A 72,089-nucleotide genomic window follows, 5' to 3' on the forward strand; every position below is an offset into this window, starting at 1 on the left:
GTATCCCTAGTCGTCCCTTAGCTGTCGGTGGTGTCTATCTAGTCCAAGCACCTGAAAAAGTAAGCAAAGAGGTGTGAACTACAAAGGGGAAACAAAGGGGGTGCCTCTGGTTACCTCTCCGACGCTCAACATTAGTAGGATTGAGGTGGATATAGAGGGTTTAGGTGTTTAGAGGCCGAGACGTGAGAGAAACGAGTGAGTTACGACTTCAATAGCATTTCAGTACTCAAATTCGGATTACCTGGATCAAGGGAGAGACTCCTGTATTTATAGGCGACCAAGGGGCGTTTTGAGCAACCCCTTAGCCGAGTGGAAACATATAGCCCGGCCATTGGCCGAGGCAAGCCTTGGGCTGGTCAATGGCCGGGTATAGCCTTGACTCGGCCTTTGGCCGAGGATAATTTGGCCCGGCCGTCGGCCGAGACTGGCCTTTGGGCCGGCCGATGGCCGGGTATAATCTGGCCCGGCCAATGGCCGAGGATATCTTGGCCCGGCCATTGGCCGAGGCTGGCCCTTGGGCCGGCCAATGGCCGGGTATAGCTTTTGGCTCGGCCATTGGCCGAGGCTGGCCTTTGGGCCGGCTAATGGCCGAGGATATTTGGGCCAGCCATTGGCCGAGGCTGGCCCTAGGGCCGGCCAATGGCCGGGGCAAGCCGCAAGGGTCGTTTAACGTTGTTTCGCCTTTGTTCGGCCGCGATCGGGGTCGGGCCGATAACATTAGCCCCCCGAGTTTATCGCTGAGTGAAACTTGGGCGGTAAACTCAAGAACTTCGTTGCCGTCGGCCAACCGGAGCGACTCACCGTAGAAAGGTTTGTCTCGAGCACCTTTAGGTTGCATCATTTTCCGTGTCATTTGCTTCGTCGCACGTGTCAATGGACCCTACTAGCCACCTGTCGGGGGGTGGGTCCATCGAAGACGACCTTTTCCCTCTGCTCGGGAATCAAAACGTGGACCTAGATGATTTTTGGGCTCAATTCTCATCCCCTTTGGTCACTCATAACGCATCGCCCTTGCTTTCTTCGAGTAATTACGCGGTAGAGATGGTTGTGGACGACTTTCCCTCGATCGAAGCGTGGCTGGTCGGCGAGGAAGAGGATACGCGCACCGGAGACCGCCTGCGCCGCCAAGGGGACACTGGCCCGGGCTCGCCGGGCGCCGAGGGAGCCTTGGCCGACCAGCGCAGGGTCGGCCTGGCCGGGGGGTGCGCTGGGTACGTTGTGCGCGCAGATTGAGCCGGCCAGGGAGGCCCCGGCGAGGCCGGCGTCGAGGGAGGCGCGCCGGTCATGGGCGGCGTTGTGTTGGCCGCTGCTGGTGCCGGGGGAGACCCGTCCCAGCCGGACAGGGACGGTCGAGCGAGTCCCGGGAGCGCTGGCGACGCGCGCGGCCAAGGCGGGCGTGCGCTCGGCGAGGCGGGCCTGGGTGAATGCGCGCCGACCCTAGTCGCCGCCGTCTGGGCCAGAGACGCCACCGGAGGAGACCCCCCTCAACGAGGGGGGTGTTTGGCTGGGCCCAAGCAACGCAGGTGGAGCGCTCGTCCCCGGAGAAGCCGCGCCCAACGCGTCGGGTGCGAGGGGTGTAGCGCCGGCCCTGGGCGGCGATGCTAGGGTCAGTGCCGATGCCAGGAAGGACCCCACCCGCCCGGGCGGGGCTGTCTGGCAGGTGAGCGGCGGCGATGGAGGCCCGGGCAGCCTGGGCCCGGCCTCGCTCGAAGGGGCGTGCACTAGTGGAGGCTCACCGGAGGCGGGCGGCGCCGGTGGAGGGTTGTTGGGGACGGGCGACGCCGGTGAGGTGCTGCCGGAGGCGGGTGACGCCGCCAGCGAGGGAGCCGGTGCCGGGAGCCAGGTGGCGGCTGGCCCAGGCCTCCCACAAACCCTAGCCCATGATGGGCCGGGCCTAGGCCAACCAACCGGGCCGATCATTACCCAAGGGGGGAGCCCGGTCGGGCCACAGCCCAGTGCGCGCAAGGAAGGCTTGGATGGGGCGGGCCTTGGCGAGGATTGCCTGCCGGGCTTAGGGCCGAGCGCCGACGATGGGCCCACTGCCGGGCCGGCCACATGGGGGATAAGGCCCGCCGGGCCGGGCATGCACGCAAGGGATCATCCGGTCGGCTCGGGCGACCGCTGCGAAGGACTCGCCGAGCCGAGAATCGCCCCCGATGTTGAGTGCTCGGGGGAATCATCGGGTCGCCGCGCCACACCGATTTCTGCCATCACTTTGACCATGCAAGAGGAGTCGTGAGCCTTGGCCTTCCCGATCGAGGGATCTGCAATCCGAGGCGACCTGGACTGCTCGGGCGTCGATATCTCCAGCTCGCTCTCGCTCGCCAGCTTCTTAGGTCTGAGGAAGCGCTTCGGCATCCCGTCATTCATATCGATCCTGCGACCGTTGCCCGACGACCTCCCGACTCGCCCACGGAAGGGGTACGCCGCCATTCACGAGGCAAGTCTCCGCGGAGGGCTACGGTTACCCTTTCAGCTAGTGATCCAAGAGTTGTTGATCTGATTGGGAGTGCACGCGTCGCAGATGTCCCCATCCTTCTATCGGGTGGTCGTGGCGTGCCACATGATGCTCTATAGAGCAAAGAGAAGGGCGGTCACTGCAGATGACATCCAAGATCTCGTGGTCGTTCGCGGGGTCCCGGGGAAACCGGGTTTATACCTGGCGACCCCTCGGAAGCGCCTCTCCATCATTACCAAAGTTACCTCGAAGCATCGATACCCTTGGGTGTGGGTGTTCGAGTCTGCTTCCGGGGCGGTGCCCTTAACGTTTGGACCCGCGGCCAATTTTCCATCCGTCGGGGATGCCGAGGACTCCGAACTCGTAGCTGTGATCAAGGCGATTCCGGACTCGAGGTGGCAAGGGTCGTTGTTTGAGTCTCCGGATCTAATGGCGATGAGCGGGTGGTTCGTGCCTGACGATGAAGGTCCCCAACGATCCGGACCCGGCGCGGAGGTCGTAGAGGACCCCGAGTTTGAGGCGGGGGGTTCGTTTTGCTCCCCTCCTTGACGTGGGGGGTATTAACCACATATTTGTTGGAATCGATCTAGGGTTTAAGAAAAAGTTTAACGCTTCGTTAAGCGGCGGAATTTTAAAAATTTTCTTTTTAAGTAAAACTAGTTTTTACTAACCTAGACAAGAGCATATGCATGTAAATAAAAACTAATATGAGCTATAAAAGTTACTAACCTTTTTGATGCTTGAACGTTGATGAGCCTTTGGAAGGTTGGCAACGTTCGTCTCTCCTCGCAGCACGTCTCTCTTTTCTTTCCTCGGGAACTCGAGCAACCACGATAGTTTCTATCACTAAATCACTCGAAAAGAAGGAATTAGTGAGTGGGCACTTTTAAACACTACGACTTGAGAACGAGTCTCGAAGTCGCAGAGCTAAAGACTAGGTCGAGTGAGGACCTAGGTGCCAAGACAAGAGAAAACCGAAAATAAACTAGAGAGAGAGAGAAGAGGACTTCGGCCAAGTTCTAGAGAGAGAGTCTCTCAAATCTCTTAAACTTGGATGAATGAATTGTGAGGAAATGGGGCTCCTATTTATAGGAGAGGTCTCACCTTCAATAAGGTAGTTTCCTCTTCTATAGAATATCACATATTCATGAGCAAAAATCCTTCATTTCCCATTCCATGTTGGGCGCCCAAGGCTGCCTCCTAGAGGCTAGGATTTGTTTCCTTTTTTGTTCCTTGGCTTTCCCTTTTCTCACTTGGCCGAATTTCCTACAAGCATGTGTGGGAAATTTGTTTCCTCTTTTTCTTTTGGCAAGTATCTAAATACATTTATGCACAAAATAAACTCTCTTTCCTTGGGTATTATGGGCGCCCATTTCACTTCTAGAAGGAGCTTCTAGAAGCTTCTTCATTTATTCATGAGAACATGAAAAAGGCCCATTAAGAGTTTTCAATAAAATTCTTATGAAATGAAATTAATTCACAAGGCCCAATTAATCATATTATGGCCGAGTGACATTAAGTCATCAAATGAACTTGTCAAAATTTATTGACATCCATTTCATCCTTATGTCTCAAAAGACAAAAATACCCTTTTAACTATTTTCGTTCTTGTTTTGGCTTAGCTTCCAGTTTAACTATTCCTATCGATGTGATTCGTGACAGTGACCTCATGGACCCAAATGAACAAAGCTTTAGCTAAACACTTGGACTCAAAAGTTCACAAACCTTTTCCAAGTTTAGCTTAATGCCAACTGACTCCACTAAAGAGCTGACACTGAAAATCTCTCGGTTCAAATGAATTTATTTTCTACTCAAGAATTCGACCTAATTATGATGAGCGGATCCACTGAATATTATCTATGTTTACCCTTCATGAATGTCATCAGCTAGTCGGGATTTACTAAATTACCATTTTACCCTTCTAGCTGTTATTTCCTCAACTCCTTTGTCGCTTGTGAATAAGTTAGAAACAATGTATTGACGAGGAGCTAACAAGTCACATTGTTTCATCCAAAAGAGTCAAGACTCAATTTGGACACTGGCCAGTTCATTTATTCACACTCCAAGGAACAAAGCATGAGGTGACATACATTGCATTTCAGCAATCTTGTACATGAATTCCATATCTATGAGAACTTCACAAAGTTACTCATGACAGACTCACAACTTAGTACTTCACCAATAGGCCTTGTTCGGAATCACATAGTGAGTCCGAACTTTGACTTTCTCAAATGAGAATACTAAGGTGTGAAATGGCATGTCTCATTTCAGGATTAAGGTAAGCATGATGCAATTCATACATAGTGACTTCGAGACATAAGAGGTTAAATGGTTTGTTCTTATCTTGTCTCTAGAAGTGCACTGGTCAATTCAGTACCTTCGGAAGGTACCTAGAAGAACTATAGAGTTCCTAACTCTCAATGCCTCATAACCAGACATCATAGATCCTTCTAACAATCATACTGAGGTCAATAGTCCTTTGACCCTAAGATTGCGAATATATCGTTTTAAGCAAACTACGAAGAGTTTGTTCATGCAAATCTACATTTGTCTCTTCGTAAGTTGTTAAGTTTGTTTATGGACTATAAGACTATGGTTTTATCATAAAGCTTCAGACAAGGAAGATTGAATGAACGTTTCAACTTTATTAATGAATGAATAGGCAATTACAAGCAAGAGTCTTCATGAGACTTTATTACATCAAATGTTCAAAATAAAGACTACAACTCTTCTTGTGGGCACCATTGACAACAAACTCCCACTTGACTCAAAGAAGGTGTGTGTAGTCCTTCATGCCTAATCCCTCACGATGTTGGTCGAAGACCTTGTTCGCTAGGGCCTTGGTGAATGGATCTGCGAGGTTGTCCACCGTTGAGATCTTCTTCACTTCCACGTCTCCGCGCTGCACGATCTCTCGAATCAAATGGTATTTCCTTTCAATATGCTTAGAGCGCTTATGGCTTCTAGGTTCCTTTGAGTTAGCGACAGCCCCACTATTATCACAATAAAGGGTCATGGGCTCGTCGACGTTTGGAACAACTTCCAAATACTTAAGGAACTTTCTAAGCCATACAGCCTCTTTGGATGCTTCACAAGCAGCCACATATTCTGCTTCCATTGTGGAGTCAGCAATGCAAGATTGCTTAATACTTCTCCACACAACAGCTCCACCGTTAAGGATGAACACAGATCCCGAAGTGGATTTCCTGGAATCCTTATCCGCTTGAAAATCGGAGTCGGTATATCCCGTCATAGTCAGGTCAGTACCTGAGTATGTAAGCATCAAGTTCCTAGTTCTTCGAAGATACTTAAGAACATGCTTAACAGCAATCCAGTGCTCGGGTCCAGGGTTGGATTGGAAACGACTAACTACGCCAACGGCGAAACATATATCAGGTCGGGTGCAAAGCATAGCATACATGAGGCTTCCTACGGCAGAGGCGTAAGGAATTTTCCTCATGTCTTCAATCTCTTGTGCAGTCTTGGGAGACTGGTCCTTAGAGAGTGAAACTCCATGCCTAAAGGGTGTTTGACCCCTCTTGCAGTCTTGCATCGAGAAGCGATCCATCACCTTATCAATATAAGATGCTTGAGAGAGCGACAGGGTCCGGTTTTTCCTATCTCGAAAGATTTGGATTCCCAGAATGTACGCGGCTTCTCCTAGATCCTTCATATCGAATTGCTTTGCTAGCCAGACCTTAACCTCAGATAATTTACCCACGTCATTACCAATGAGTAGTATATCATCGACATATAGTACCAGAAACACAACTTTGCCTTCGTGTATTAACTTGTAAACACAAGGCTCATCTATTGACTGTTCAAAGCCGAAGCTCTTTACAGTTTCATCGAATCTAATATTCCATGACCTAGATGCTTGCTTTAGTCCATAAATGGATTTAAGCAACTCACAAACCTTGGTCTCTTGACCTTTATCCACGAAACCGTCTGGTTGAGCCATGTAAATGCGCTCGTCAAGATTGCCATTCAGAAAAGCTGTCTTGACATCCATTTGCCAGATCTCATAGTCGAGAGCTGCAGCTATGGATAGGAGCATGCGGATGGATTTAAGCATCGCGACTGGCGAGAAGGTTTCTTCATAGTCAATCCCTTCTTGTTGGGTATAACCCTTCGCCACAAGTCGTGCTTTGAACGTCTCAACGTTCCCATCAGGACCCCTTTTCTTCTTGTATATCCACTTACACCCTACGGGTTTAATCCCTTCAGGAAGGTCTACAAGTTTCCAGACTTTGTTGACATACATCGAGTGCATCTCAACTTTCATGGCGTTAAGCCAAAGGTTTGATTCAGAACAAGCCATTGCTTGGCTATAGGAAACAGGATCATCCATGTCAGAGACGGCTACAAGAGAGTCTCCATAAGACATGTACCTGTCAGGCTTTTGAGTAGCCCTCCCACTACGTCGAAGTACTACTTGACGAGATTCTGATGAGTTAGGTTGTGTTTCAGTTGGGGTAAGAACAGTTCTTACAGATGAGGTAGAAGCTTCCTCACCCAACTTTTCTTCAAGCACAATTTTGCTTCTAGGTTTCGCATCCTTCATAAAGTCCTCCTCAAGGAAACGAGCATTCGTGCTAACGAAAGTCTTATCGTCCTCGGGACTATAGAAAGTAAAACCTTTGGTTTCCTTCGGATATCCTACAAACAGGCACAATTCTGATCTACTAGCCAACTTGCTAGTCTTTTGCCTCAGCACGTGTGCAGGGCAACCCCAAATTCGGATGCGGCCAAGATTCACTTTACGGCCAGTCCATCGTTCATAAGGAGTACCAGGAACCGTTTTGGACGGAACTTGGTTCAGAATGTAGGCGGCTGTTTCGAGGGCATATCCCCAAAAGGAAAGCGGGAGTGATGAGTAACTCATCATCGATCTAACCATCTCCATAAGAGTTCGGTTTCTTCTCTCTGACACTCCGTTTTGTTGAGGTGTGCCAGGCGCGGTAAGCTGAGAAGCGATACCTTCTTCTTTAAGAAAGTCATCGAACTCTCCAGACATATACTCACCACCTCGATCAGATCGAAGGGTTTTGATCACTTTGCCAGTTTGCTTTTCCACTAAAGCCCTAAAGACCTTAAATACGTTAAAGGTCTCGGATTTGTGCTTAAGCAAATAGACAAACCCATATCTTGAGTAATCATCAGTGAAGGTAACGAAGTATTCGTATCCTCCACGTGCCTGTTGGTTGAGCGGACCACATACATCAGAATGTATTAGTTCCAGCAACTCAGTGGCTCTTCGACCCTTATCGGAGAAAGGTCGCTTAGTCATTTTTCCTTCTATGCAGGATTCACAAGTAGGTAGTGAACCTATTGCAGAGGCTTGGAGTGGACCATCCCTCACAAGTCTCTTAATCCTATCTAGACTGATATGACCAAGTCTTAAGTGCCAGAGGTATGTTGATTTTGTTAGATCGGAGGATTCAGAAAGTTTGATCCTCTTTGGCTCCCTAATTAGATCGTTATCTATTTCGGTGTCTAAAAGAGAAGGTTGAGTGGGATAGATGTAAAAAAGACCATTCTTCATACATGCATCAGTGACGAAAGAATTAGAAAAAGAAATACGAATTCCATTCTTTATAAACTTTAAATAATAATCTTGCTCGAAAAGTTGAGCAACAGATACTAGGTTTTTCCCAAAGGAAGGAACATAATAAACATTATTCAAATTTAAAGTTCGATCTTCAAAAGATAGCGTCACAGATCCCACAGCCTTCGCAGACACCACGCTCTCATCACCCCACTTGAAGCAGAAGTCGCCATCCTCTAAGCTTTTGCTTTTCCTAAAACCAGTCAAGGAGCAGCAAATATGGTTAGTAGCAGCGGAGTCAATAATCCACGATGATACATTATCAGCTACTAAACAGGCTTCAGTAACAAGTACAATACCTTTAGCTTTGGTTTTGAGGTAGGCGGGACAGTTCCTACGCCAGTGACCAGGCTCGTTGCAGTGGTGGCACTTGTCTTTAGACTTGTCCACCTTCGGAGCCTTTGGCGCCTTCTTCTTCGCTTGAACCTTAAGTTGGTTCTTCTTCTCGGCGTTGCGAGGTCTCTTCTTAGATCCAGAGGTGGAGGCAGTAGCATGTACTTCTCCTTGAGCCCTCTTTTTCTTAGTGAGTGCCTCAGCGGTTTGAAGTTCCTTCATGAGCTCGGTAACAGTGTACTCCAGCTTGTTCATGGAATAGTTCAACTTGAAGGTATCAAAGGTTTCGGGGAGAGTTTCCAAGATCATATCTATTTTGGTCTCCCCATCAATCTCAGATCCAAGAATCTCCATCTCGTTGAGATAGCTAATGATCAGCATCATATGATCTCTAACGGGAGTTCCAGCCTTCATACGACAGTTCATGAATTGTCGGACCGCTTGTTGCCTAGCTTGACGTCCTTGCCCTCCAAACATCTCATGGAGATTGTAGAGCATATCGGTGGCAGTTTCGAAATCACGATGTTGTTGTTGCAACACATTGTTCATTGATGCCAAAATATAGCATCTCGCAATCTCATCGGATCGAAGCCAGGCCGCCAGGACGTCTTTCTCCTCTTGCGTCGAATCATCATTCGTTTGAGGACAGGGGGTGGTGAGAACCCATTTGTGCTTGTCGACAGTAAGGACTATGTCGAGGTTACGTTTCCAGTCGACGTAATTGTCGCCTTCGAGTTTATTCGAGGAAAGAATTGTTGAGAGAGGGTTGAGAGACATATTGCCTATAACAGTTGAAACAAGTTTATGATTAGTCTTTGGTTTAGGATTTAAGTTTCATTAAGACTTTTGTAAAACCCAAAGGTGTTATAAACCAAACGATAATTTACTCCCTCAAGAGAAGGCCGCAAAAAATCTCCTTTTATAAGTAAATGACACATCATTAATGCTAAGCCAAGACGTCAATACATCTATTTTGACTAGCCACCTTGTAAATTGGTTTGATCACTCACATCCTTTCGCAGAGCCTTAAGGAAGGATACTAGGGATTGAGCCTAAGTGTGCAACCAACCACTTAGTCCAAAAGATCAGCTTTGAAAAACAATCCCCCAAGGGGAGGCCTTGCCATCATTGCATCACTCTCGGACGTAGCTTATTGAGCAATGATCGAAGCAATAACGCCTTGGAGTACTCACATTTAAGTGAGGGTCGCAAGAGCGGCTCTTAGTCCCACGTTATTGCATCTTTCACTAGTGTTGGGGATCGCGGGTTACAAACAACGAATATAACCCTCCCACTTAGTTTTTGGAGTTGGTTCATCGACTCTTATAAGTTCGGAAACAAATTTCCTAGTTAGAGAGCGACAGAGCGGACAACTAGAAGAGAATCCTAGATCGACATGTTCAGAGCAGTATTAGTGCATAAAGGCACAAGGGACATACTCGATCTTTTCCTATTTTCTATTTCGGGAAAGTGCGTGAGGGAAGTGTGAACTTCAACTCACTCGAACACTTGAAAGTTTGAGATTACACATCTTTTTATTTTTCGGCTTGTCTACAAGGAGACCTCCCACTCAAATTTTCAAGAGCATATAGATTTTGAACATATGTGATATAGATATAGTTTTGAAAACATTTTGAAAACTTATTTGATTTGGATGACAAAATATTTTCAAGTTTGAAAGTGAAAACGGTTTTTCAAAATTCAAACTAGTTTTGTAAAAATTCAATTTCAATTAATCTTTCAAAAAACAAAACTTTTAATCTTTACACATCATGTTTATAATCATATGAAAAACATTTTTGCTCAAGAAAGTTTTCTCATTAGAGTTCTATAACTCATGGTAGTGGGGTTTGAAAATCCGGATTTCTAAAAAACTGGAGTTTCAGACAGCCGCGCACCTCGGAGTAAAATCGCCATAACTGGCGGCTCCGATGTCCTTTTGAGCCGAAACCGGTGGCATTGGACAGAGGACAGACGGAGCTTTAATTTGATTCAAGAATCATTAAATTTCGATTTTTGAGCAGAGAGTTATGCCGCTTTTAATGCGGGTTTACATTCTAGCTCGAAGAAAAAAGAAATAAATTAAAGCTTTGTCCTTTTAGATGCGAAAAAGAATCGAGTGTAACGGAACGTTTTATGAAGTTGTTTAAAGCTTTTATTTGTGTTATATTTGCAGGGTAATAACATAAAAAATAAAAGAAATAACAACATGCATAAAACGATTCAAGTAAATAAACGAAACTAGCAAGAAAACAAAACTAGTCACAAAAATTACTCGAAAATTCTCAAACCTTTAAAACACGTTTTTCAATATAAAAATTTAAAAACTTTTAGAACTGATTCTAATGTGTTTTAACATCATCCCAAACTCATAGAAAATCAACATGGTTTTTAATTTAAAGGCATGAGCAGTAAATTAAAAAAAACTAAGATAACAATTCTAACTTGTCACAAAATTAGTAAACTTTCGAAAACGATTTTCAAGCTCATAATTTAAAAACATGCACATGCATTCCTTTGACCATAGCTCTGATACCATTTGTTGGAATCGATCTAGGGTTTAAGAAAAAGTTTAACGCTTCGTTAAGCGGCGGAATTTTAAAAATTTTCTTTTTAAGTAAAACTAGTTTTTACTAACCTAGACAAGAGCATATGCATGTAAATAAAAACTAATATGAGCTATAAAAGTTACTAACCTTTTTGATGCTTGAACGTTGATGAGCCTTTGGAAGGTTGGCAACGTTCGTCTCTCCTCGCAGCACGTCTCTCTTTTCTTTCCTCGGGAACTCGAGCAACCACGATAGTTTCTATCACTAAATCACTCGAAAAGAAGGAATTAGTGAGTGGGCACTTTTAAACACTACGACTTGAGAACGAGTCTCGAAGTCGCAGAGCTAAAGACTAGGTCGAGTGAGGACCTAGGTGCCAAGACAAGAGAAAACCGAAAATAAACTAGAGAGAGAGAGAAGAGGACTTCGGCCAAGTTCTAGAGAGAGAGTCTCTCAAATCTCTTAAACTTGGATGAATGAATTGTGAGGAAATGGGGCTCCTATTTATAGGAGAGGTCTCACCTTCAATAAGGTAGTTTCCTCTTCTATAGAATATCACATATTCATGAGCAAAAATCCTTCATTTCCCATTCCATGTTGGGCGCCCAAGGCTGCCTCCTAGAGGCTAGGATTTGTTTCCTTTTTTGTTCCTTGGCTTTCCCTTTTCTCACTTGGCCGAATTTCCTACAAGCATGTGTGGGAAATTTGTTTCCTCTTTTTCTTTTGGCAAGTATCTAAATACATTTATGCACAAAATAAACTCTCTTTCCTTGGGTATTATGGGCGCCCATTTCACTTCTAGAAGGAGCTTCTAGAAGCTTCTTCATTTATTCATGAGAACATGAAAAAGGCCCATTAAGAGTTTTCAATAAAATTCTTATGAAATGAAATTAATTCACAAGGCCCAATTAATCATATTATGGCCGAGTGACATTAAGTCATCAAATGAACTTGTCAAAATTTATTGACATCCATTTCATCCTTATGTCTCAAAAGACAAAAATACCCTTTTAACTATTTTCGTTCTTGTTTTGGCTTAGCTTCCAGTTTAACTATTCCTATCGATGTGATTCGTGACAGTGACCTCATGGACCCAAATGAACAAAGCTTTAGCTAAACACTTGGACTCAAAAGTTCACAAACCTTTTCCAAGTTTAGCTTAATGCCAACTGACTCCACTAAAGAGCTGACACTGAAAATCTCTCGGTTCAAATGAATTTATTTTCTACTCAAGAATTCGACCTAATTATGATGAGCGGATCCACTGAATATTATCTATGTTTACCCTTCATGAATGTCATCAGCTAGTCGGGATTTACTAAATTACCATTTTACCCTTCTAGCTGTTATTTCCTCAACTCCTTTGTCGCTTGTGAATAAGTTAGAAACAATGTATTGACGAGGAGCTAACAAGTCACATTGTTTCATCCAAAAGAGTCAAGACTCAATTTGGACACTGGCCAGTTCATTTATTCACACTCCAAGGAACAAAGCATGAGGTGACATACATTGCATTTCAGCAATCTTGTACATGAATTCCATATCTATGAGAACTTCACAAAGTTACTCATGACAGACTCACAACTTAGTACTTCACCAATAGGCCTTGTTCGGAATCACATAGTGAGTCCGAACTTTGACTTTCTCAAATGAGAATACTAAGGTGTGAAATGGCATGTCTCATTTCAGGATTAAGGTAAGCATGATGCAATTCATACATAGTGACTTCGAGACATAAGAGGTTAAATGGTTTGTTCTTATCTTGTCTCTAGAAGTGCACTGGTCAATTCAGTACCTTCGGAAGGTACCTAGAAGAACTATAGAGTTCCTAACTCTCAATGCCTCATAACCAGACATCATAGATCCTTCTAACAATCATACTGAGGTCAATAGTCCTTTGACCCTAAGATTGCGAATATATCGTTTTAAGCAAACTACGAAGAGTTTGTTCATGCAAATCTACATTTGTCTCTTCGTAAGTTGTTAAGTTTGTTTATGGACTATAAGACTATGGTTTTATCATAAAGCTTCAGACAAGGAAGATTGAATGAACGTTTCAACTTTATTAATGAATGAATAGGCAATTACAAGCAAGAGTCTTCATGAGACTTTATTACATCAAATGTTCAAAATAAAGACTACAACTCTTCTTGTGGGCACCATTGACAACAATATTTGCTTTCGTGTTATTGTTGCTTATCGTTGCATTCTAACCGACTGACATCTTTTCCTTTTTTGCAGATACCATGGTCCAGCATCGGTCGCGCGCGCGAGTGCTGAGGGTAGAACCAACTGCTGAAGCTCTAGCCGCGGCTCGTTCCCGAGTTGAGGCTCGTCGTGGGGGATCGCCAACGCGGGCGAGGAACGAGGCGATTTCTTCGTACAAGCGACCGTCGCCGTCAATTTCCCTCGGCTCGCCCTCCGGCCACAAGCGCGCTCATACGTCGGCGGCGTCAGATGGCATGGATTCGATGCTCCTAGCGGAGGCGGCGGAGCTGCGAGGCCAATGTTCCCAGGGAATCCTAGAGACCCCTCTGGGAGACTTCAAGAGTCTACTGACGAGGAGTGATCTCGATCACTTCCAAAACGAAGTCCGCAACGCTCGAAAGGTATGGCCCGTTTGTTTGACCTACATGCGACCCTTGTACTCGTTATGATAATATGTGCACCACCATTCTTTGCAGATGCTCGCGTGTCAAGAAAGAGGTGAATGCATCCTCTGGGACTTACTTCGAAGGATGCAAATCATGAAGAGAGACATGGAGAGCGCGGCGGCCGACCACGCTGCCGCTCTAGCGGGGGTTCGGACCGCCCAGGAGTTCCAAGTGCTCGAGGAGGAGTTGAAGCGATCTCACGAGGAGTCGGCGGGCGAGAGATCGCTGTGTGTAGCTGAGCATGTGTCTCCGGAGAAGGCAGAGCAAGCGGCCGACACCTTCTTGGGGGAGACGAAGAAACTCCGGGCGGTGCTTTCGAGCCGAGATGAGGAGCTGAACATCGTCCACGCTCGGCTATCGGTGAGCGAGATCTCTCGAGTCAAGGCTGAGAGGGAGAGAGATTCCCTGCTGATGGAGATGCAGACCCTCATCAAGGAAAAAGACGACGCCGTGCGATCCAAGGCGGACCTAGAGGACGATTGGGACCTAGCATTGGAAGAGGCTCGTTATGCGGCGGCCGTACGAGTCCAAGATGCGACCGCGAAGGAGAACGCGTCTCGCGGGACCATCTTTTCCTTCTTCAATGCTATGTTTCCTCCTTTGGACGATGTGCCACAGGCGAGCGACCCGCGTCCCCAGGTCCCCGCGGAGGCTGCGCTATTGACAAACCGCCTACCTGACGGCAATGCTACTGACGGGTCGAGCGCCCCTCGCCCCAAGGATGATGAGGAGCAGATCGACTTCGGCTCAGAGTAGCCGACTTTATTTTGATCTTCCGCGCATTTGTTTAGCGCTTGCATTGTGTTTCCTTTCGGATACTTGTTATGATTTCTTTCATTTGACATTCGTTGTGTTTCCTTTTCCGTTGGGTTGTTTATGCAACATTATTTGCTTTGGTTAAAGCTTCTTCCGACTCATCATGCATCTTATTTTCTCGTTTTACTATGCTTAGCGTAACCAATTCGCGTAATCCGATTAGTGCGTGTCTTATGAACCCGGCTTACCATATCTAGCGTAACCGGTTTGCACGGCTTAGTGCCGCACCTGGCGGCGAGGTTTCCCGCGGACGCTGGCTAGACCAGTTTCATCGGGCGGATGCGAGTCTTTGCCGTTCATTTGTGACTCGCTGCCTATCGGCGCGTGCGAGCTGAACGACCATTGCGCCCAGCTGCCGGCACGTACGCTACCTATCGGCGTGCGTGTTGTGCGCCAGAGCGGGCTTGAGGCGAGCGTAGTTCCCAGCGAGTGCGATACCCGTCGGTACGCTTATCACGTTTTGGGTTTTGGCTGCCAAGATCAACGGTCCATTGCGCGGACGCGATCGGTTGACGCCCCGCTACCTGTTGGCGTGCAAGGCATGGAATCGCGCGAGAGCATCGCGTGAAAGATGTGTGGGGTCGGAGGTCCGGTGCGCGGAACCAACCCCGTTTCGCTACCTCTCGGTGCACGGAGCGTCAAGTCGTGCGAGGGCATCGCACAAAGGATGTGTAGGGTCGGAGATCCAGTGTGCGGATCCGACTTGTTGACATTTCGCTACCTCTTGGTGCTGTTGGAATTGATCTAGGGTTTAAGAAAAAGTTTAACGCTTCGCAAAGCGGCGGAATTTTAAAAATTTTCTTTTCAAGCAAAAACAGTTTTTTACTAACCTAGACAAATAGGAAGTACATATAAATAAAAACTATTATGAGCTAAGAAGTTTACTAACCTTTCTTGAAGCTTGAACTTTGAGAAGCTTTTGGAAAGTTGCAACGCTCGTCTCCCCTCGCAGCACGTCTCTCTTCCTTCCTCGGTAACTCGAGCAACCACGAAAGTTTCTATCACTAAATCACTCGAAATAAAAGGAATCAGTGAGTGGACACTTTTAAAAACTGCTGTCGGTCGTTTTCGGGAAACCGAAAATCTAAGAACAATTTGAGACCGGCCGGGCATCGCCGGCTGGATCACCCAACGGGCCCTGGCCGCCTAGGCCCGTGCACGCCCATACCCTGCCGGACATGCGGGCCCATGCCCTGCCATCCATGCGCGCCCCCCGTGCGCGCCCCGCGCCCTGCCGGTCATGCGCGCCCGCGCCCTGCCAGCCATGCGCGCCCCGCGCCCTGTCCTTCTGTGGGCTTCCAAGTGGGTCGGCCCATGGCCTTCCCCACTCCTCCGGCCTGCGCGTGCCCGACGCCGCCGGCCTGTGCGCGCCCTGCGCCGCCGGCCGTGCACGTCTCACGCCCCAGGCTGTGCGGCCCGGGCTATGTGCGCCCTGCGCAGTCGGCTGCGCGCGCCCTCACACCTCCGCCCTGCGTGCACTCCTCGCGCCCCGGCCCTCCTGCACGTGTGCGCTCCCTGCGCCCCCGCGCCCCCGGCCCGCGCGCGCTCTCGCGTCCCGGCCCTCTTGCCCGTGTGCGCTCCCTGCGCTATGGCCCTCCGGCCCGCGTGCGCTTCTCGCGCCCCGGCCCTCCGGCCCGCGTGCGCTCCTCGTGCCCCAGCCCTCCTGTCCGTGTGCGCTCCATGCGCCCTGGCCCTCCGGCCCACGTGCGCTCCCTGCGCCCTGGCCCTCTGGCCCGAGTGTGCTCCTCGCGCCCCGGCCCTCCTGCCCGTGTGCGCTCCTCGCGCCTCGGCCACCTCGGCCGAGCATCCTGGCCACCCTGGCCACCTCGGCCGAGCGCCTTTGCCACCCCGGCTGAGTGTCCTTTGCCACCTCGGCCACCTCGTCCGAGCGTCCTTGCCACCTCGGCCACCTCGGCCACCTCGGTTGGGCATTCTTGCAACCTCGGCCAGACACGCCCGCTACCGGGCACGCCGCGCCCGGCCAAGTCCTGCGCCCGGCACGCCCCGCGCCCATCCAGGGGACATGTCCCGCGCGCCCTGCGCCCTCTTGGGCGTGAGGCCTCGCGCGCCCCGCTCCCGGCCACCCGGTGGGCCTCAAGGGCCCGGCCCAAGGCCTCTCTCCACAACTATAAATACCCCCCCCCCTTGGGGAAGCGGGGGGGATCCTGAATGATTCATTCGAGAACTCTCTACTTCTCTTCTCTCGAGAACTCTCTCTGGCCCTCTTGTGACATTTCCAAGAGCGTGCAGTCCTCCTCCCTCGGCTCAGAAACAAGGACCCCCCTCCACGAGAGGGAGCGCGCTCCTCTTCTGCGACCCGAGCTTCTGCGGTACACACCGCTCTCCTGCTTCTTGGCCCTTGAGCTAGAACTCCGAGCTACAAGGCAAGCGACCCCTCTAAAGTCTTCACTAGAAGCTACGAGCCCGGTCCCCCTCTAAACCCTTGGATTCACAAAGCCTCCGAGCCCAAGATAGCCTCCCAATACACAAATTGAACTACGTTCTGACCTGATCCCGACTAATGGGTACGTAGGCAGCCAACCTTTGGCACAGTCACATCCCCCAAAACACACCTCAGGGTTTGGAGGGTGCAGCTCGGTCTACGAGCTCCCATTTTTGGCCCGGGCGTGATCACTTGGTCCGGCCTTGGATCGAACCGCCCGAGGTATTTAATCGTTGTTCATTTTCGTGCGACAACATTTTGGCGCTAGAAGGAGGAGACTTCCCGACTTACACAGCCCGAAATCCCTTCTACAGCTCGACCCCTTTCTTCTCGACTCGAGAAGGACATGAGTGGTCAACCACCCGTTCGTTCTGAGGGCGTGAGCAACCCCGAAAACGCAACCGCGGTGAAGAAACACTTCCTGCGCTCCCAAGCGCAAGGCGACGAGGAGTCTCTCAACGACGAGAGCCACACTCCCTTGCCCCCTCCTCTTCAGGACAGTCGGGACGACCGCATCCTTGAAATGGAGGAGAAAATCCGCCAGCTGAAGATAGCCAGTGCAAGGTACCACCGCCAACTGGCGGGCAAGGCACCTGCACACGACACCCCCCACGGGGAATCCGAGGACCTCACGGAGCGTCAAGTTGTGCGAGGGCGTCGGACGAAGGATGTGTAGGGTCGGAGGTCCAGTGAGCGGATCCGACTTGTTGGCATTTCGCTACCTCTCAGTGCTGTTGGAATTGATCTAGGGTTTAAGAAAAAGTTTAACGCTTCGCAAAGCGGCGGAATTTTAAAAATTTTCTTTTCAAGCAAAAACAGTTTTTTTACTAACCTAGACAAAGAGGAAGTACATATAAATAAAAACTATTATGAGGTAAGAAGTTTACTAACCTTTCTTGAAGCTTGAACTTTGAGAAGCTTTTGGAAAGTTGCAACGCTCGTCTCCCCTCGCAGCACGTCTCTCTTCCTTCCTCGGCAACTCGAGCAACCACGAAAGTTTCTATCACTAAATCACTCGAAATAAAAGGAATCAGTGAGTGGACACTTTTAAACACAGTTGTCGGTCGTTTTCGGGAAACCGAAAATCTAAAAACAATTTGAGACCGGCCGAGCATCACCGGCTGGATCACCCAACGGGCCCTGGCCGCCTAGTCCCGTGCACGCCCATACCCTGTCGGACATGCGCGCCCGTGCCCTGCCGGCCATGCGCGCCCCCTGTGCGCGCCACACGCCCTGCCGGTCATGCGCGCCCGCGCCCTGCCAGCCATGCGCGCCCCGCGCCCTGTCCTTCTATGGGCTTCCAAGTGGGTCGGCCCATGGCCTTCCCCACTCCTATAAATACCCCCCCCCCCCTAGGGGAGGAAAAAGACACGCTGATTCAGCCCCACAACTTTCTCTCCAGAGAATTTCCAAGAGAACATTTTCTCTGCATTCTCTCCTCCGGCCTGCGCGTGCCCAACGCCGCCGGCCCGTGCGCGCCCTGCGCCGCCGGCCGTGCACGTCTCACGCCCCAGGCTGTGCGGCCCGGGCCATGTGCGCCCTGCGCCCTGCGACCTGCGCAGTCGGCTGCGCGCGCCCTCACACCTCCGGCCCGCGTGCGCTCCTCGCGCCCCCGCCCTCCTGCCCGTGTGCGCTCTCGCGTCCCGGCCCTCCTGCCCGTGTGCGCTCTCGCATCCCGGCCCTCCTGCCCGTGTGCGCTCCTCGCGCCCTGTCCCTCCGGCCCGCGTGCGCTCCTCGCGCCCCGGCCCTCCGGCCCGCGTGCGCTCCTCGCGCCCTGGCCCTCCGGCCCGCGTGCGCTCCTCGTGCCCCGGCCCTCCTGTCCGTGTGCGCTCCCTGCGCCCCGGCCCTCCGGCCCGCGTGCGCTCCCTGCGCCCTTGCCCTCCGGCCCGCGTCCGCTCCCTCCACGAGAGGGAGCGCGCTCCTCTTCTGCGACCCGAGCTTCTGCGGTACACACCACTCTCCTGCTTCTTGGCCCTTGAGCTAGAACTCCGAGCTACAAGGCAAGCGACCACTCTAAAGTCTTCACTAGAAGCTACGAGCCCGGTCCCCCTCTAAAGCCTTGGATTCACAAAGCCTCCGAGCCCAAGATAGCCTCCCAATACACAAATTGAACTACGTTCTGACCTGATCGCGACTAATGGGTACGTAGGCAGCCAACCTTTGGCACGGTCACATCCCCCAAAACACACCTCAGGGTTTGGAGGGTGCAGCTCGGTCTACGAGCTCCCATTTTTGGCCCGGGCGCGATCACTTGGTCCGGCCTTGGATCGAACCGCCCGAGGTATTTAATCGTTGTTCATTTTCGTGCGACAACATTTTGGCGCTAGAAGGAGGAGACTTCCCGACTTACACAGCCCGAAATCCCTTCTACAGCTCGACCCCTTTCTTCTCGACTCGAGAAGGACATGAGTGGTCAACCACCCGTTCGTTCTGAGGGCGTGAGCAACCCCGAAAACGCAACCGCGGTGAAGAAACACTTCCTGCGCTCCCAAGCGCAAGGCGACGAGGAGTCTCTCAACGACGAGAGCCACACTCCCTTGCCCCCTCCTCTTCAGGACAGTCGGGACGACCGCATCCTTGAAATGGAGGAGAAAATCCGCCAGCTGAAGATAGCCAGTGCAAGGTACCACCGCCAACTGGCGGGCAAGGCACCTGCACACGACACCCCCCACGGGGAATCCGAGGACCTCATGGACGAGGGACATGATTATGACCCCGACTATGAAGGCTTGGAAATTTCGGCGGACGTCGAGACTTCTCTCACCAAAGACAAGGAACCTCCGTCCGTACCTCACGAGACGATACAATTCACCAATGAAGAGGCCAAGCGAGTTGTGCACCCGCACAATGACGCTATAGTCCTTAAGGCCTAGGTGGCCAACAACCTGGTAAAAAGAGTTCTTATTGATAACGGCAGCGCAGCCGATATAATCTTTAAGACCACCCTCGATCGCATGAAGCTCGGGGGGCTCCGCCCTGTCCCGACTCAAACCCCTCTGTTTGGGTTCACAGGAGAAAAGGTCATGACCAAAGGAATCATTGATTTATCGGTCACCTTTGGAACCACCGGAGGTATCGAAGTCGTTCACATGTCGAGACGCGCTCACTGCTCCTCGAGTTGAGTTTGCTCCTCGAGTCGGGTCCCGACCCACGAGTTGACTGACTAGTCCTCGTGTCGACGTTACGCACGATTCCTCGAGTCGAGCTCGCTCCTCGAGTCCATTTCCCTCCTCAAGTCGAGTTCCCTCCTCGAGTCGAGTTCGCTCCTCGAGTCGAGCTCCAAGTCCGCGAGTCGACTAATGCTCGTGCGGACTCTTCACATAATTCCTCGAGTCGAGCTTGCTCCTCGAGTCTATTTCCTTCCTCGAGTCGAGCTCGCTCCTCGTGTCCATTTCCCTCCTCGAGTCGAGCTCGCTCCTCAAGTCGAGTTCGCTCCTCGAGTCGAGTTCGCTCCTCGAGTCGAGCTCCGAGTCCGCGAGTCGACTGATACTCCTCGTGCCGACTCTCCACGTAATCCCTCGAGTCGAGCTCGCTCCTCGAGTCTAGTTCGCTCCTCGAGTCGAGTTCGCTCCTCGAGTCGAGTTCGCTCCTCGAGTCGAGCTCTGAGTCCGCGAGTTGATTGATACTCCTCGTGCCGACTCTTCACGTACCTTCTCGACTCGAGCTCGCTCCTCGAGTCGAGTTCGCTCCTCGAGTCGAGTTCGCTCCTCGAGTCGAGTTCGCTCCACTAGTCGAGCTCCGAGTCCGCAAGTCGACTGATACTCCTCGTGCCGACTCTCCACGTAATCCCTCGAGTCGAGCTCGCTCCTCGAGTCAAGTTCGCTCCTCAAGTCGAGTTCGCTCCTTGAGTCGAGCTCAAGTTCGCTCCTCAAGTCGAGCTCAATCCTTGAGTCGAGCTCAAGTTCGCTCCTTAAGTCGAGCCCGCTCCTTGAGTCCAATTCGCTCCTCGAGTCGAGTTCGCTCCTCAAGTCAAATTCGCTCCTTGAGTCGAGCTCAAGTTTGCTATTCGGGTCGAGCTCGCTCCTCCAGTCGAGCTCGCTCCTCGAGCCCAGTTCACTCCTCAAGTCGAGTTCGCTCCTTGAGTCGAGCTCCAGTTCGCTCTTCGAGTCGAGCTCGCTCCTCGAGCCAAGTTCGCTCCTCAAGTCGAGTTTGCTCCTTGAGTCGAGCTCAAGTTCGCTCCTCGAGTCGAGTTCGCTCCTCAAGTCCAGCTCGCTCCTTGAGTCGAGCGCACTCCTCAAGTCGAGCTCGCTCCTCAAGTCGAGCTCGCTCCTCGAGTCGAGCTCGCCCCTCAAGTCGAGCTCTCTCCTCGAGTCGAGCTCGCTCCTTGAGTCCAGCACTCTCCTCAAGTCGAGCTCGCTCCTCAAGACGAGCTCGCTCCTTGAGTCCACTTCGCCCCTCGAGTCGGGCTCGCCCCTCAAGTCTGGCTCGTTCCTCGAGTCGAGCTCGCCCCTCAAGTCGAGCTCGCTCCTTGAGTCCAGCTCGCTCCTCAAGTCGAGCTCGCTCCTCAAGACGAGCTCGCTCCTTGAGTCCACTTCGCCCCTCGAGTCGGGCTCGCTCCTCGGGATGGGCTCCGAGTCCACAAAGCCGGCTGGCACTCCTCGCGCCAAACCTACGCATCTCCGGGAGTCGAGCTCGCTTCTCGAATCTAGCTCGCTCCTCGAGTCAAGCTCGCTCCTCGGATCACTCCTCGAGCCCAGTTTGCTCCTCGGATCGCTCCTCGAGCCCAGTTCGCTCCTCGGATCGAGCTTTCCCTTCGAGTCAAGCCCCGAGTCTACGAGTCGATTGATACTCCTCGTGCCGACTCTTCAAAAAACAAAAGACGCCGGCCCAACCCGGTGCTACTGCGTTCGCTCACCCCAGGGTGAGCGGGCCCAAAAGACGTCGGCCTAACCCGACGCACAAGGCCTAAGTCCCCCACGGGGATACAGACTTAGGAAGCTCGGACCCCAACGGCCCTTCGTGCATACGGGTTCGAGTAAAACGTCGGCCTTCCCGGCGTGCCGTAAGACGCGTAAAGGCGCAGGTGAAAGACGTTTTCTGAGACGCATGTAAATCGCGTAAAGGCGCTGCCTCAAACCCGAAAAAAGGCCAAATTTGAGCCAAACAAAGGTTCGCTAGCCTCGGGGCACGAACACCAAAAGACGCCGGCCTAACCCGGCGCATGTGGTTTGAGTAAAAGACGCCGGCCTAACCCCGCGCAACCGCGTTCGCTCACCCCAGGGTGAGCGAGCCCAAAAGACGTCGGCCTAACCCGACGCACCCGCGTTCGCTCACCCTAGGGTGAGCGGGCCCAAAAGACGTCGGCCTAACCCGACGCACCCGCGTTCGCTCACTCCAGGGTGAGCGGGCCCAAAAGACGTCGGCCTAACCCGACGCACCCGCATTCGCACACTCCAGGGTGAGCGGGCCCAAAAAAAGACGCCGGCCTAACCCGGCGTACCTACGTTCCGACGCTCAAGGGCGCGAACGATAAAAAGACGCCTGCCTAACCCGGCGCACCTACGTTCCGACGCTCAAGGGCGCGAACGATAAAAAGACGCCGGCCTAACCCGGCGCACCTACGTTCCGACGCTCAAGGGCGCGAACGATAAAAAGACGCCGGCCTAACCTGGCGCACCTACGTTCCGACGCTCAAGGGAGCGAACGATAAAAAGATGCCGGCCTAACCCGGCGCACTTACGTTCCGACGCTCAAGGGCGCGAACGATAAAAAGACGCCGGCCTAACCCGGCGCACTTACGTTCCGACGCTCAAGGGCGCGAACGCTAAAAAGACGCCGGCCTAACCCGGCGCACCTACGTTCTGACGCTCAAGGGCGCGAACGATAAAAAGACGCCGGCCTAACCCGGCGCACTTATGTTCCGACGCTCAAGGGCACGAACGCTAAAAAGTCGCCGGCCTAACCCGGCGCACCTACGTTCCGACGCTCAAGGGCGCGAACGATAAAAAGACGCCGGCCTAACCCGGCGCACCTACGTTCCGACGCTCAAGGGCGCGAACGATAAAAAGACGCCGCCCTAACCCGGCGCACCTACGTTCCGACGCTCAAGGGCGCGAACGATAAAAAGACGCCGTCCTAACCCGGCGCACCTACGTCACGACGCTCAAGGGCGCGAACGCTAAAAAGACGCCAGCCTAACCCGGCGCACCTACGTTCCGACGCTTCAGGGCGCAAATCCAAAAGACGCCGGCCTAACCCGGCGAGCTCGGTCGCTCCAACAGCGCGAGCTCGAAGACGCCAGCCTAACCCGGCGAGCTCGTTGCTCAGAAGCACGGGCTCCCAAAAGACGCCGGCTCAACCCGGCGTGACGTACACGCCCGGTCACCAAAGGCACGGACGCAGAGCCCCCAGGAACTACCCGGTACGACCTCTTCGATCCTCGGAAGGCACGAAGCAAAGTCACGGGGCCACGGCCACATTAGGCACGCAGAATCGTCGGGCCGATGCCACCGTTCAAGCACGGGTCGGCCAATCGCCTAACTGGGCAGGCCTAGACCTCAAACCCCCTTGAAAAATTAAAGTTTACGACTCGTGACTCACGAGCCATGAACTTGGGGGGCTAATGTAGTCTGTCGTTTTCGGGAAACCGGAAATCTAAAAACAATTTGAGACCGGCCGGGCATCGTCGGCTGGATCACCCAACGGGCCCTGGCCGCCTAGGCCCGTGCACGCCCATACCTTGCCGGACATGCACGCCCGTGCCCTGCCGGCCATGCGCGCCCCTCGTGCACGCCCCGCGCCCTGCCGGTCATGCGCGCCCGCGCCCTGCCAGCCATGCGCGCCCCGCGCCCTGTCCTTCTGTGGGCTTCCAAGTGGGTCGGCCCATGGCCTTCCCCACTCCTATAAATACCCCCCCTAGGGGAGGAAAAAGACACGCTGATTCAGCCCCACAACTTTCTCTCCAGAGAATTTCCAAGAGAACATTTTCTCTGCATTCTCTCCTCTGGCCTGCGCGTGCCCGACGCCGCCGGCCCGTGCGCGCCCTTCGCCGCCGGCCGTGCACGTCTCACGCCCCAGGCTATGCGGCCCGGGCCATGTGCGCCCTGCGCCCTACGCAGTCGGCTGCGTGCGCCCTCACACCTCCGGCCTGCATGCGCTCCTCGCGCCCCGGCCCTCCTGCCCGTGTGCGCTCCCTGCGCCCCCGCGCCCCCGGCCCGCGCATGCTCTCATGTTCCGGCCCTCCTGCCCGTGTTGGCTCTCTGGCCCCGGCCCTCCGGCCCGCGTGTGCTCCTCGCGCCCTGGCCCTCCGGCCCGCGTGTGCTCCTCACGCCCCGACCCTCCTGTCTGTGTGCGCTCCCTGCGCCCCGGCCCTCCGGCCCGCGTGCGCTCCCTGCGCCCTGGCCCTCCGGCCCACGTGCGCTCCTCGCGCCCCGGCCCACCTACCCGTGTGCGCTGCCTACGCCCCGGCCCTCCAGCCCGCGTGCGCTCCTTGCGCCTCGGCCACCTCGGCCGAGCATCCTGGCCACCCCGGCCACCTCGGCCGAGCGCCTTTGCCACCCCGGCTGAGTGTCCTTTGCCACCTTGGCCACCTCGACCGAGCGTCCTTGCAACCACGGCCACCTCGGTCGGGCATTCTTGCCACCTCGGCCAGACACGCCCGCTACCGGGCACGCCGCGCCCGGCCAAGTCCTGCGCCCGGCACGCCCCGCGCCCATCCAGGGGACATGTCCCGCGCGCCCTGCGCCCTCTTGGGCGTGAGGCCTCGCGCGCCCCGCTCCCGGCCACCCGGTGGGCCTCAAGGGCCCGGCCCAAGGCCTCTCTCCACAACTATAAATACCCCCCCCCCCCCCCCCCCCCCTTGGGGAAGGGGGGGGGGGGATCCTGAATGATTCATTCGAGAACTCTCTACTTCTCTTCTCTCGAGAACTCTCTCTGGCCCTCTTTTGACATTTCCAAGAGCGCGCACTCCTCCTCCCTCGACTCAGAAACAAGGACCCCCCTCCACGAGAGGGAGCGCGCTCCTCTTCTGCGACCCGAGCTTCTGCGGTACACACCACTCTCTTGCTTCTTGGCCCTTGAGCTAGAACTCCGAGCTACGAGGCAAGTGACCCCTCTAATGTCTTCACTAGAAGCTACGAGCCCGGTCCCTCTCTAAAGCCTTGGATTCACAAAGCCTCCGAGCCCAAGATAGCCTCCCAATACACAAATTGATCTACGTTCTGACCTGATCCCGACTAAAGGGTACGTAGGCAGCCAAACTTTGGCACGGTCACACCCCCCAAAACACACCTCAGGGTTAGGAGGGTGCAGCTCGGTCTACGAGCTCCCATTTTTGGCCTGGGCGCGACCACTTGGTCCGGCCTTGGATCGAACCGCCCGAGGTATTTAATCGTTGTTCATTTTCGTGCGACAACAAACACTACGACTTAAGAACGAGTCTTGAAATCGCAGAGCTAAACTCTAGGTCAAATGAGGACCTAGGTGCTAAAAAAATAAAACGAAATTGACTAGAGAGAGAGAGGAGAGGGGCGGCCACAATGTCTAGAGAGAGAGTCTCTCAATCTCTAACTTGTGTGGAATGAGAAAACAATGAGAATGAGGGCCCTATTTATAGGAGAAGGGTTAGCCTTAGAAATGGGATTTTCCTATTTTTTCCAAGCATTCATGAGCAATCTCTTATCGCCCATTCTCTCCATATGCGCCCAACATTGCCAGTCCCTTAAGGGATTTGTTTCCTAATTTGTTTCCTCTTCTTTGCTTGTCTTGGCCGCCCAAATAGTTTCCCTCATTGGGAAATTTGTTTCCTCTTTTTCTTTTAGCAAGTATCATGATACATTTATGCGCAAAATATTCTCTCTTTCTTTGGGTATTATGAGCGCGCCTATTTCTCATCTAGAAGGAGCTTCTAGAAGCTTCTTCATTTGTTCATGACAACATGAGAAAGGCCCATTAAGAATTTTCAATAAAATTCTTATGAAATGAAATTAATCCACAAGGCCCAATTAATCTTATTATGGCCGAGTGTTACTTGTCATTAAATGACCATGTCAAAAAAATTTATTGACATTCATTTCATCCTATGTCTCAAAAGACAAAAATACCCTTTTGACAATTTTCGTTCTTGTTTTGACTTAGCTTCCAGTTTAACTATTCCTACTCGATGTGATTCGTGATAGTGACCTCATGGATCCAAATGAACAAAGCTTGAGCTAAATACTTGGACTCAAAAGTTCACAAACCTCTTCCAAGTTTAGCTTAATGCCAACTGACTCCACTAAAGAGTTGACACTGAGAATCTCTTGGTTCAAATGAATTTATTTTCTACTCAAGAATTCAACCTAATTGTAATGAGCGGATCCACAGAATATTATCAGTGTTTACCCTTCATGAATATCATCAGCTGTCGGGATTTACAAAATTGCATTTCAGCAATCTTGTACATGAATTCCATATCTAGTGAGAGCTACAGCAGTGTGAAGTTCCTTCATAAGCTTGGTAACAGTGTACTCTAGCTTCTTTATGGAGTAGTTCATCTTGGAGGAATCAAGAGATGCGGGGAGACTTTCTAAGATCATATCTATGACACTCTTCCCATCAATCTCAGATCCTAGGATTTCCATCTCATTCAGAAAACTAATGATCAGTATCATAAAGTCTCCAACAGGAGTCCTAGCCTTCATGTGACAGTTCATAAACTATCGGACTGCTTGTTGCCTTGTTTGACACCCTTGCCCTCCAAACATCTCAAGGAGATTGTAGAGCATTTCGGCGGCAGTCTCGATGTCACGATGTTGCTCTTTCAGCATATTGTTCATAGATGCCAAGATATAGCACCTTACAATCTCATCGGATCGAAGCCAGGCCGCTAAGGCGTCATTGTCCTCTTGAGTCGAATCATCATTCGTCAGAGGAGGACACGGGGTGGTGAGTACCCATTTGTGCTTGTTAATGGTAAGGATGATGTCGAGGTTATGTTTCGAGTCTATCTACTTTTCGTTTTCGAGGTTGTTCGAGGAAAGGATGAAAGAGAGAGGGTTGGGAGACATTTTGCCTATAAAAGTTTAAACAAGTTTATGTTTGTCTTTGGTTTAGGATTTAAGTTTGTTTAAGACTTTGATAAAATCCAAAGGTGTTATAAACCAAACGATAATTTACTCCTTCGAGGGAAGGCCGCAAAAAATCTCCATTTATAAGTAAATGACACATCATTAATGCTTAGCCAAGATGTCAATACACCAATTTTGACCAGCCACCTTTTAAATTGGTTTGATCACTCACATCCTTTCGCAAGGCCTCGAGGGAGGATTACTAGGGATTGATTCTAAGTGTGTAACCAACCACTTAGTCCAAAAGATTGACTTTGAAAAATAATCCGCCGAGGGGAGGTCTTGTCTCATTGTCTCACTTTCGGATTTAGCTTATTGAGCAATGATCAGTGCAAAGCGCCCTTGAGTACTCTCATTTAAGAGAGGCCACGAGGGTGACTCTTAGTCTGGCGACACTTGCAATTTTCATTAGTGTTGGAGATCGTGGGTTACAAACAACAAGTATAACCCTCCCACTTAGTTTTTGGAGTTGGTACATCGACTCTTATAAGTTCGGAAACAGATTTCCTAGTTAGAGAGCGACAGAGCGGACAACTAGAAGAGAATCCTAGATCATCATGTTCAGAGCAGTATTAGTGCATAAAGGCACAAGGTACATACTCGATCTTTTACTATTTTCTATTTCGGGAAAGTGCATGAGGGAAGTGTGAACTTCAACTTACTCGATGACTTGAAAGTTTGAGATTACACATCTTTTTATTTTTTGGCTTGTCTACGAAGAGACCTCCCACTCAAATTTTCAAGAGCATATAGATTTTGTACATATGTGATATAGATATAGTTTCGAAAACATTTTCAAAACTTATTTGATTTGGATGACAAAATATTTTCAAGTTTGAAAGTGAAAACGGTTTTTCAAAATTCAAACTAGTTTTGTAAAATTTCAATTTCAATTAAACTTTCAAAAATCAAAACATTTCAATCTTACACATCATGTTTATAATCTTATAAAAAAAACATTTTTGCTCAAGAAATTTTTCTCATTAGAGTTCTATAACTCATGGTAGTGGGGCTGAAAATCCGGAATTCTAAAAAACTGGAGTTTCGGAACAGCCGCGCACCTCGGAGTAAAATTGCCATAACTGGAGGCTCCGATGTCCGTTTGACCGGAAACCGGTGGCATTGGACAGAGGACGGAAAGAGATTTAATTTGATTTAAGAATCATTAAATTTCGATTTCTGAGTAGAGAGTTATGCCACTTTTACTGCGGGTTTTACTCCAGCTCGAAGAAAAAGAAATAATTAAAGCTTGGTCCTTTTTAGGTGCGAAAAAGAATCGAGTGTAACGGAGCGTTTTATGAAGTTGTTAAAGCTTTTATTTGTGTTTTATTAGCATGATCTAAAAGAAATAACAACAAGCATAAAACGATTCAAGTAAAAAAAAGAAACTAGCAAGATAACAAAACTAGTCACAAAATTTACTCGAAATTTCTCAAACCTTTAAAACACGTTTTTTCAATATAAAAAATTAAAAACTTTTAGAACTGATTCTAATGTGTTTTAATAACATCCCAAACTCATAGAAAATCAACATGATTTTTAATTTCAAGGCAAGAGCAATAAATTAAAAAAAATCTAAGAAAACAATTCTAACTTGTCACAAAATTAGTAAACTTTTGAAAACGATTTTCAAGCTCATATTTTTAAATACATGTACATGCTAATCTTTGACCATAGCTCTGATACCATTTGTTGGAATTGATCTAGGGTTTAAGAAAAAGTTTAACGCTTTGCAAAGCGGCGGAATTTTAAAAATTTTCTTTTCAAGTAAAAACAGTTTTTTACTAACCTAGACAAAGAGCAAGTATATATAAATAAAAACTATTATGAGCTAAGAAGTTTACTAACCTTTCTTGAAGCTTGAACTTTGAGAAGCTTTTGGAAAGTTTGCAACGCTCGTCTTCCCTCGCAGCACGTCTCTCTTTCTTTCCTCGGCACCTCGAGCAACCACGAAAGTTTCTATCACTAAATCACTCGAAATAAAGGAATTAGTGAGTGGGCAGTTTTAAACACTACGACTTAAGAACGAGTCTTGAAATCGCAGAGCTAAACTCTAGGTCAAATGAGGACCTAGGTGCCAAAACAATAAAACGAAATTGACTAGAGAGAGAGAGGAGAGGGGCGGCCACAATGTCTAAAGAGAGAGTCTCTCAATCTCTAACTTGAGAATGAGGTCCCTATTTATAGGAGAAGGGTTAGCCTTAGAAATGGGAGTTTCCTCTTTTTTTCCAAGTATTCATGAGCAATCTCTTATTGCCCATTCTCTCCATATGCGCCCAACATTGCCATTCCCTTAAGGGATTTGTTTCCTAATTTGTTTCCTCTTCTTTGCTTGTCTTGGCCGCCCAAATAGTTTACCTCATTGGGAAATTTGTTTCCTCTTTTTCTTTTGGCAAGTATCATGATACATTTATGCACAAAATATTCTCTCTTTCTTTGGGTATTATGGGCGCCTATTTCTCATCTAGAACGAGCTTCTAGAAGCTTCTTCATTTGTTCATGACAACATGAGAAAGGCCCATTAAGAATTTTCAATAAAATTCTTATGAAATGAAATTAATCCACAAGGCCCAATTAATCTTATTATGGCCGAGTGTTACTTGTCATCAAATGACCATGTCAAAAAAATTTATTGACATTCATTTCATCCTATGTCTCAAAAGACAAAAATACCCTTTTGACAATTTTCGTTCTTGTTTTGACTTAGCTTCCAGTTTAACTATTCCTACTCGATGTGATTCGTGATAGTGACCTCATGGATCCAAATGAACAAAGCTTGAGCTAAATACTTGGACTCAAAAGTTCACAAACCTTTTCCAAGTTTAGCTTAATGCCAACTGACTCCACTAAAGAGTTCACACTGAGAATCTCTCGGTTCAAATGAATTTATTTTCTACTCAAGAATTCAACCTAATTGTAATAAGCGGATCCACATAATATTATCAGTGTTTACCCTTCATGAATATCATCAGCTAGTCGGGATTTACAAAATTACCATTTTACCCTTCTAGCTGTTATTTCCTCAACTCCTTTCTAGCTTGTGAATAAGTTAGAAACAATGTATTGACGAGGAGCTAACAAGTGACATTGTTTCATCCAAAAGAGTCATGACTCAATTTGGACACTGGCCAGTTCATTTATTCACACTCCAAGGAACAAAGCATGAGGTGATATACATTGCATTTCAGCAATCTTTTACATGAATTCCATATCTATGAGAACTTCACAAAGTTACTCATGACATTCTCACAACTTAGTACTTCACCAATAGGCCTTGTTCGGAATCACATAGTGAGTCCGAACTCTGACTTTCTCAAATGAGAATACTAAGGTGTGAAATGACATGTATCATTTCAGGATTAAGGTAAGCACGATGCAATTCATACGTAGTGACTTCGAGACATAAGAGGGTAAATGGTTTGTTCTTATCTTGTCTCTAGAAGTGCACTGGTCAATTCAGTACCTTCGGATGATACCTAGAAGAACTATAGAGTCTCCAACTCTCAATGCCTCATAACCAGACATCATAGATTCTTCTAACAATCATACTGAGGTCAATAGCCCTTTGACCCTTAGATTGCGAATATATCGTTTTAAGCAAAATACGAAGAATTTGTTCATGCAAATCTACGTTTGTCTCTTCGTAAGTTGTTTAGTTTGTTTACGGACTAAAGACTAAGGTTTTATCATAAAGCTTCCGACAAGGAAGATTGAATGAACGTTTCAACTTTTTATTAATGAATAAGCAATTACAAGCAAGAGTCTTCATGAGACTTTATTACATCAAATGTACAATATAAAGATTACAACTCTTCTTGTGGGCACCATTGACAACAGTTGCACGAAACGTGGAGTCGCGCCAGTGCGTCGCGCGAAAAATGTGTACCTGTTACCCTCATTAGCCCCCCCGAGTTTCTTGTGCACTCGTAGAGAAGACTAGAAATTCTAACACTATAGGATAAAGGTTTTGAAGTGAAATGTAATCTAATTACCATATCAAAATAGTTGAAAATTACATTCCCAGGCCGTTGGCCTTACTCGAAATTTGAAATTGTCTTTGCTAAAATCGGAAGTAAGATGAAAACAACAAAACATAGGGAAATCGAGAGCGGGCTTCTTATTCGTTGTTGTCGGCCCGTCTAGGGCCGACGAGGACAAAGGCATCTCTTCGACCCGCGTGGCTGGTGCGAGGTCTTGAACGGCGAAACCCTGACCCAACCACGGGCCGGCCCAAACCAATGGCAAAGTCAGATGCCTTGCCCGGCCACTGGCCGAGTCAGTGGCTCACTAGGCCATTGGCCGAGTCAATGGCTCACTCGGCCATTGGGAAGTTCACTCGGCCATTGGCCGAGTGAACCCTCCAGCAGTTCACTCGGCCAATGGCCGAGTGAACCTTCAAGCCGCCCAGGCAGTTCACTCGGCTATTGGCTGAGTGAACCCTCCAGCAGTTCACTCGGCCAATGGCCGAGTGAACCTTCCAGTCGCCCAGGCAGTTCACTCGGCCATTGGCCGAGTGAACCCTCCAGCAGTTCACTCGGCCATTGGCCGAGTGAACCTTCCAGCCGCCCAGGCAGTTCACTCGGCCATTGGCCGAGTGAACCTTCCGGCAGTTCACTCGGCCAATGGCCGAGTGAACCTTCCAGCTGCCCATGCAGTTCACTCGGCCAATGGCCGAGTGAACCTCCATCCGGCCAAGACTCCTCACTCGGCCATTGGCCGGCACAACCCTTCAGCCGGCCAATGGCCGACCCAACATGCTCACTCGGCCATTGGCCGGCCCAACCCTTCAGCCGGCCAATGGCCGACCAAAGATGCTCACTCGGCCAAGGGGTCCCCCAAACACCCCTTGGCCGCCTATAAATAGAGAGGTCGGCCCTCTCCCAAAGGTAATCCAATTTTGAGTCCCGAAACGCTGTCGAACTCGTACTTCACTCGTTTCGCTCATCTTTGGCCTCTCACCACCTCTAAAACCTCTATACTCCACCTCAATTCCACTAATGTTGAGCGTCGGAGAGGTAAACAGGGGCACCCCCCCTGTTTCCCCTTTGTAGTTCACAATCTCTTTCTTGCTTTTCAGGTATCGAGACTAGGTGAGCTTCACCAACAGCTAAGGGACGGCTTGGGATACCAAGCCCGACACGCTCGAGCCGAAGTGAGACCACTTGGTCTGGCCTTGGGTCTAACCACTTTGGGCTCCTAAATAGTTGTCCGAAAAACAGCGACAACATTTTGGCGCTAGAAGGAGGGGACCTCGACGCTCTCCCTTCCATTCCTCTATCACTACACCTACGACTCTCGAGTGATGAGTTATATGCCTGCCACCTCCGTGGGTGCCCGAGCGACTAGCTCGAGGCACGGCCTCCAAAGCTCTGAACACGGTCTCGAAGGGCAACCTCGTGATAACGAGAGCCAGCCCCAAGAATCGGCGAATGACCCCGAGGCCGCAGTCTGAGAGGACACGTCTCGAAGGCTCGCCGAACCCCTAGACCGCCCCGGCGTCACCGGCGCGCTCATCGCCGACCTCCTCGACTCCAACAACGTCGACGACATCAACCACGAGACCAACCTCGACCACGCTATTCACGAAAGTGGACACACGCGCAAGCTTCCAAGGGGACACCCTCGGGCGGCCGCGTCGAAACGTCAACTTTCTGATGAGCACCCGCACGCGCCCTCGAGGGGACACCCTCGGCGACCACGTCAAGACGACAAATGTCGAAAGGTACACGGGGGCGCTCAACCTCTAGGCCCCGAGAGGGACGCTCCAAGCTCACCATCCGCGTCCAAAACCCCCAGGGAGATGACGACAACAATGGCCGTGTCATCTATCGAGAACGTCACTCAAATGATGCATTCTCGCCTAAAGTGATAGGGACGGCCGCCGGAGACTTGAGAGATCACCTCGATTCCCGGAAGGAATCTCATGGGAGCGACTTGAGAGAAAAGCTCAACGCCCAACGCGAGATCGCGAGCAAGATCGTCTTGGGACGTCAACCACCTGACGCTGCTAACTGTGCACCTAACAAGAAACGCGCCTCCGCACTCGCCGCATCGGCCGTCGCTCCCGACTCGCGAAGGAAGAGGCGCAGAAAAGGTCGAGTCCCTAATGACCTTCCGTCTCCGACCCCGAAGCGATCCTTCATCCCGCTCAACACAACGCCCGACCGGATCCTGAGCTTACGCCGCGATGAGCTAGGAAGCCCCGCTCCACTCACAAAGGACCCCGCGAAGCGAGATCGAAGTAGGTTCTGCGAATACCACAAAGATCACGGGCACATGACGATCGAATGCAACCAGCTTAAGAAGCGAATTGATTCCCTAATTCGAAGTGGGGACTTCAAGGAATTCGTCGCATCTGCTAGTAAGCCATGATTGTCGCGACTTCGACCTTTAAATTCACGCCCGAACCTGATCGGCTTCGTGATCAATTTTATTTCGAAAATGTAATTTCTTCTTTTTTCAAAGAAGGCCAAGTGCCATGACTACCTGTAACGACCCCCTTTATTGCAATAAAAAGTTATTCCACACATGACAACCTTTTTGTATACCTCCAACACAAGAGTTTCTTGGCCTTCGTCTCACAAACGCAAGAAACTCGAGGGGCTAACAGGGATCAATGCTCAATCAAAAACAAGTCAACAACAAAAAAAAAAAAATAATAATAAAGTCTCAAGGGTTCGATGGTTAGGCCGGAGGTCCCAAAGAAAGACTTATCACGTAACTCCTCGAGATGAGTTCATTCCTCGAGTCGAGTTTCGAATCTGCAAGTCGACCGATAATCCTCGCGCCGACTCTTCACGTTGCTCCTCGTGCAGGCTCTACATGAGTCCTCGAGTTTAGTCCGAGTCCGCGAGTCGACTGATACTCATTGTGCCGACTCTTCACGTGGCTCCTCGTGCAGGCTCTACATGAGTCCTCGAGTTTAGTCCGAGTCCGCGAGTCGACTGATATTCATCGTGGTGATTCTTCACGTGGCCCTACATGAGTCCTCGAGTCGAGTCCGAGTCCACGAGTCGACTGATACTCCTCGTGCTGACTCTAACGAATGGTCGGAATTTCGAGCTCGTCGCCTCGCCTGGTCGAGCTCGTCACCTCGCCTGGACGAGCTCATCACCTCGCCTGGTCGATCTCGTCACCTCGCATGGTCAAGCTCGTCGCTTCGTCTAGTCGAGCTCGCCGCTTCGTCTAGTCGAGCTGGAGCGACTTCATCACTTTATCCAAACATCTTTGGATTCGGTTCGTCGGTTCACCCAAACGTGTTTGGCTAACTCTCTCAAAACAGAAAACAAATAATAATAATAGTAAAGTCTCAAGGGGTCGATGGTTAGGCCGGAGGTCCCAAAGAGAGACTCCCCACGTAACTCCTCGAGATGAGTACATTCCTCGAGTCGAGTTAGAGTCCACGAGTCGACTGATAATCCTCGTGCCGACTCTTCACGTGGCTCCTCGTGCAGGCTCTACATGAGTCCTCGAGTCGAGTTCGAGTCCATGAGTCGACAAGCTACTCCTCGTGCCGACTTCACACGCCTCCTCGAGACGAGTTCATTCCTCGAGTCGAGTTCGAGTCCACGAGTCGACAAGCTACTCCTTGTGCCGACTTCACACGCCTCCTCGAGACGAGTTCATTCCTCGAGTCGAGTTCGAGTCCACGAGTCGACAAGCTACTCCTCGTGCCAACCCCACATGTCTCCTCGAGATGAGTTCATTCCTCGAGTCGAGTTCGAGTCCACGAGTCGACCGATAGCTCTCGTGCCGACTCTTCACGTATCTGCTCGAGACGAGCTCATTCCTCGAGTCGAGCTCCGAGTCCGCGAGTCGACCGATACTCCTCGCGCCGACTCTTCACGTGGCTCCTCGTGCAGGCTCTACATGAGTCCTAGAGTCGAGTTCGAGTCCATGAGTCGACCGATACTCCTCGTGCCGACTCTTCACGGAACTCCTCGTGCAGGCTCTACGAGAGTGCTCGAGTCGAGTTCGAGTCCACGAGTCGACAAGCTACTCCTCGTGCCGACTTCACACGCCTCCTCGAGACGAGTTCATTCCTCGAGTCGAGTTGAGTCCACGAGTCGACAAGCTACTCCTCGTGCCGACTTCACACGCCTCCTCGAGACGAGTTCATTCCTCGAGTCGAGTTCGAGTCCACGAGTCGACAAGCTACTCCTCGTGCCAACCCCACATGTCTCCTCGAGATGAGTTAATTCCTCGAGTCGAGTTCGAGTCCACGAGTCGACAAGCTACTCCTCGTGCCGACCCCACATGGCTCCTCGAGATGAGTTCATTCCTCGAGTCGGGTTCGAATCCACGAGTCGACCGATACTTCTCGTGCCGATTCTTCACGAAACTCCTCGTGCAGGCTCTACATGAGTCCTCGAGTCGAGTTCGAGTCCACGAGTCGACCGATACTTCTCGTGCCGACTCTTCACGGAACTCCTTGTACAGGCTCTACATAAGCCCTCGAGCCGAGTTCGAGTCCAAGAGTCGACTGATACTCCTTGTGCCGACTCTTCACGTATCTCCTCGAGACGAGCTCATTCCTCGAGTCGAGCTCCGAGTCCGCGAGTCGACCGATACTCCTCGCGCCGACTCTTCACGTGGTTTGTCGTACAGGCTCTACATGAGTCCTCGAGTCGAGTTCGAGTCCATGAGTCGACCGATGCTCCTCGTGCCGACTCTTCACGGAACTCCTCGTGCAGGCTCTACGAGAGTCCTCGAAGCGAGTTCGAGTCCACGAGTCGACAAGCAACTCCTCGTGCCGACTTCACACGCCTCCTCGAGACGAGTTCATTCCTCGAGTCGAGTTCGAGTCCACGAGTCGACAAGCTACTCCTCGTGCCGACTTCACACGCCTCCTCGAGACGAGTTCATTCCTCGAGTCGAGTTCGAGTCCACGAGTCGACAAGCTACTCCTCGTGCCAACCCCACATGTCTCCTCGAGATGAGTTCATTCCTCGAGTCGAGTTCGAGTCCACGAGTCGACAAGCTACTCTTCGTGCCGACCCCACATGGCTCCTCGACATGAGTTCATTCCTCGAGTCGGGTTCGAATCCACGAGTCGACCGATACTCCTCGTGCCGATTCTTCACGAAACTCCTCGTGCAGGCTCTACATGAGTCCTCGAGTCGAGTTCGAGTCCACGAGTCGACCGATACTCCTCGTGCCAACTCTTCACGGAACTCCTTGTGCAGGCTCTACATAAGCCCTCGAGCCGAGTTCGAGTCCAAGAGTCGACTGATACTCCTCGTGCCGACTCTTCATGTATCTCCTCGAGACGAGCTCATTCCTCGAGTCGTGCTCCGAGTCCGCGAGTCGACCGATACTCCTCGCGCCGACTCTTCACGTGGTTCCTCGTACAGGCTCTACATGAGTCCTCGAGTCGAGTTCGAGTCCATGAGTCGACCGATGCTCCTCGTGCCGACTCTTCACGGAACTCCTCGTGCAGGCTCTACGAGAGTCCTCGAAGCGAGTTCGAGTCCACGAGTCGACAAGCTACTCCTCGTGCCGACTTCACACGCCTCCTCGAGACGAGTTCATTCCTCGAGTCGAGTTCGAGTCCACGAGTCGACAAGCTACTCCTCGTGCCGACTTCACACGCCTCCTCGAGACGAGTTCATTCCTCGAGTCGAGTTCGAGTCCACGAGTCGACAAGCTACTCCTCGTGCCAACCCCACATGTCTCCTCGAGATGAGTTCATTCCTCGAGTCGAGTTCGAGCCCACGAGTCGACAAGCTACTCTTCGTGCCGACCCCACATGGCTCCTCGACATGAGTTCATTCCTCGAGTCGGGTTCGAATCCACGAGTCGACCGATACTCCTCGTGCCGATTCTTCACGAAACTCCTCGTGCAGGCTCTACATGAGTCCTTGAGTCGACTTCGAGTCCACGAGTCGACCGATACTCCTCGCGCCGACTCTTCACGGAACTCCTCGTGCAGGCTCTACATAAGCCCTCGAGCCGAGTTCGAGTCCATGAGTCGACTGATACTCCTCGTGCCGGCTCTTCACGCATCTCCTCGAGACGAGCTCTTTCCTCGAGTCGAGCTCTGAGTCCGCGAGTCGACCGATAATCCTCACGCCGACTCTTCACGAAACTCCTCGTGCAGGTTCTACATGAGCCCTCGAGTTGAGTATTGAGCCCACAAGCCAACTAACATCTCCTCGTGCAGGCTCCACATGAGCCCTCGAGTTGTGTCCCGGGTCCACAAGTCAACTAACTACTCCTCGTGCAGGCTCTACGTGAGTCCTCGAGTTGAGTCCCGAGTCCGCGCTCGCCGCCCAGCTCGTGAGCCAAAAGGCAACGATGGGTTCAAAGGCTTGCGTCCGCTGGGCGTATCTGGTCTAGCCAGCGTCCACGGGAAACCTCGCCACACAAATGTGGCATCGCGCTCGCCACCCAGCTCGTGAGCCGACAGGCAGCGAGTTACAAATGTGTTCAAGGCTTGCCTCCGCTGGGCGTATCTGGTCTAGCCAGCGTCCACGGGAAACCTGGCCACACAAATGTGGCATCGCGCTCGCCGCCCAGCTCGTGAGCCGATAGGCAACAAGTTACAAATGGGTTCAAGGCTTGCGTCCGCTGGGCGTATCTGGTCTAGCCAGCGTCCACGGGAAACCTGGCCACAAAAATGTGGCATCGCGCTCGCCGCCCAGCTCGTGAGCCGATAGGCAACGAGTTACAAATGGGTTCAAGGCTTGCGTCCGCTGGGCGTATCTGGTCTAGCCAGCGTCCACGGGAAACCTGGCCACACAAATGTGGCATCGCGCTTGCCGCACAGCTCGTGAGCCGATAGGCAACGAGTTACAAATGGGTTCAAGGTTTGCGTCCGCAGGGCGTATGTGGTCTAGCCAGCGTCCACGGGAAACTTGGCCACACAAATGTGGCATCGCGCTCGCCGCCCAGCTCGTGAGCCGATAGGCAACGAGTTACAAATGGGTTCAAGGCTTACGTCCGCTGGGCGTATCTGGTCTAGCCAGCGTCCACGGGAAACCTGGCCACATAAATGTGGCATCGCGCTCGCCGCCCAGCTCGTGAGACGATAGGCAACGAGTTACAAATGGGTTCAAGGTTTGCGTCCGCAGGGCGTATCTGGTCTAGCCAGCGACCACGAAAAACCCGGTCACGCAAACGTGACACCGAGGCCCCCCGAGGCCCAAGTCGTGCTAGTCGATCACGCCTTCACTGGTAGGTCGAGAAAATAAGCCGCGCACAACAAAGACGTGCAACAAAAGCCGTCCCTCGGGATGCACAAAAGCCGTCCCTCGTGACGTACAAAGGCCGTCCCTCGTGGCGCACAAATTCCGTCACTCGCGATGCACAAAGGCCGTTCCCTGTGACGCAATCCCGAGAGCGTTCACCCCGCATCCACATAAAAGCGTAGGTTTTGAGTTTCCACTCGACCTACGCTAGACCGGAAACTCGGGGGGCTAATGTTGTCGGCCCGTCTAGGGCCGACGAGGACAAAGGCATCTCTTCGACCCGCGTGGCTGGTGCGAGGTCTTGAACGGCGAAACCCTGACCCAACCAGGGGACGGCCCAAACCAATGGCCAAGTCAGATGCCCTGCCCGGCCACTGGCCGAGTCAGTGGCTCACTAGGCCATTGGCCGAGTCAATGGCTCACTCGGCCATTGGGAAGTTCACTCGGCCAAAGGCCGAGTGAACCTTCCAGCCGCCCTGGGAGTTCACTCGGCCATTGGCCGAGTGAACCCTCCAGCAGTTCACTCGGCCATTGGCCGAGTGAACCTTCCAGCCGCCCAGGCAGTTCACTCGGCCATTGGCCGAGTGAACCTTCCAGCAGTTCACTCGGCCAATGGCCGAGTGAACCTTCCAGCTGCCCATGCAGTTCACTCGGCCAATGGCCGAGTGAACCTCCATCCGGCCAAGACTCCTCACTCGGCCATTGGCCGGCCCAACCCTTCAGCCGGCCAATGGCCGACCCAAGATGCTCACTCGGCCAAGGGGTCCCCCAAACACCCCTTGGCCGCCTATAAATAGAGAGGTCGGCCCTCTCCCAAAGGTAATCCAATTTTGAGTCCCGAAACGCTGTCGAACTCGTACTTCACTCGTATCGCTCATCTTTGGCCTCTCACCACCTCTAAAACCTCTATACTCCACCTCAATCCCACTAATGTTGAGTGTCGGAGAGGTAAACAGGGGCACCCCCCCTGTTTCCCCTTTGTAGTTCACAATCTCTTTCTTGCTTTTCAGGTATCGAGACGAGGTGAGCTTCACCAACAGCTAAGGGACGGCTTGGGATACCAAGCCCGACACGCTCGAGCCGAAGTGGGACCACTTGGTCTGGCCTTGGGTCTAACCACTTTGGGCTCCTAAATAGTTGTCCGAAAAACAGCGACAACATTGGTAATACTGCCGTAGGTTCTCCGCGTTCCACGGGTGTATGAACACGAGTCCCTCCAGGTTCTCGAGTTCGTACGTGCCGTTGTGAATGGCTCGGCGCACGCGATACGGGCCTTCCCACGTGGGGCCTAGAACTCCCGCTCCTTGCAACTTGGTATTTTGGAACACCCTTCGAAGGACGAGGCTTCCGTCGGTGAACTTCCGCAGCTTGATCTTGGAATTGTAGTACTTCTCGACCATTCTCTTCTGCGTGGCAAGGCGAGAGAGTGCGTCCGCCCTCTTCTCATCTATGAGGTCCATCTCGAGTCTGATTGCTTCGTCGTTGGCGGCTTCTTCATACTCCTCGATGCGCAAGGTTTGCAGCTTGGTCTCGACAGGTACCATGGCCTCGACGCCGAATGCGAGAGCGAAAGGGGTTTCACAGGTCGTGTTTCGCCCGGTGGTTCGATATGCCCACAAGACCATGGGAAGCTCGTCGGCCCAAGCCCCCTTTCTTTCTTCCAGCTTATTCTTCAGGTTCTCTTTGATTGTCTTGTTGACCGCCTTGACCTGACCGTTGGCTTGAGGATGGAGGGGAGAAGAGAAAGTCTTGCTGATGCCCAACTGTTTGCACATGTCCCGGAGGCGCGCATTGTCGAATTGCTTTCCGTTGTCGGTCACAATCGACGCGGGGATCCCGAAGCGGCAGATAATGTTCTTCCAGATGAAGCTCGTCGTGTTCGCCTCGGTGATCTTCGCCAATGGTTCGGCCTCTACCCACTTCGTGAAGTAATCGATAGCCACGATTGCATGCTTGTACTGCCTCGGGGACGTAGGCAGCTCACCGATGAGATCGATTCCCCATTTTGCGAGGGTCGAGGCACAATGATCGGGCTGTTGGAATCGATCTAGGGTTTAAGAAAATAATTAACGCTTCGGGAAGCGGCGGAATTTTAAAAATTTTCTTTTACAAGTAAAAACGGTTTTTACTAACCTAGACAAGTGCAAGTACATGTAATTAAAAACTATTATAAGCTAAGAAGTTTACTAACCTTTCTTGAAGCTTGAACCTTGAAGAAGCTTTTTGGAAAGTTGCAACGCTCGTCTCCCCTCACAGCACGTCCCTCTTTCTTTCCTCGGCACCTCGAGCAACCACGAAAGTTTCTATCACTAAATCACTCGAAATAAAGGAATTAGTGAGTGGGCACTTTTAAACACTACGACTTAAGAACGAGTCTTGAAGTCGCAGAGCTAAACACTAGGTCGAGTGAGGACCTAGGTGCCAAAACAAGAAAAATCGAAAATAAACTAGAGAGAGAGAAAATAGGGGCGGCAACCACAAGTTCTAGAGAGAGAAGCTCTCAATCTCTAACTTATGTGGAATGAATAGAATGAGAGGAATGAGGGTCCTATTTATAGGAGAAGGGTTGGCCTTGGAAAGAAGTAGTTTCCTCTTATTTTCCAAGCCTTAATGAGCAATCTTTTATTGCCCATTCCTATCCAAGATAGGCGCCCACCTCAAGTAAATCCCCAAGGGATTAGTTTCCTCTTTTGTTCTCTCTTGGTTGCCTTGGCCGAAATTCCTTATGGCAAGCATAGGAAATTTGTTTCCTCTTTTTCTTTTGGCAAGTATCTTGATACATTTATGCACAAAATATTTTCTCTTTCTCTTAGGTATTTGGGCGCCCAACATTATTCTAGAAGGAGCTTCTAGAAGCTTCTTCATTTGTTCATAACAACATGAGAGAGGCCCATTAAGAATTTTCTATAAAACTCTTATGAAATGAAATTAATACACAAGGCCCAATTAATCATATTATGGCCGAGTGACATTAAGTCATCAAATGAACTTGTCAAAATTTATTGACATTCATTTCATCCTATGTCCAAAAGACAAAATTACCCTTTTGACAATTTTCGTTCTTGTTTTGACTTAGCTTCCAGTTTAACTATTCCTAATCGATGTGATTCGTGACAGTGACCTCATGGATCCAAATGAACAAAGCTTGAGCTAAAATACTTGGACTCAAAAGTTCACAAACCTTTTCCAAGCTTAGCTTAATGTCAACTGACTCCACTAAAGAGTTGACACTGAAAATCTCTCGGTTCAAATGAATTTATTTTCTACTCAAGAATTCAACCTAATTATGATGAGCGGATCCACTGAATATTATCTATGTTTACCCTTCATGAATGTCATCAGCTAGTCGGGATTTACTAAATTACCATTTTACCCTTCTAGTTGTTATTTCCTCAACTCCTTTGTCGCTTGTGAATAAGTTAGAAACAATGTATTGACGATGAGCTAACAAGTCACATTGTTTCATCCAAAAGAGTCAGGACTCAATTTGGACACTGGCCAGTTCATTTATTCACACTCCAAGGAACAAAGCATGAGGTGACATACATTGCATTTCAGCAATCTTGTACATGAATTCCATATCTATGAGAACTTCACAAAGTTACTCATGACATTCTCACAACTTAGCACTTCACCAATAGGCCCTGTTCGGAATCACATAGTGAGTCCGAACTCTGACTTTCTCAAATGAGAATACTAAGCTGTGAAATGGCATGTCTCATTTCAGGATTAAGGTAGGCACGATGCAATTCATACGTAGTGACTTCGAGACATAAGAGGTTAAATGGTTTGTTCTTATCTTGTCTCTAGAAGTGCACTGGTCAATTCAGTACCTTCGGAAGATACCTAGAAGAACTATAGAGTCTCCAAGTCTCAATGCCTCATAACCAGACATCATAGATTCTTCTAACAATCGTACTGAGGTCAATAGTCCTTTGACCCTAAGATTGCGAATATATCGTTTTAAGCAAACTACGAAGAGTTTGTTCATGCAAATTTACATTTGTCTCTTTGTAAGTTGTTAAGTTTGTTTATGGACTAAAAGACTAAGGTTTTATCATAAAGCTTCAAACAAACAAAGAATGAATGAACGTTTCAACTTTATTATTAATGAATAAGAAATTACAAGCAAGAGTCTTCGTAAGACTATATGACATCAAATGTACATAAATAGACACTACTACTCTTCTTGTGGGCACCATTGACAACAGGGCATAACGGGGCCGGTGCTTGGCGCGGGACGTGGGCGAACCTTTGGCATTTGTCGCATTTTTTGGCCCATTCGTGGGAGTCCTTTTTCAAGGTAGGCCAAAAATATCCGAGTCTTAGTAGCTTTAGTGCCAAAGATTGTCCAGCGGCGTGGTTTCCGCACACCCCTTCGTGCACCTCGCGGAGCGCTTTTTTCGCCTCGACTTCGGTCAGGCAATGGAGAAGGGGCATGGAGTAGCCTCTCTTGAACAAGTTGTCTTCCCTCATTGAATACATCGGCGCCAAGCTTCTCAGCTTTCTAGCCTCTTCTTTGTCCTCGGGGACGACTCCTCGCCTGAGATACTCCACGAGTGGTGTCATCCACGAGGGGGGCGGAGTTATGTCGACTACCCCTACATCGCCTCTCGAGACGTAGGGTCGAGTTAGCACTTTTATTGGGACGCTACCTTCCCCCTCCTCGTCTATCCCGGATGCAAGGCGCGCCAGGGCGTCGGCGTCAATGTTCGCCTCTCGGGGAACTTTGACTATTTCGTACCGCGATAAGGCCTCCAGATTTTTCTGAGTCTTTGACAGATATGCGATCATGTTAAGCTCTTTGGCTGTGTAGTCGCCCTTGACCTGGTTCACAATCAACTGCGAGTCGCAGTGGATGCGTAGGTTTTGGACGTCTAACTTGTTTGACAATTCCAAGCCAACCATCAGAGCCTCATACCCCGCCTCGTTGTTGGAAGCCTTGAACTCGAACCGCAAGGCGTATCTCATTTTTTCCCTATCGGGATTTGTGAGTACAACGCCGGCGCTAGCCCCTCGGGCGTTTGACGTGCCATCCACGTGCAAGTCCCATACCGGCCCTATCGGGTCGTTGGTCCTCTTCTTTGACGACCCGTCGTGGTCGTTCTCCTTGTCTTCTTTGTTCTCATTGCCTTTGCTGCCCTCGTCCGTTGAGGGTGCGCTGGTGAATTCGGCCACGAAGTCGGCGAGGGCCTGGCCCTTGATGGCAGTCCTCGGCTGAAACTCGACCCCATACTCGCCCAACTCTTGGGACCATATGGCCATTCGAGACGAGGTCCCTTTTGTTGTCAATGGTGCCCACAAGAAGAGTTGTAGTCTTTATAGTCTTACGAAGACTCTTGCTTGTAATTGCTTATTCATCAATAAAAAGTTGAAACGTTCATTCAATCTTCCTTGTCTGAAGCTTTATGATAAAACATTAGTCTTTAGTCCATAAACAAACTAAACAACTTACGAAGAGACAAATGTAGATTTGTATGAACAAACTCTTCGTAGTTTGCTTAAAACGATATATTCGCAATCTAAGGGTCAAAGGACTATTGACCTCAGTATGATTGTTAGAAGAATCTATGATGTCTGGTTATGAGGCATTGAGATTTGGAGACTCTATAGTTCTTCTAAGTATCTTCCGAAGGTACTGAATTGACCAGTGCACTTCTAGAGACAAGATAAGAACAAACCATTTAACCTCTTATGTCTCGAAGTCACTACGTATGAATTGCATCGTGCTTACCTTAATCCTGAAATGAGACATGTCATTTCACACCTTAGTATTCTCATTTGAGAAAGTCAGAGTTCGGACTCACTATGTGATTCCGAACAGGGCCTATTGGTGAAATACTAAGTTGTGAGAATGTCATGAGTAACTTTGTGAAGTTCTCATAGATATGGAATTCATGTACAATTTTGCTGAAATGCAATGTATGTCACCTCATGCTTTGTTCCTTGGAGTGTGAATAAATGAACTGGCCAGTGTCCAAATTGAGTCCTGACTCTTTTGGATGAAACAATGTGACTTGTTAGCTCATCGTCAATACATTGTTTCTAACTTATTCACAAGCGACAAAGGAGTTGAGGAAATAACAACTAGAAGGGTAAAATGGTAATTTAGTAAATCCCGACTAGCTGATGACATTCATGAAGGGTAAACATAGATAATATTCAGTGGATCCGCTCATCATAATTAGGTTGAATTCTTGAGTAGAAAATAAATTCATTTCAACCGAGAGATTTTCAGTGTCAACTCTTTAGCGGAGTCAGTTGACATTAAGCTAAGCTTGGAAAAGGTTTGTGAACTTTTGAGTCCAAGTATTTTAGCTCAAGCTTTGTTCATTTGGATCCATGAGGTCACTGTGAAGAATCACATCGATTAGGAATAGTTAAACTGAAAGCTAAGTCAAAACAAGAACGAAAATTGTCAAAAGGGTAATTTTGTCTTTTGGACATAGGACGAAATGAATGTCAATAAATTTTTTTGACATTATCATATGATGGCAAATGATTTAAACCACTCGGCCATATTGATGAATTTGGGCCTTGAGGATTAATTTCATTTCATAGAATTTTACTTGAAAATTCTTAATGGGCTTTTCTTATATTGTCGTGAACAAATAAAGAAACATCTAGAAGCATGTTCTAGAAGGCCAATTTCGTGCATACCCTAGAGAGAAAGAGGAATTTGCTTTGTGCATTGATGTATGAAGATACTTGCCGAAAGAAAAAGAGGAAACAAATTTCCTATACAAGGAAAGAGGATTTCGGCCAAATGGGTCAAGGGAGAAGCAAGATAAAAGAGGAAACAAATCCAAGGACTTGCTCCTATAGCTTGCACGTCCAAGATAGAGAAAGGGAAGCCAATATTTGCTCATGAATATGTGATATTCTATAGAAGAGGAAACTACCTTGTTGAAGGTAATCCCTCCCCTATAAATAGAGGCCTCATTCTCATTGTTTTCTCATTCCAAAGTTTTAGAGATTGAGAGCTTGTTACCGGTCCATTCAGGCCCGGTACTGCAACGACAACATATGGTGGCTTCCCCGAGTCTTTCCCGGCGCACGGCCACCTCAAAGCCGGCCATGGCCCCCACGGCCGAGTCAGAGCCGGCCATGGCCCCCACGGTCGAGTCAGAGCCGGCCATGGCCTCCATGGCCGAGTCAGAGCCGGCCATGGCCGAGTCAGAGCCGGCCATGGCCTCCACGGCCGAGTCAGGGCCGGCCATGGCCTCCACGGCCGAGTCAGAGCCGGCCATGGCCGAGTCAGCGCCGGCCATGGCCTCCACGGCCGAGTCAGAGCCGGCCATGGCCTCCACGGCCGAGTCAAAGCCGGCCATGGCCTCCACGGTCGAGTCAGAGCCGGCCATGGCCGAGTCAGAGCCGTCCATGGCCGGGTCAGAAGCAGCCCTCGGCCAAGGGGTTGTTCATGACGCCCATTGGTCGCCTATAAATATAGGGGTCTCTCCCCTAGTCCAGGTAATCCATTTTTGAGTCCCGAAACGCTGCCGAACTCGTACTTCGCTCGTTTCGCTCATCTTTGGCCTCTCACCACTCCTAAAACCTCTAAACTCCACCTCAATCCCACTAATGTTGAGCGTCGGAGAGGTAAACAGGGGCACCCCCTTGTTTCCCCTTTGTAGTTCACAATCTCTTTCTCGCTTTTCAGGTATCGAGACGAAGTGAGCTTCATACACAGCTAAGGGACGACGTGGGATACCAAGTCCGACACGCTCGAGCAGGAGTGAGACCACTTGGTCCGGCCTTGGGTCTAACCACTCTGGGCTCCTAAATAGTTGTCCAAAAATCAGCGACAACATTTGAAAATCTCTCGGTTCAAATGAATTTATTTTCTACTCAAGAATTCGACCTAATTATGATGAGCGGATCCACTGAATATTATCTATGTTTACCCTTCATGAATGTCATCAGCTAGTCGGGATTTACTAAATTACCATTTTACCCTTCTAGCTGTTATTTCCTCAACTCCTTTGTCGCTTGTGAATAAGTTAGAAACAATGTATTGACGAGGAGCTAACAAGTCACATTGTTTCATCCAAAAGAGTCAAGACTCAATTTGGACACTGGCCAGTTCATTTATTCACACTCCAAGGAACAAAGCATGAGGTGACATACATTGCATTTCAGCAATCTTGTACATGAATTCCATATCTATGAGAACTTCACAAAGTTACTCATGACAGACTCACAACTTAGTACTTCACCAATAGGCCTTGTTCGGAATCACATAGTGAGTCCGAACTTTGACTTTCTCAAATGAGAATACTAAGGTGTGAAATGGCATGTCTCATTTCAGGATTAAGGTAAGCATGATGCAATTCATACATAGTGACTTCGAGACATAAGAGATTAAATGGTTTGTTCTTATCTTGTCTCTAGAAGTGCACTGGTCAATTCAGTACCTTCGGAAGATACCTAGAAGAACTATAGAGTTCCTAACTCTCAATGCCTCATAACCAGACATCATAGATTCTTCTAACAATCATACTGAGGTCAATAGTCCTTTGACCCTAAGATTGCGAATATATCGTTTTAAGCAAACTACGAAGAGTTTGTTCATGCAAATCTACATTTGTCTCTTCGTAAGTTGTTAAGTTTGTTTATGGACTAAAAGACTAAGGTTTTATCATAAAGCTTCAAACAAATAAAGAATGAATGAACGTTTCAACTTTATTAATGAATGAATAGGCATTTACAAGCAAGAGTCTTCGTAAGACTATATGACATCAAATGTACATAAATAGACACTACTACTCTTCTTGTGGGCACCATTGACAACAAACTCCCACTTGACTCAAAGAAGATGTGAGTAGTCCTACATGCCTAATCCCTCTCGAAGTTGGTCAAACTCCCACTTCCAGAGATCTACTTCACCTCCACGTCTCCGCGTTGCGCGATCTCTCGAATCAAATGGTATTTCCTCTCAATATGCTTAGAGCGCTTATGGCTTCTAGGTTCCTTTGAGTTAGCGACAGCCCCACTATTATCACAATAAAGGGTCATGGGCTCGTCGACGTTTGGAACAACTTCCAAATACTTAAGGAATTTCTTAAGCCATACAGCCTCTTTGGATGCTTCACAAGCAGCCACATATTCTGCCTCCATTGTGGAGTCAGCAATGCAAGATTGCTTAATACTCCTCCACACGACAGCTCCACCATTAAGGATGAACACAGATCCCGAAGTGGATTTCCTGCAATCCTTATCCGCTTGAAAATCGGAGTCGGTATATCCCGTCATAGTCAGGTCAGTACCTGAGTATGTAAGCATCAAGTTCCTAGTTCTTCGAAGATACTTAAGAACATGCTTAACAGCAATCCAGTGCTCGGGTCCAGGGTTGGATTGGAAACGACTAACTACGCCAACGGCGAAACAAATATCAGGTCGGGTGCAAAGCATAGCATACATGAGGCTTCCTACGACAGAGGCGTAAGGAATTTTCCTCATGTCTTCAATCTCTTGTGCAGTCTTGGGAGACTGGTCCTTAGAGAGTGAAACTCCATGCCTAAAGGGTGTTTGACCCCTCTTGCAGTCTTGCATCGAGAAGCGATCCATCACCTTATCAATATAAGATGCTTGAGAGAGCGACAGGGTCCGGTTTTTCCTATCTCGAAAGATTTGGATCCCCAGAATGTACGCGGCTTCTCCTAGATCCTTCATATCGAATTGCTTTGCTAGCCAGACCTTAACCTCAGATAACTTACCCACGTCATTACCAATGAGTAGTATATCATCGACATATAGTACCAGAAACACAACTTTGCCTTCGTGTATTAACTTGTAAACACAAGGCTCATCTATTGACTGTTCAAAGCCGAAGCTCTTTACAGTTTCATCGAATCTAATATTCCATGACCTAGATGCTTGCTTTAGTCCATAAATGGATTTAAGCAACTCACAAACCTTGGTCTCTTGACCTTTATCCACGAAACCGTCTGGTTGAGCCATGTAAATGCGCTCGTCAAGATTGCCATTCAGAAAGGCTGTCTTGACATCCATTTGCCAGATCTCATAGTCGAGAGCTGCAGCTATGGATAAGAGTATGCGGATGGATTTAAGCATCGCGACTGGCGAGAAGGTTTCTTCATAGTCAATCCCTTCTTGTTGGGTATAACCCTTTGCCACAAGTCGTGCTTTGAACGTCTCGACGTTCCCATCAGGACCCCTTTTCTTCTTGTATATCCACTTACACCCTACGGGTTTAATCCCTTCAGGAAGGTCTACAAGTTTCCAGACTTTGTTGACATACATCGAGTGCATTTCAACTTTCATGGCGTCTAGCCAAAGGTTTGATTCAGAACAAGCCATCGCTTGGCTATAGGAAACAGGGTCATCCATGTCGGAGACGGCTACAAGAGAGTCTCCATAAGACATGTACCTGTCAGGCTTTTGAGTAGCCCTCCCACTACGTCGAAGTACTACTTGACGAGATTCTGATGAGTTAGGTTGTGTTTCAGTTGGGGTAAGAACAGTTCTTACAGATGAGGTAGAAGCTTCCTCACCCAACTTTTCTTCAAGCACAATTTTGCTTCTAGGTTTCACATCCTTCATAAAGTCCTCCTCAAGGAAACGAGCATTCGTGTTAACGAAAGTCTTATCGTCCTCGGGACTATAGAAAGTAAAACCTTTGGTTTCCTTCGGATATCCTACAAACAGGCACAATTCTGACCTACTAGCCAACTTTCTAGTCTTTTGCCTCAGCACGTGTGCAGGGCAACCCCAAATTCGGATGCGGCCAAGATTCACTTTACGGCCAGTCCATCGTTCGTAAGGAGTACCAGGAACCGTTTTAGACGGAACTTGGTTCAGAATGTAGGCGGCTGTTTCGAGGGCATATCCCCAAAAGGAAAGCGGGAGTGATGAGTAACTCATCATCGATCTAACCATCTCCATAAGAGTTCGGTTTCTTCTCTCTGACACTCCGTTTTGTTGAGGTGTGCCAGGTGCGGTAAGCTGAGAAGCGATACCTTCTTCTTTAAGAAAGTCATCGAACTCTCCAGACATATACTCACCACCTCGATCAGATCGAAGGGTTTTGATCACTTTGCCAGTTTGCTTTTCCACTAAAGCCCTAAAGACCTTAAATACGTTAAAGGTCTCGGATTTGTGTTTAAGTAAATAGACAAACCCATATCTTGAGTAATCATCAGTGAAGGTAACGAAGTATTTGTATCCTCCACGTGCCTGTTGGCTGAGCGGACCACATACATCAGAATGTATTAGTTCCAGCAACTCAGTGGCTCTTCGACCCCTATCAGAGAAAGGTCGCTTAGTCATTTTTCCTTCTATGCAGGATTCACAAGTAGGTAGTGAACCTATTGCAGAGGCTTGGAGTGGACCATCCCTCACAAGTCTCTTAATCCTATCTAGACTGATATGACCAAGTCTCAAGTGCCAGAGGTATGTTGATTTTGTTAGATCGGAGGATTCAGAAAGTTTGATCCTCTTTGGCTCCCTAATTAGATCGTTATCTATTTCGGTGTCTAAGAGAGAAGGTTGAGTGGGATAGATGTAAAAAAGACCATTCTTCATACATGCATCAGTGACAAAAGAATTAGAAAAAGAAATACGAATTCCATTCTTTATAAACTTTAAATAATAATCTTGCTCGAAAAGTTGAGCAACAGATACTAGGTTTTTCCCAAAGGAAGGAACATAAATAAACATTATTCAAATTTAAAGTTCGATCTTCAAAAGATAGCGTCACGGATCCCACAGCCTTCGCAGACACCACGCTCTCATCACCCCACTTGAAGCAGAAGTCGCCATCCTCTAAGCTTTTGCTTTTCCTAAAACCAGTCAAGGAGCAGCAAATATGGTTAGTAGCAGCGGAGTCAATAATCCACGATGATACATTATCAGCTACTAAACAGGCTTCAGTAACAAGTACAATACCTTTAGCTTTGGTTTTGAGGTAGGCGGGACAGTTCCTACGCCAGTGACCAGGCTCGTTGCAGTGGTGGCACTTGTCGTTAGACTTGTCCACCTTTGGAGCCTTTGGCGCCTTCTTCTTCGTGTGAACCTTAGGTTGGTTCTTCTTCTCGGCATTGCGAGGTCTCTTCTTAGATCCAGAGGTGGAGGCAGTAGCATGTACTTCTCCTTGAGCCCTCTTTTTCTTAGTGAGTGCCTCAGCGGTTTGAAGTTCCTTCATGAGCTCGGTAACAGTGTACTCCAGCTTGTTCATGGAATAATTCAACTTGAAGGTATCAAAGGTTTCGGGGAGAGTTTCCAAGATCATATCTATTTTAGTTTCCCCATCAATCTCAGATCCAAGAATCTCCATCTCGTTGAGATAGCTAATGATCAGCATCATATGATCTCTAACGGGAGTTCCAGCCTTCATACGACAGTTCATGAATTGTCGGACCGCTTGTTGCCTAGCTTGACGTCCTTGCCCTCCAAACATCTCATGGAGATTGTAGAGCATATTGGTGGCAGTTTCATAATCACGATGTTGTTGTTGCAACACATTGTTCATCGATGCCAAAATATAGCATCTCGCAATCTCATCGGATCGAAGCCAGGCCGCCAGGACGTCTTTCTCCTCTTGCGTCGAATCATCATTCGTTTGAGGACAGGGGGTGGTGAGAACCCATTTGTGCTTGTCGACAGTAAGGACTATGTCGAGGTTACGTTTCCAATCGACGTAATTGTCGCCTTCGAGTTTATTCGAGGAAAGAATTGTAGAGAGAGGGTTGAGAGACATATTGCCTATAAAAGTTGAAACAAGTTTATGATTAGTCTTTGGTTTAGGATTTAAGTTTCATTAAGACTTTTGTAAAATCCAAAGGTGTTATAAACTAAACGATAATTTACTCCCTCAAGAGAAGGCCGCAAAAAATCTCCATTTATAAGTAAATGACACATCATTAATGCTAAGCCAAGATGTCAGTACATCATTTTGACTAGCCACCTTGTAAATTGGTTTGATCACTCACATCCTTTCGCAGAGCCTTAAGGAAGGATACTAGGGATTGAGCCTAAGTGTGCAACCAACCACTTAGTCCAAAAGATCAGCTTTGAAAAACAATCCCCCAAGGGGAGGCCTTGCCATCATTGCATCACTCTCGGACGTAGCTCATTGAGCAATGATCGAAGCAATAACGCCTTGGAGTACTCACATTTAAGTGAGGGTCGCAAGAGCGGCTCTTAGTCCCACGTTATTGCATCTTTCACTAGTGTTGGGGATCGCGGGTTACAAACAACGAATATAACCCTCCCACTTAGTTTTTGGAGTTGGTTCATCGACTCTTTTAAGTTTGGAAACAGATTTCCTAGTTAGAGAGCGACAGAGCGGACAACTAGAAGAGAATCCTAGATCGACATGTTCAGAGCAGTATTAGTGCATAAAGGCACAAGGGACATACTCGATCTTTTCCTATTTTCTATTTCGGGAAAGTGCGTGAGGGAAGTGTGAACTTCAACTCACTCGAACACTTGAAAGTTTGAGATTACACATCTTTTTATTTTTCGGCTTGTCTACAAGGAGACCTCCCACTCAAATTTTCAAGAGCATATAGATTTTGAACATATGTGATATAGATATAGTTTTGAAAACATTTTGAAAACTTATTTGATTTGGATGACAAAATATTTTCAAGTTTGAAAGTGAAAACGGTTTTTCAAAATTCAAACTAGTTTTGTAAAAATTCAATTTCAATTAATCTTTCAAAAATCAAAACTTTTAATCTTTACACATCATGTTTATAATCATATGAAAAACATTTTTGCTCAAGAAAATTTTCTCATTAGAGTTCTATAACTCATGGTAGTGGGGTTTGAAAATCCGGATTTCAAAAAAAACTGGAGTTTCAGACAGCCGCGCACCTCGGAGTAAAATCGCCATATCTGGCGGCTCCGATGTCCTTTTCAGCCGAAACAGGTGTCATTGGACAGAGGACAGACACTTTTAATGCGGGTTTACATTCCAGCTCGAAGAAAAAGAAATAAATTAAAGCTTCGTCCTTTTAGGTGCGAAAAAGAATCGAGTGTAACGGAACGTTTTAAGATGTTGTTTAAAGCTTTTATTTGTGTTTTATTAGCAGGGTAATAACATAGAATAAAAGAAATAACAACAAGCATAAAACGAATACGGTAAATAAAAGAAACTAGAAAGACAAAGTAACTAGTCACAAAATTTACCGAAATTTCTCAAACCTTTAAAACACGTTTTTCAATATAAAAAATTAAAAACTTTTAGAACTGATTCTAATGTGTTTTAAAAACATCCCAAACTCATAGAAAATCAACATGCTTTTTAATTTAAAGACATGAGCAATAAATTAAAAAAAAAAAACTAAGATAACAATTCTAACTTGTCACAAAATTAGTAAACTTTCGAAAACGATTTTCAAGCTCATAATTTTAAAAACATGTACATGCATCTCTTTGACCATAGCTCTGATACCATTTGTTGGAATCGATCTAGGGTTTAAGAAAAAGTTTAACGCTTCGTTAAGCGGCGGAATTTTAAAAATTTTCTTTTTAAGTAAAACTAGTTTTTACTAACCTAGACAAGAGCATGTACATGTAAATAAAAACTAATATGAGCTATTAAAGTTACTAACCTTTCTTGAAGCTTGAACCTTGTAGAAGCTTTTGGAAAGTTGCAACGCTCGTCTCCCCTCGCAGCACGTCTCTCTTCCTTTCCTCGGCACCTCGAGCAACCACGAAAGTTTCTATCATTAAATCACTCGAAAAGAAGGAATCAGTGAGTGGGCACTTTTAAACACTACGACTTAAGAACGAGTCTCGAAGTCGCAGAGCTAAACACTAGGTCGAGTGAGGACCTAGGTGCCAAGACAAGAAAAAAATCGAAAATAAACTAGAGAGAGAGAGAGAGGATTTCGGCCACAAGTTCTAGAGAGAGAGTCTCTCAAATCTCTTAAACTTGGATGAATGAATTGTGAGGAAATGAGGCTCCTATTTATAGGAGAGGTCTCACCTTCAATAAGGTAGTTTCCTCTTCTATAGAATATCACATATTCATGAGCAATTTCCTCTTTTTTCCCTTTGAGATACTCGGCCAAGCTAGGGCTTCTAGAAGCCTTGATTTGTTTCCTATTTTGTTCAAGGCTTGCCTTGTCTCTCAATGTGGCCCATTCCCTTGTGCATCCTTATGCAAATTTGTTTCCTCTTTTTCTTTTGGCAAGTATCTAAATACATTTATGCACAAAATAAACTCTCCTATTTCCCTATTAGGGTAGGCGCCCAAGTCTCTCTAGAAGGAGCTTCTAGAAGCTTCTTCATTTGTTCATGACAACATGAGAAAGGCCCATTAAGAATTTTCAATAAAATTCTCATGAAACGAAAGTAATTCACAAGGCCCAATGATCAAGTCATGGCCGAGTGAAACATGTCACAAAATGACCTTGTCAACAATTTATTGACATTCATTTCATCCTTTGTCTCAAAAGACAAAAATACCCTTTTAACTATTTTCGTTCTTGTTTTGGCTTAGCTTCCAGTTTAACTATTCCTATCGATGTGATTCGTGACAGTGACCTCATGGACCCAAATGAACAAAGCTTTAGCTAAACACTTGGACTCAAAAGTTCACAAACCTTTTCCAAGTTTAGCTTAATGCCAACTGACTCCACTAAAGAGCTGACACTGAAAATCTCTCGGTTCAAATGAATTTATTTTCTACTCAAGAATTCGACCTAATTATGATGAGCGGATCCACTGAATATTATCTATGTTTACCCTTCATGAATGTCATCAGCTAGTCGGGATTTACTAAATTACCATTTTACCCTTCTAGCTGTTATTTCCTCAACTCCTTTGTCGCTTGTGAATAAGTTAGAAACAATGTATTGACGAGGAGCTAACAAGTCACATTGTTTCATCCAAAAGAGTCAAGACTCAATTTGGACACTGGCCAGTTCATTTATTCACACTCCAAGGAACAAAGCATGAGGTGACATACATTGCATTTCAGCAATCTTGTACATGAATTCCATATCTATGAGAACTTCACAAAGTTACTCATGACAGACTCACAACTTAGTACTTCACCAATAGGCCTTGTTCGGAATCACATAGTGAGTCCGAACTTTGACTTTCTCAAATGAGAATACTAAGCTGTGAAATGGCATGTCTCATTTCAGGATTAAGGTAAGCATGATGCAATTCATACATAGTGACTTCGAGACATAAGAGATTAAATGGTTTGTTCTTATCTTGTCTCTAGAAGTGCACTGGTCAATTCAGTACCTTCGGAAGATACCTAGAAGAACTATAGAGTTCCTAACTCTCAATGCCTCATAACCAGACATCATAGATTCTTCTAACAATCATACTGAGGTCAATAGTCCTTTGACCCTAAGATTGCGAATATATCGTTTTAAGCAAACTACGAAGAGTTTGTTCATGCAAATCTACATTTGTCTCTTCGTAAGTTGTTAAGTTTGTTTATGGACTAAAAGACTAAGGTTTTATCATAAAGCTTCAAACAAAGAAAGAATGAATGAACGTTTCAACTTTATTAATGAATGAATAGGCAATTACAAGCAAGAGTCTTCGTAAGACTATATGACATCAAATGTACATAAATAGACACTACTACTCTTCTTGTGGGCACCATTGACAACATATACTCCACCTCAATCCCACTAATGTTGAGCGTCGGAGATGTAAACAGGGGCACCCCCCTATTTCCCCTTTGTAGTTCACAATCTCTTTCTCGCTTTTTAGGTATCGAGACGAGGTGAGCTTCATACACAGCTAAGGGACGACTTGGGATACCAAGTCCGACACGCTCGAGCCGGAGTGAGACCACTTGGTCCGGCCTTAGGTCTAACCACTCTGGGCTCCTAAATAGTTGTCCAAAAATCAGCGACAACAAGCTTCTCTCTCTAGACTTGGCCGATCCTCTCTCTCCCTCTCTCTTCAATTTCGTTTTATTGTTTTGGCACCTAGGTCCTCATTTGACCTAGAGTTTAGCTCTGTGACTTCAAGACTCGTTCTTAAGTCGTAGTGTTAAAAAGTGCCCACTCACTGATTCCTTTTATTTTGAGTGATTTAGTGATAGAAACTTTCGTGGTTGCTCAAGTCGCCGAGGGAGACGAGTGTTGCAACTTTCCAAAAGCTTCTCAAAGTTCAAGCTTCAAGAAAGGTTAGTAAACTTCTATGCTCATAATAGTTTTATTTATATGTACTTGCTCTTTGTCTAGGTTAGTAACAAACTGTTTTTACTTGAAAAGAAATTTTTTAAAATTCCGCCGCTTTGCGAAGCGTTAAACTTTTTCTTAAACCCTAGATCAATTCCAACACCTTTTTGTAGGGCCTTCTCGATGGGGTGTCCCGTACGCACCACGATCGGGTGCGCTTGAATGTAGGGGCGAAGCTTCCTCGTGTTGCCAATGGTGCCCACAAGAAGAGTTGTAGTCTTTATTTTATACATTTGATGAAATAAAGTCTCACGAAGACTCTTGCTTGTAATTGCTTATTCACTAATAAAAAGTTGAAACGTTCATTCATTCTTCCTTGTTTGTTTGAAGCTTTATGATAAAACATTAGTCTTTAGTCCACACTACTACAAATGATGGATTATACAACCCACTTTCTACAACGCTTAACATAAGCGTTGTAGAAAGTAGGGATTCTACAACGCTTAACATAAGCGTTGTAGAAACTTAGTGTTTCTACAACTCTTATGACTAAGCGTTGTAGAATCCAGGTGTTTCTACAACGCTTTTGGATAAGCGTTGTAGAATCTGGGTGATTCTACAACGCTTTTGTAAAGCGTTGTAGAAGAACTTAAATTTCAGATTTCCCACAACGTTAACACTATCCGTTGTAGATTCGTCGCCGCGGCGAAAACTTTCTACAACGCAAGTTCAAAGCATTGTAGAAGGATGGACCTCGCCGCGGCACGATTTACACCTCGCCGCGGCGAAGCATTCTACAACGCTTTTTATAAGCGTTGTAGAGTAAAGTCGCCGCGGCGAGACCATGTCGCCGCGGTTGGAAAAATACTCCGCCGCGGCGAGAAGGATACCATGGCCTACCAGTTTTTTATGAAACTTCCTCGCCGCGGCGATGAAGGACTCCCGCCGCGGCGAGAAGATCCTACAACGGTTAGAATATCCGTTGTAGGATCCTCTCGCCGTGGCGAAGACAAATTCTCGCCGCGGCGAGGTTTTTAGGTTTTCACTATATAAACCCATTTTAAGTTTTTTTTCTCATTCTCCTCAAAATACAAACGCGAGACAAAATATTTCGGCCGAGTCTGTCTTTATTTTCTCTACCAAATTCCCTCGCCACATCCTCGCCGCCCCGATTTCTCGCCGTCGCCTTCTCCTCGCCGCCATTCTCGCTCGCCACATCCTCCCCGCCATTCTCGCTCGCCACGTCCTCGCCGCCCAACTCTCTCGCGCCTCTCTCTCTCTCACCGCCTCTCACTCTCTTTTTAAAGGTATGATGTTCTAAGTTTTTAAGGTGGTTATTGATTTAATTTCGTGTTGTTGATATGGATTTCGTGTTTTTGAATATGGATTTCATGTTATTTCCCCGAGTTGCATGTTGTGGTTATTGATTTAACAAAATTAGGGTTATTGATTTAAGGTGGTTATTGATTTAACAAAATTAGGGTTTTTTATTTTATTATGAATGAATTTGAGTTAGAATTTGTGTTAGAATGAATTTGAGTTAGAATTTGTGTTAGAATGAATTTGAGTTAGAATTTGTGTTAGAATGAATTAGAGTTAGAATTTGTGTTAGAATGAATTTGAGTTAGAATTTGTGTTAGAATGGAATTGTTTATGAATTTGATATTGTTATGTTTAAATGAAGTTGGAATTGATATAGAATTTGTGATTGTTGTGACATTGTTAGTATTTAAAATGGTTATGTTGATTGTAGATGTCGAGATTGAATTTTTTATGATTATGCTTTGTGAAGGTGAAAAATGGTTCGAATAAAAAATCCGGCGGGCGCCACGGCTCCGAGCACTTCCAAATGTCCTAGTAAAAGTAAAAGTAAGCGAGCTCGTCAACTGTCCCCTGAAGCAGATTATAACACAAGTATCTTCACCAGCAAGGCCGCGGAGGATCGTTACGACAAAATCTCGTCGCGCAGTGTGATCCCTGAGCGGGGATTCAATGTGAGCTCTAACACCGATATAGGAGTGTCCATCCGCAACAGTATTCTTGGTCATGACTGGGTGAAGTATTGTGCTGTTCCCGAGTTCGAGGCAAACTTAAACTTCGTGTACGAATTCTACGCAAACTTACCAGATCACAATGGAGATGTTGTGACGGTCCGAGATAGACCGGTCGATGTGAGCGTCGAAGCGATCAACGATTTGCTTGGGACCCCAGATGTGCCTTTCGAGAATGAAGGCTATCGGGAATGGTTGAGAACCTGCAGCCACGAGGAGATGGCGAGATTGCTGTGCATTCCAGGAGAGGATTGGGTCCTTGAAAAAGGGAAAAGGGTACTCAAGCGTGACCAACTCACCAGGATTGCTAAAGCTTGGATTTACTTTGTTTGCGCTCGCCTCTATCCGATCAAGCACTTCACCAATCTTGACGAGGGTCGTATCCAGGTGTTGTTCTGCATCATAAAAGGTCATTCTATCAACGTCGGTCGTTTCATCTACAATTGGATGAAGAGTCTAGACTATACTAATGAACGACACGGTTTGCCATATCCGTCGATCATTACCGGCCTTTGTACAAATGCGGGGGTAGGACGCTCGAAAAGGGATACGATCAAGGGTCCTATGGGGCCTATTACGAATAACATCATTGATCGTTACAAGATTAGGGAGGAACCACAAGAGGAGGAAGCGGAGGAAGGGGAAGATGGACCACCAGTCAACGAGCCTCGATTGTTCTTACCAGCACCTCCGGTAGTCGACCCCGCCACCATCGACTACATAGCTCAATGCTCCAACTATCTCGTCGGCGGGTTCCAACACACGCAACAGTACATGCACCAACAAGCGGAGTATGACGCCTCTCACATCAACCAACTGAACGATCTCTACTCTCGGTGGGACATCAACCAAGAGAACCAGGTGTTATTTTTTCCATATCCTCAATACTCCGATTATCCGTACCCACCACCACAGTGGCCACCGCATATGGCACCTCCTCAATATCCGGCGCACTCACCACCACCACCACCACCGAATGACGACTAAACCAACAATACCACCTTTAAATTTTAAATTTAAGACTCGTTTGGTTTGTTTAAGCTTCATTTTAAATTTAAATTAAGACTCGCATGGTTTGTTTATATTTAAGACTCGTGTTTTAGTTAATATGTGTTTGAGACTTGATTAATATTTAAAAATTGTGAAATCTGAATGTGTGATGGTTTTTTATTTGAATGATAATTTTTCTGTTGAAAACCAGGTTTAAAATGGGAAAGAAAGTAAAAATGTGTAGGCTGAGGTGATTCTATTCTAATCTCGCCACGGCGACTTAGAAATTTCGCTGCGGCGTATAACGTTCGCCGCGGCGTATTTTCTACCTCGCCGCGGCGAGGAATTCTACAACGCTTTTCAAAGCGTTGTAGAAAGTCTTCGCCGCGGCGAAACGTACACATCGCCGCGGCGAGAAACATACCGAGAGCATGCATATTTGAAAACAAAACCTTGCCGCGGCGACATGATTTTCTCACCGTGGCAAGTTTATCTCGCCGCGGCGACATTACATAGTCGCCGTGGCGAGAAACTTACCGAGAGCATGCATTTTTGAAAACATAATCTCGCCGCGGCGGCATAGTTTTCTCGCTGCGGCGACAACGTGTCGCCGCGGCGCAAATACAACATAGCCGCGGCGAGAAACTTACCGAGAGCCTTCATATTTGAGAACATATCCTCGCCGCGGCGACATAATTTTCTCGCCGTGGCAAGTTTCTCTCGCTGCGGCGAAATTACATTATCGCCGCGGTGAGATGTCCTACAACGCTTATTAAGCGTTGTAGAAACTTGTCGCCGCGGCGGACAACACACATAGCCGCGGCAAGAGTCTAGAAATGATATTGTAAATTTAAACACTATAGAAATTTTGTCCATAAGAGAATAACATAAAATCCAAAATGAAAATACATTGTTAACTGTTCTAAATCAAACAAAAATAGGATCTATATCCTTACGAAGTAGATGAGAAACATCGTCATCATCAAAATCATCCATCTCTTGATCAATAGGAGGTAATCCCGATGTGAACGGTGGAATGCTAGACATGTCTTCGTCTTCTTCATCATAACCATTTCTCGCTTTCATATGAACTACTAACGATAACTCTGGATTGGCTGGATCTGAAACATAAAACACTTGAATTGCTTGCGAAGCCAGAATAAATGAATCATTTTCGTAGCCAATCCGTCTAAAGTCGACAACTGTAACTCCGTCATTATCAACTTTAACATGATTATTATCTGCCCATTTGCACTTGAATAAAGCGACTCGCAACCCGCAATAATCAAGTTCCCAAATGTCTTCAATGTATCCATAATAGTTCATAAAAGCATGTTTTGGATTCTTATCTTTGGCCGACGAAACATGTAATGCTTCGGCAAACAATGTAACACCACTATTTTGAACAGGATGCTTGTTGTCTCTCTCTCTTGTGTAAAATGTAAAACCATTAACAGACCAAGCAGTGTACCTTGTAACCATTGAGGAAGGCCCGCCAGATAGTTTACTCAATGTAGAAAAATGTCCTGTTGTCAATGGTGCCCACAAGAAGAGTAGTAGTGTCTATTTATGTACATTTGATGTCATATAGTCTTACGAAGACTCTTGCTTGTAATTGCTTATTCTTCATTAATAAAGTTGAAACGTTCATTCATTCTTTCTTTGTTTGAAGCTTTATGATAAAACCTTAGTCTTTTAGTCCATAAACAAACTTAACAACTTACGAAGAGACAAATGTAGATTTGCATGAACGAACTCTTCGTAGTTTGCTTAAAACGATATATTCGCAATCTTAGGGTCAAAGGACTATTGACCTCAGTATGATTGTTAGAAGAATCTATGATGTCTGATTATGAGGCATTGAGAGTTGGGGACTCTATAGTTCTTCTAGGTATCTTCCGAAGGTACTGAATTGACCAGTGCACTTCTAGAGACAATATAAGAACAAACCATTTAACCTCTTATGTCTCGAAGTCACTATGTATGAATTGCATCATGCTTACCTTAATCCTGAAATGAGACATGCCATTTCACACCTTAGTATTCTCATTTGAGAAAGTCAAAGTTCGGACTCACTATGTGATTCCGAACAAGGCCTATTGGTGAAGTACTAAGTTGTGAGTCTGTCATGAGTAACTTTGTGAAGTTCTCATAGATATGGAATTCATGTACAAGATTGCTGAAATGCAATGTATGTCACCTCATGGTTTGTTCCTTGGAGTGTGAATAAATGAACTGGCCAGTGTCCAAATTGAGTCCTGACTCTTTTGGATGAAACAATGTGACTTGTTAGCTCCTCGTCAATACATTGTTTCTAAGTTATTCACAAGCGACAAAGGAGTTGAGGAAATAACAGCTAGAAGGGTAAAATGGTAATTTAGTAAATCCCGACTAGCTGATGACATTCATGAAGGGTAAACATAGATAATATTCAGTGGATCCGCTCATCATAATTAGGTCGAATTCTTGAGTAGAAAACAAATTCATTTGAACCGAGAGATTTTCAGTGTCAGCTCTTTAGTGGAGTCAGTTGGCATTAAGCTAAACTTGGAAAAGGTTTGTGAACTTTTGAGTCCAAGTGTTTAGCTCAAGCTTTGTTCATTTGGGTCCATGAGGTCACTGTCACGAATCACATCGATAGGAATAGTTAAACTGGAAGCTAAGTCAAAACAAGAACGAGACAGTTTTACGAAAATTGTCAAAAGGGTATTTTTGTCTTTTTGGACATAGGACGAAAAGAATGTCAATAAATTTTTTTGACATTGTCATATGATGACAAATGAAATAAATATTACTCAGCCATATTAGTGTAATTGGGCCTTGAGGATTAATTTCATTTCATAGAATTTTACTTGAAAATTCTTAATGGGCTTTTCTTATGTTGTCATGAACAAATGAAGAAACATCTAGAAGCTCCTTCTAGAAGCTCAAATTTCGTCCAACCCAAGGAAAATAAGGCTGAATTTCGTTCATGCCATAGTGGGAAAGAGAGTTTATTTTGTGCATTGATGTATGAAGATACTTGCCAAAAGAAAAAGGGGAAACAAATTTCCTTAAGAAGGAAAGTGCATTTTCGGCCAACTAAGAGGAAATCAAATGAGGAAACAAATCCTAAGCCTTCATGAGGCATGTTGGACGTGCAAGGCAATAGGAAAAGAGGAAACTACCTTTTGAAGGTAATCCTCCTCCTATAAATAGGAGCCTCATTCCTCACATTTCATTCATCCTAGTTTAAGAGATTTGAGAGACTCTCTCTCTAGAACTTTGGCCGAACTCCTCTCTCTCTCTCTAGTTTATTTTCGATTTTGTTTTGGCACCTAGGTCCTCATTTGACCTAGAGTTTAGCTCTGCGACTTCAAGACTCGTTCTTAAGTCGTAGTGTTTAAAAGTGCCCACTCACTAATTCATTTTCTCTCGAGTGATTTAGTGATAGAAACTTTCGTGGTTGCTCGAGGTGCCGAGGAAAGAAAGAGAGACGTGCTGCGAGGGGAGACGAGCGTTGCAAACTTTCCAAGAGCTTCTCAAAGATCAAGCTTCAAGAAAGGTTAGTAAACTTCTAGCTCATATTGGTTTTTAATTACATGTACTTGCACTTGTCTAGGTTAGTAAAAACTGTTTTACTTGGAAAAGAAAATTTTTAAAATTCCGCCGCTTAGCGAAGCGTTAATTATTTTCTCAAACCCTAGATCGATTCCAACAAATGGTATCAGAGCTATGGTCAAAGATTAGCATGTACATGTTTTTAAAATTATGAGCTTGAAATCCGTTTTCGAAAGTTTACTAATTTTGTGACAAGTTAGAATTGTAATCTTAGATTTTTTTTAATTTAATGCTCTTGTCTTTAAATTAAAAAGCATGTTGATTTTCTATGAGTTTGGGATGTTTTTAAAACACATTAGAATCAGTTCTAAAAGTTTTTAATTTTTTATATTGAAAAACGTGTTTTAAAGGTTTGAGAAATTTCGGTAATTTTTGTGACTAGTTACTTTGTCTTTCTAGTTTCTTTTATTTACCGTATTCGTTTTATGCTTGTTGTTATCTCTTTTATTCTATGTTTTTACCCTGCTAATAAAACACAAATAAAAGCTTTAAACAACATCTTAAAACGTTCCGTTACACTCGATTCTTTTTCGCACCTAAAAAGGACAAAGCTTTAATTTATTTCTTTTTCTTCGAGCTGGAGTAAACCCGCATTAAAAGTGGTATAACTCTCTGCTCAGAAATCGAAATTTAATGATTCTTGAATCAAATTAAAGCTCTGTCTGTCCTCTGTCCAATGCCACCGGTTTCGGCTCAAGAGGACATCGCAGCCGCCAGATATGGCGATTTTACTCCGAGGTGCGCGGCTGTCTGAAACTCCAGTTTTTTAGAAATCCGGATTTTCAAACCCCACTACCATAAGTTATAGAACTTTAATGAGAAAATTTTCTTGAGCAAAAATGTTTTTCATATGATTATAAACATGATGTGTAAGATTAAAATGTTTTGATTTTTGAAAGTTTAATTGAAATTGAATTTTTACAAAACTAGTTTGAATTTTGAAAAACCGTTTTCACTTTCAAACTTGAAAATATTTTGTCATCCAAATCTAATAAATTTTCAAAATGTTTTCAAAACTATATCTATATCACATATGTTCAAAATCTATATGCTCTTGAAAATTTGAGTGGGAGGTCTCCTTGTAGACAAGCCGAAAAATAAAAAGATGTGTAATCTCAAACTTTCAAGTGTTCGAGTGAGTTGAAGTTCACACTTCCCTCACGCACTTTCCCGAAATAGAAAATAGGAAAAGATCGAGTATGTACATTGTGCCTTTATGCACTAATACTGCTCTGAACATGTCGATCTAGGATTCTCTTCTAGTTGTCCGCTCTGTCGCTCTTTAACTAGGAAATCTGTTTCCGAACTTATAAGAGTCGATGAACCAACTCCAAAAACTAAGTGGGAGGGTTATACTTGTTGTTTGTAACCCACGATTCCCAACACTAATGAAAAGTTCAAGTGTCGCCGGACTAAGAGTCACTCTCGTGGCCCTCTCTTAAATGAGAGTACTCAAGGGCGCTTTGCTCTGATCATTGCTCAATGAGCTACGTCCGAGAGTGAGACGATGATGGCAAGGCCTCCCCTTGGGGGATTGTTTTTCAAAGTTGACATTTTGGACTAAGTGGTTGGTTACACACTTAGACTCAATCCCTAGTAATCCTCCCTCGAGGCCCTGCGAAAGGATGTGAGTGATCAAACCAATTTACAAGGTGGCTAGTCAAAATAGATGTATTGACATCTTGGCTTAGCATTAATGATGTGTCATTTACTTATAAAAGGAGATTTTTTGCGGCCTTCTCTTGAGGGAGTAAATTATCGTTTGGTTTATAACACCTTTGGATTTTATAAAAGTCTTAATAAAACTTAAATCCTAAACCAAAGACTAATCATAAACTTGTTTCAACTTATATAGGCAATATGTCTCTCAACCATCTCTCAATCTTTCTTTCCTCGATCAAACTCGAAAACGAAAACTACGTAGATTCGAAACGTAACCTCGACATAATACCTACCCTTAACAAGCACAAATGGGTACTCACCACCCCGTGTCCTCCTCTGACGAATGATGATTCAACTCAAGAGGACAATGACGCCTTAGCGGCCTGGCTTCGATCCGATGAGATTGTGAGGTGCTATATCTTGGCATCTATGAACAATATGCTGAAAGAGCAACATCGTGACTTCGAGACTGCCGCTGACTTGCTCTACAATCTCCTTGAGATGTTTGGAGGGCAAAGGCGTCAAACAAGGCAACAAGCAGTCCGACAGTTTATGAACTGTCGCATGAAGGCTAGGACTCCTGTTAGGGACCATATGATGCTGATCATTAGTTACCTAAATGAAATGGAAATCCTAGGATCTGAGATTGATGGGAAGAATATCATAGATATGATCTTAGAAACTCTCCCCGAGTCTCTTGATACCTTCATGCTGAACTACTCCATTACAAAGCTAAAGTACACTGTTACTGAGCTTATGAAGGAGCTTCACACTGTTGTAGGTCTCAATAGGAGAAAGAGGAATCAAGGAGAGGCATACGCTACTGAGCAAAAGGCCTCCGCCTCTGGAACTAAGAAGAGACCTCACAAGGCCGATAAAAAGAACTGTCCTGCTAATCTCAAAGCAAAGGAACATATTGTACTAGTTACCGAAGCATGCTTAGTAGCTGATAATGTATCAACGTGGATTCTTGACTCCGCTGCTACTAACCATATTTGTTGTTCCTTGAATGGTTTCAAGAAGACCAAAAGCTTAGAGGAAGGCGAGTTCTGTTTCAAATGGGGTGATGGGAGCCTGGTGTCTGCGAAGGCTGTGGGATCCGTGACGCTGTCTTTTGAAGACCGCACTTTAAACTTGAATAATGTTTATTTTGTTTCTACCTTTGGGAAGAACTTAATATCCGTTGCTCGTCTTCTCGAGCAAGATTATTGTTTAAAGTTCATTAAGAATGGAATTCGTATTTCGTTTCCTGATAATTCTTTTGTCACTGATGCATGTATGAAGAATGCTCTTTTCTACATCTATCCCACTCAACCTTCTCTTTTAGACACCGAAATAGATAACGATCTAATTAGGGAGCCAAAGAGGATCAAACTTTCTGAATCCTCCGATCTAACAAAATCAACACACCTATGGCACTTAAGACTTGGTCATATCAGTCTAGATGGGATTAAGAGACTTGTGAGGGACGGTCCACTACAAGCCTCTGCAATAGGTTCACTACCTACTTGTGAATCCTGCATAGAAGGAAAAATGACTAAGCGACCTTTCTCCGATAAGGGTCGAAGAGCCACTGAGTTGCTGGAACTAATACATTCTGATGTATGTGGTCCGCTCAACCAACAGGCACGTGGAGGATACGAATACTTCGTTACCTTCACTGATGATTACTCAAGATATGGGTTTGTCTATTTGCTCAAACACAAATCCGAGACCTTTAACGTATTTAAGGTCTTTAGGGCTTTAGTGGAAAAGCAAACTGGCAAAGTGATCAAAACCCTTCGATCTGATCGAGGTGGTGAGTATATGTCTGGAGAGTTCGATGACTTTCTTAAAGAAGAAGGTATCGCTTCTCAGCTTACCGCACCTGGCACACCTCAACAAAACGGAGTGTCAGAGAGAAGAAACTGAACTCTTATGGAGATGGTTAGATCGATGATGAGTTACTCATCACTCCCGCTTTCCTTTTGGGGATATGCCCTCGAAACAGCCGCCTATATTCTGAACCAAGTTCCGTCTAAAACGGTTCCTGGTACTCCTTATGAACGATGGACTGGCCGTAAAGTGAATCTTGGCCGCATCCGAATTTGGGGTTGCCCTGCACACGTGCTGAGGCAAAAGACTAGCAAGTTGGCTAGTAGGTCAAAATTGTGCCTGTTTGTAGGATATCTGAAGGAAACCAAAGGTTTTACTTTCTATAGTCCCGAGGACAATAAGACTTTCGTTAGCACGAATGCTCGTTTCCTTGAGGAGGACTTTATGAAGGATGCGAAACCTAGAAGCAAAATTGTGCTTGAAGAAAAGTTGGGTGAGGAAGCTTCTACCTCATCTGTAAGAACTGTTCTTACCCCAACTGAAACACAACCTAACTCATCAGAATCTCGTCAAGTAGTACTTAGACGTAGTGGGAGGGCTACTCAAAAGCCTGACAGGTGCATGTCTTATGGAGACTCTCTTGTAGCCGTCTCCGACATGGATGACCCTATTTCCTATAGACAAGCGATGGCTTGTTCTGAATCAAACCTTTGGCTTGACGCCATGAAAGTTGAAATGCACTCGATGTATGTCAACAAAGTCTGGAAACTTGTAGACCTTCCTGAAGGGATTAAACCCGTAGGGTGTAAGTGGATATACAAGAAGAAAAGGGGTCCTGATGGGAACGTCGAGACGTTCAAAGCACGACTTGTGGCAAAGGGTTATACCCAACAAGAAGGGATTGACTATGAAGAAACCTTCTCGCCAGTCGCGATGCTTAAATCCATCCGCATACTCCTATCTATAGCTGCAGCTCTCGACTATGAGATCTGGCAAATGGATGTCAAGACAGCCTTTCTGAATGGCAATCTTGAAGAGCGCATTTACATGGCTCAACCAGACGGTTTCGTGGATAAAGGTCAAGAGACCAAGGTTTGTGAGTTGCTTAAATCCATTTATGGACTAAAGCAAGCATCTAGGTCATGGAATATTAGATTCGATGAAACTGTAAAGAGCTTCGGCTTTGAACAGTCACTAGATTAGCCTTGTGTTTACAAGTTAATACACAAAGGCAAAGTTGTGTTTCTGGTACTATATGTCGATGATATACTACTCATTGTTAATGACGTGGGTAAGTTATCTGAGGTTAAGGTCTGGCTAGCAAAGCAATTCGATATGAAGGATCTAGGAGAAGCCGCGTACATTCTGGGAATCCAAATCTTTCGAGATAGGAAAAACCGGACCCTGTCGCTCTCTCAAGCATCTTATATTGATAAGGTGATGGATCGCTTCTCGATGCAAGACTGCAAGAGGGGTCAAAACACGCTTTAGGCATGGAGTTTCACTCTCTATGGACCAGTCTCCCAAGACTGCACAAGAGATTGAAGACATGAGGGAGATTCCTTACGCCTCTGCCGTAGGAAGCCTCATGTATGCTATGCTTTGCACTAGACCTGACATCTGTTTCACTGTTGGCGTAGTTAGCCGTTTCCAATCCAACCCTGGACCCGAGCACTGGATTGCTGTTAAGCATGTTCTTAAGTATCTTCGAAGAACTAGGAACTTGATGCTTACATACTCAGGTACTGACCTGACTATGACGGGATATACCGACTCCGATTTTCAAGCGGATAAGGATTCCAGGAAATCCACTTCGGGATCTGTGTTCATCCTAAATGGTGGAGCTGTTGTGTGGAGAAGTATTAAGCAATCTTGCATTGCTGACTCCACAATGGAAGCAGAATATGTGGCTGCTTGTGGAGCATCCAAAGAGGCTGTATGGCTTAGAAAATTCCTTAAGTATTTGGAAGTTGTTCCAAACGTCGACGAGCCCATGACCCTTTATTGTGATAATAGTGGGGCTGTCGCTAACTCAAAGGAACCTCGAAGCCATAAGCACTCTAAGCATATTGAGAGGAAATACCATTTGATTCGAGAGATCGCGCAACGCAGAGACGTGGAGGTGAAGTAGATCTCTGGCAGATATATTCACCAAGGCCCTAGCGAACATGGTCTTCGACCAACTTCGAGAGGGATTAGGCATGTAGGACTATTCACATCTTCTTTGAGTCAAGTGGGAGTTTGTTGTCAATGGTGCCCACAAGAAGAGTAGTAGTGTCTATTTATGTACATTTGATGTCATATAGTCTTACGAAGACTCTTGCTTGTAATTGCTTATTCTTCATTAATAAAGTTGAAACGTTCATTCATTCTTTCTTTGTTTGAAGCTTTATGATAAAACCTTAGTCTTTTAGTCCATAAACAAACTTAACAACTTACGAAGAGACAAATGTAGATTTGCATGAACGAACTCTTCGTAGTTTGCTTAAAACGATATATTCGCAATCTTAGGGTCAAAGGACTATTGACCTCAGTATGATTGTTAGAAGAATCTATGATGTCTGATTATGAGGCATTGAGAGTTGGGGACTCTATAGTTCTTCTAGGTATCTTCCGAAGGTACTGAATTGACCAGTGCACTTCTAGAGACAATATAAGAACAAACCATTTAACCTCTTATGTCTCGAAGTCACTATGTATGAATTGCATCATGCTTACCTTAATCCTGAAATGAGACATGCCATTTCACACCTTAGTATTCTCATTTGAGAAAGTCAAAGTTCGGACTCACTATGTGATTCCGAATAAGGCCTATTGGTGAAGTACTAAGTTGTGAGTCTGTCATGAGTAACTTTGTGAAGTTCTCATAGATATGGAATTCATGTACAAGATTGCTGAAATGCAATGTATGTCACCTCATGCTTTGTTCCTTGGAGTGTGAATAAATGAACTGGCCAGTGTCCAAATTGAGTCCTGACTCTTTTGGATGAAACAATGTGACTTGTTAGCTCCTCGTCAATACATTGTTTCTAACTTATTCACAAGCGACAAAGGAGTTGAGGAAATAACAGCTAGAAGGGTAAAATGGTAATTTAGTAAATCCCGACTAGCTGATGACATTCATGAAGGGTAAACATAGATAATATTCAGTGGATCCGCTCATCATAATTAGGTCGAATTCTTGAGTAGAAAACAAATTCATTTGAACCGAGAGATTTTCAGTGTCAGCTCTTTAGTGGAGTCAGTTGGCATTAAGCTAAACTTGGAAAAGGTTTGTGAACTTTTGAGTCCAAGTATTTAGCTCAAGCTTTGTTCATTTGGGTCCATGAGGTCACTGTCACGAATCACATCGATATGAATAGTTAAACTGGAAGCTAAGTCAAAACAAGAACGAGACAGTTTTACGAAAATTGTCAAAAGGGTATTTTTGTCTTTTTGGACATAGGACGAAAAGAATGTCAATAAATTTTTTTGACATTGTCATATGATGACAAATGAAATAAATATTACTCAGCCATATTAGTGTAATTGGGCCTTGAGGATTAATTTCATTTCATAGAATTTTACTTGAAAATTCTTAATGGGCTTTTCTTATGTTGTCATGAACAAATGAAGAAACATCTAGAAGCTCCTTCTAGAAGCTCAAATTTCGTCCAACCCAAGGAAAATAAGGCTGAATTTTGTTCATGCCATAGTGGGAAATAGAGTTTATTTTGTGCATTGATGTATGAAGATATATGCCAAAAGAAAAAGGGGAAACAAATTTCCTTAAGAAGGAAAGTGCATTTTCGGCCAACTAAGAGGAAATCCAATGAGGAAACAAATCCTAAGCCTTCATGAGGCATGTTGGACGTGCAAGGCAATAGGAAAAGAGGAAACTACCTTTTGAAGGTAATCCTCCTCCTATAAATAGGAGCCTCATTCCTCACATTTCATTCATCCAAGTTTAAGAGATTTGAGAGACTCTCTCTCTAGAACTTTGGCCGAACTCCTCTCTCTCCCTCTAGTTTATTTTCGATTTTGTTTTGGCACCTAGGTCCTCATTTGACCTAGAGTTTAGCTCTGCGACTTCAAGACTCGTTCTTAAGTCGTAGTGTTTAAAAGTGCCCACTCACTAATTCCTTTTCTCTCGAGTGATTTAGTGATAGAAACTTTCGTGGTTGCTCGAGGTGCCGAGGAAAGAAAGAGAGACGTGCTGCGAGGGGAGACGAGCGTTGCAAACTTTCCAAGAGCTTCTCAAAGATCAAGCTTCAAGAAAGGTTAGTAAATTTCTAGCTCATATTGGTTTTTAATTACATGTACTTGCACTTGTCTAGGTTAGTAAAAACTGTTTTACTTGTAAAAGAAAATTTTTAAAATTCCGCCGCTTAGTGAAGCGTTAATTATTTTCTCAAACCCTAGATCGATTCCAACATGTCCTGCCTCTTTAAATAATCGTTTTCCAAGCCAGTTCTGAAACAAACGGTTGTGCTCTTCTTGTAACCATTTTTCATTTTTGCCTTTCTTTGGATTATTCACTCTCAACTCATTCAAATGAATATCCACAAATGGCGTGACCTCAGAAACGTTGTGTAGCACATGGAGACCGGCTTGCTGCCATTCTTTTCGGTTGACACTCGAATAGGTACCTATAAATAAAAACATACTTAAACAAGAACACATCATAATTTAAAGTAACAAATAAAGTGTCAAAAACATACCTGTAGATAGAGCTTTTGAATCAAAATTGGTGTTTTTGGGTACCCCAATTTCATCTGCTTTAGCTAAATACTCAGAACAAAACTCAACCGACTCTTCTGCTCTGTAATTTTCAACTATGCTTCCTTCGGGCCTATTGTAGTTCTTCACGTAGCTTTTCAACACTTTCATGTAACGTTCGATTGGATACATCCACCGTAAAAATACGGGCCCGCATAATTTCACTTCACGTACCAAGTGGACGGTTAAATGAACCATGATGTCGAAAAACGAAGGTGGAAAAAACTTTTTGAGCAAGCAGAGAGTTTTCACCAATTCCGACTGCATTAAATCTAGGCGAGTAGGATCGATGACCTTCGAGCAAATTGAGTTAAAGAATACACATATCTCTGATATTGCGAATCTCACATCTTTTGGCACGATTCCTCGCAAAGCAAGAGGCAACATTTGTTGTAGCAGTACATGACAATCGTGAGTCTTCATTCCAATAAGTCTCAAATCTTTCAAAGACACGAACCTCTTATAGTTTGATGAATGACCATCGGGGACTTTAATAGAAGCAAACCAGGTACACAACTTCTTCTTCTCCTTTCGATCTAGAGTGTACTTTGCCGGTGGCAATTTTATTTTTTTTCCACCCCCCTCTTGGGGATGCAAAATGCTTCTTATATTCATCTCTTTGAGATCCATTCGAGATTTTAATCCGTCTTTTGATTTATTTGGATCATCAAGAAGCGTACCGATAAACGATTCACACACATTTTTCTCGATGTGCATAACATCTAGACAATGCCGAACGTAGTGTGACTTCCAATAAGGAAGGTCGTAGAAAATCGATTTCTTCTTCCAAGGATTCTCTTTGAAGGATTAGTACTAGCACTCCGCTTTCTTTTCCCAAGCACTTCATTGACGTTTTTAACCATCTCATAGACATCTTCACCAGACAAAATTCTAGGAGGCGGTCGTTCTTCTGTATTTCCATCAAATGCCTGTTTCAACCTTCTATATGAGTGATCTCTTGGTAAAAATCTTCTATGACCAAGAAAAACGGTCTTCTTACCATGCTTCAATCTGATGGAAGATGTGTCTTTCATGCAAATCGGACAACCAATCGAGCATTTCACAGAGTATCCTGACAAGTTTCCATAGGCAGGAAAGTCGTTAATAGTCCACATTAGCATTGCCCTTAAGTTGAACGAATCTCCACGGTAAGCGTCTTTGACTTCTATCCCTTTCTACCATAACATCTTCAAATCATCGACCAACGGTGCCAAATAAACATCGATATCATTTCCTGGTTGATTCTGTCCTGAAATCAGAAGCGTTAACATCAAGAACTTTCTCTTCATACATAGCTTTGGAGGGAGATTGTAGTTCACGAGTATAACCGGCCAAACACTATATTTACTGCTCATCATGCTGAACGGGTTCATACCATCAGACGCTAGACCAAGGCGCAAATTTCGAGTATTAACATTGAAATCCGTATACTCTAAATCGAAGGATTTCCATTGTGAAGCATCAGTAGGATGTCTCAACATACCATCATCGATACGCTTTTCGGAGTGCCAAACCATGTTCTTCGCGTGTTTGACACTATTAAACATTCGACGGAAGCGCGGCATTGGAGGAATGTACCATAATGACTGAAATATATTTAAAGAAAATTAATAATTAATAATGAATATGAGCTACATGTATTTCTTAATCAAATAATGAAAATGTACATACCTTGACTGGAACTCCTTTAACCCCATTACATGGAATTTTACCCTTCTTCCACCTTGACTCTTTGCACGTCGGACATTCATTCAGATCTTCGTACTCATGTCTATATAAAACACAATCATTTAGGCACGCATGAAATTTCTCGTACTTCATGCCTAATGTGCCCAAAGTCTTCTTCGCTTCATACATACTTAAAGGAACTTTATTATCTTCCGGAAATGCTTCTTTTAGTGTTTCCAACAATAGAGTAAAACTAGTGTTTGTCCAACCGCCCGACGCCTTTAAATGAAATAATGTAACTAGAAAGGATAACTTCGAAAAGCTTG

Source organism: Urtica dioica, chromosome 5 (genome assembly GCF_054948205.1).
Source record: "Urtica dioica subsp. dioica isolate 48M chromosome 5, U.dioica_male_clone48M_v1_H2, whole genome shotgun sequence".
In the NCBI taxonomy this organism is placed as follows: Eukaryota; Viridiplantae; Streptophyta; class Magnoliopsida; order Rosales; family Urticaceae; genus Urtica; species Urtica dioica.